At 45.0% G+C, this 72,089-nt stretch overlaps 1 protein-coding gene across 1 annotated transcript; it reads right to left on the minus strand.

Annotated features, from left to right (window-relative positions):
• Positions 1 to 13,078: 13,078 nt before the first annotated feature.
• GTF3A (general transcription factor IIIA) lies at positions 13,079 to 28,587 on the minus strand. The gene is made up of 9 exons (XM_044287830.1): positions 28,380 to 28,587; positions 25,421 to 25,521; positions 23,957 to 24,053; positions 21,539 to 21,627; positions 20,238 to 20,311; positions 18,566 to 18,652; positions 16,209 to 16,435; positions 14,967 to 15,017; positions 13,079 to 13,435 (listed from the first exon to the last, which is right to left on the minus strand). The coding sequence occupies exons 1-9, from the start codon at positions 28,560 to 28,562 to the stop codon at positions 13,262 to 13,264; spliced, it is 1,083 nt and encodes a 360-aa protein (XP_044143765.1). The 5' UTR covers positions 28,563 to 28,587; the 3' UTR covers positions 13,079 to 13,261.
• Between the last annotated feature and the right edge of the window lie 43,502 nt (positions 28,588 to 72,089).

Here is a 72,089-nt window from a genome sequence, read left to right on the forward strand (position 1 = left end):
CGTCTGAAGGGATCGGCAGAGTTATTTTCTTCTATTCGCAGCAGCACCATCACACTGTACCGGAACAGTAGCTGAAAAAAAGTCTTATCTCTCAAGAACTCAGCGGGACGCCGCTGAAACAGTGAGTATAGCGGGACGCCGCTTAAACGCTCACCTAATGAATACTGTTTGAGATCATCTACTCCTGCACTTAGGATCCACCTAAAACATTCCAACAGCAACAGATATATGGACTGTCAAGTCTCCATGTCTAATCTTGTAATGATTATGTGAATTTTAGGATTTTATAATCTGCACTATATAATATGTATTAGATTTTCTTTTGCGATTTTATTTAGTATATATTAACACCAATATCTTTTAGTACTGTTGTACTGTTATTTATACTACGATTTTATGGTATTATACCAACACTGTTATTTAATAAAACATACGGTTTTCCATTAACCAGAGTGCCCAGTATTTTTCTCATTTGATTGCATTTTGTTCAGAGGAAGGGCGGATCCTCTTTACTGAGAGCACCTCTTCCAGGTTTTACCACTCCTGTGCGTCACATACTAATTTATACCATTCATAGAATATACCCGACTCCAATACTGTTGAGTAAGATCTATAAAGAACGGGATCCAAAATGTTGGAGATGTAGAGAAGAGACCGCTGACTATATCCATATGATATGGACCTGTTCAAGTATGCAATTCTATTGGCGAGAGGTTTTTGGTTTCTTAAGCGTAGAGTCCTTATTATCCCTCCCATTTGAACCAGAAGTGGCCGTTCTAGGGTGTTTTCCCACCATTGATTAGGGGAAAAAAGGATATGGATAAGAGGCAAAAGTAATTATTGCAAGAGAGTTGGGAGCAAAGAATACGCCTAGTATTAGGAAATGGAAAAACCTCCGGGTGAAGATGGAGAGATACGAGGAATACGAGACGGGTGCCGAATGAGTGTTGCCGCCGTTCGGGGGGGGGGCGGCTGGGATGGGTGGGGGAGAGGGAGTGGCGGGAGCGGCCGGAGACTACGTTTACCGAGATGACCATCATGGGAGGGGGGGGGGGGGGGGAATGGGGGATATTGCTTGGATAGACGGTGGGGGATCTGAGCTCAATGTAATGTGGAACTGAATAGGAAGTCTGTTAGTTTCTTTAAGGATAGATTATGTATTATATCTGTATTCCACTCTTTGCTTAATGTGATATATAATGCATCAAATCCGCTATGTTGGCAGAACCTGCTTTGATGTACGCAGACCCGGCATTGTCAAATTTTCCGGTTGCTTTTAATTGTGTGTTGTAAAGAAAAAATTGAATAAATACATTTAAATAAAAAATAAAAAAAGATGGACATTCTGAAATGACGAAAAGAATGTGCCATTGTATTTCAATAAAAACACAATTAAAAAATAAAATCTGGACATTCTTAAGTAACAGGTCATTGTGGGGATATATAAAATGATTTTGTAGAAGTTACACAAGATGAGATATTCAGAAGAAACCTAAGACAAGTCATTCCGAAGGAAAGCAAGATGGGCTATTCCAGAAGAACATAAAATTGAACAGAAAACATTCTAGAGGAACATACAGTAAGATGAGAAATTCTGGAGAAGCACAGAGTATTCTGGAAACATACTGTACTAGAAGGAACATTTTGTGGAAAGACAAGATGGAAGAGGCGATAAGACATTCTTCAGATACATAAATGAAAAAAGGAAACTAAAACAAGGAATTACCAAATTAAAAACAAAAGGAAGGTATATGGAAGAAGATAAAGAACTAGCCGACTGCCTCAATGAATACTTCTGTTCAGTCTTTACGAAGGAAAATGAAGGAAAAGGACCTCAGTTAGGAAAGAAGACGAATGTATCTTTTGATGCATGTGTCTTTACAGAGGAAGAGGTTCTAAGTCAGCTGTCTAAAATTAATACCAATAAGTCACAGGGGCCTGATGGGATACACCCAAAGCTATTAAAAGAGCTCAGCGGTGAACTAGCAAAACCATTAACAGATTTATTTAACCAATCACTGGTAACAGGAGTCGTCCCAGAAGATTGGAAATTAGCAAATGTTGTGCCGATTCACAAGAAAGGTAGTAGGGAGGAATCGGGCAACTATAGGCCAGTAAGCCTGACATCAATAGTGGGGAAATTAATGGAAACCATACTTAAGGAGAGGATTGTGGAACATCTAAAATCCCATGGATTGAAAGATGAAAAACAGCATGGGTTTACTTCAGGGAGATCATGTCAAACTAATCTTATAGATTTTTTTTGATTGGGTGACTAAAATAATAGATGGCGGAGGTGCAGTAGACATCGCTTATCTAGACTTTAGTAAGGCTTTTGATACTGTCCCACATTGAAGGCTTATCAATAAAGTGCAGTCTTTGGGCTTGGACTCCCATATTGTTGAATGGATAAGGCAGAGGCTGAGGGACAGACAACAGAGGGTTGTAGTGAATGGAGTATATTCAGACCAAGGTCTTGTTACCAGTGGGGTACCTCAGGGATCTGTTCTGGGACCCATATTGTTTAATATCTTTATTAGCGAAATTGCAGAAGGCCTCGATGGTAAGGTGTGTCTTTTTGCTGATGACACAAAGATTTGTAACAGGGTTGATGTTCCTGGAGGGATACACCAAATGGAAAAGGACTTAGGAAAACTAGAGGAATGGTCAAAAATCTGGCAACTAAAATTTAATGTGGATAAGTGCAAAATAATGCACCTGGGGCGTAAAAACCCAAAAGCAGAATATAAAATCAGTGATACAGTCCTAACCTCAGTATCTGAGGAAAGGGATTTAGGGGTCATTATTTCAGAAGACTTAAAAGGTAGGCAGACAATGTCATAGAGCAGCAGGAAATGCTAGCAGAATGCTTGGGTGTATAGGGAGAGGCATTACTAGTAGAAAGAGGGAGGCGCTCATGCCGCTCTACAGAGCACTAGTGAGACCTCATTTGGAGTATTGTGCGCAGTACTGGAGACCATATCTCCAGAAGGATATTGATACTTTGGCGAGAGTTCAGAGAAGAGCTACTAAACTGGTACCTGGATTGCAGGATAAAACTTACCAGGAAAGAATAAAGGACCTTAACATGTATAGCTTGGAAGAAAGACGAGACAGAGGGGATATGAGAGAAACTTTTAAATACATGAAGGGAATCAACAAGGTAAAAGAGGAGAGAATATTTAAAAGAAGAAAAACTGCTACAAGAGGACATAGTCTTAAATTAGAGGGGCAAAGGTTTAAAAGTAATATCAGGAAGTATCACTTTACTGATAGAGTAGTGGATGCATGGAATAGCCTTCCTGCAGAAGTGGCAGCTGCAAATACAGTGGAGGAGTTTAAGCATGCATGGGATAGGCATAAGGCCATCCTTCATATAAGATAGGGCCAGGGGCTATCCATAGTATTTAGTATATTGGGCAGACTAGATGGGCCAAATGGTTCTTATCTGCCGAAAATAGTTGCGTTATGGTCCGTGGTAACAGAATCCATAATGCAATTCTGCTTCTATCACCAAACAAATCTCTAAGACTGACTCGTTTGACTTTACCTTTATGGGAATCTTGTTACATTTGAAAAGGACCGTTTTGGCAGCAAACACATGGATTTTTGCAAACCCTATTCAGATGAATGGCAGATACATTTCTTCATCAAACCTCTGCAATTCTCACAAATTACCTCCTTGTTACCCCAACACTTTTCCCTTTATTTTTTTCTTGACAAATACTGCATGGTGTAACTAATCTCCGGCTTAAATCAGGGCTTGTCATCAGTCACATAGAGCAGATGGACAGTCTACACTGCCTTGTTCACAAAAATAGAGGTGCCTGCAGAGAGGAACCCATAACTAGGGCACTACAGCCCTGTTCAAATTGTTCTCCTCCACTATATTATGTTCATTAAGGCCACGTTTAGACAACTATAAAGCAGTTAACCAGTACATCTGGTCTAATTAGTACATGTTTTAAAGAGGACCTGTCACCACTCCTGACCTGCCTGTTTTAATAGCTTTATGCATTCCCCATGTAATAACAATTCTGGAGCATCTATCTTATATCTCTACGTTGTGCCATTCCTGTATTATTTCTACTAGAAGTTATGAATGAATTGCTAGCAGTCTGCAGTAAGGGTACAGAGGGGAGGTAGCAAGTTGGGGGGGGGGGGGGGGGATTGTACCAGCACAGACTCACTCCTCTATCCAATCAGTCTGTGCAGATCCCCCCCCCCCTCCTAACTTGTTACCACCCCTCTATACCCTTACTGAAGGCTAATAGCAATTCATTCATAACTTCTAGTAGAAATAATACAGGAATGGCACAACATAGAGCCATAAGAATAGATGCTCCTGGATTGTAAGCCTAACATCAGTATTGAGTAAGGGTATAGGTCTATATGACCCCAAGTTCAAAAGGATCCTTACCTTTTTTTCAATATTAATGTTATTACAGCTTCTGTCATTGACTCTGGCAGAATCCCATCCTTTAATGAGTCAACAAATACCTTTACTAGGCGGGGGAGGATAACTTCCCTCTATCTACGATAAAATTCATATGGAAATCCATCTGACCCAGGGGAAGAATTGTCAGAGCATGCAGCCTCTATTTCTTGTAAGGAGAAATCTGCCTCAAGCAATTCTGTTTGACTATCTGTAAGAACTGGACAGGAAATGGCATCCAAATAGGAATCCATCATTTCCTCAGTAATATTAGTACCTGCTTTATGTAAATCTGAAACATGATAAAATAAAAATAAAATCCCCTTTATAGACTCTTGATCATTAATAATTCTACCATCTATTGGGGCTCATGCACACGACCATTGTTTTGCAGTCCGGTTTTCAGATCCGTTGTTCTGTATCAATTTTTTTTCTCTCTGATTTAAGTCCTACAGTCCTCCTCTGTTCCGTTATTCCACAACATTTCCGTAAGATTATTTTTTTGCAGATCGGAAACAGCAACTTATTAATCACCAAACACATGAGGAATATGGGCTTGGCATAGAATTTCTACAGTATGGATCTGCAAAATATGGATGTATTCCGTGTGCGTTCCGTATTTTTTGTGGACCCATTGACTTGAATGGAGCCTTGGACTGCGATTTGCAAACAATAATAGGACATGCACTACTTTTTTGGGGAACAGAAATTGAAAGCACACGCAGTACCTTCCGCTGTTTTTGCAAACCCATTGAAGTGAATGGTTCTGCATACGGTCCGCAAAAATATGGAATGGAAGCGGAAAGGGACTACATTTGTGTGCGTGAGCCCTTGAGCGGATGCTACCTGTTTTTTTTTTAATCTTGATTAGCGATCACACTCGACAGTTTTTCCCAGGAGAACTAATTCAGTAAAATATTTGACCTTAAAAAAATAGTGAAGGTACACCCCCCCAACTCGTTACCTCCCCTCTGTACCCTTACTGCAGACTGCTAGCAATTCATTCATAACTTCTAGTAGAAATACAGGACTGGCACAACATAGAGCCATAAGAATAGATGTTCCCGAATTGTAATTACACAGGGGATGCATTAAAACAGGCATGGCAGGAGAGTTGAAAGGTCCTCTTTAAAGACTATGGACACCTTTGGGGCAATTTAACATTGCATTTTACTTATTTTGGGCTGCCCTATTGACTCAATCTGTACTTCCCTGACAACTCAAACACTCATGCTAACTAAAATATCAGTTTAATAAATTAGCTGAATGTTTAAGAGCAGTCAGGAGTTCAGCAATAACGTTCAGACAGTCAAAGCAGTTTTCTGACTGATTCAGCGTGCAGGACAGAGCAATAGTCTGTAGATACACTAAAGCTGTAGAGGTGTACATAGCCTTTAAATCACTGTAGAAATTGCACTTTACATGCCAAATGCTTATGAAAACTTATCTTCATCTGATTAACACTTCAGCAACATAAATGCTTTTAACCCCTTGAAGAGCAGAATTTCTTTATCTTTCATCTTTGTATTTGAGCAGTTGTAACTTTTTGGTCCATGCAGCTTTCAAAGACATTTTTGGCGAGATTTTTGTATTTTGTCAAAAATGCTGGAAAAAGGAATCTCTGCTTCGAATGACTATCATAAATGCTATAGATTTATTGTACAAGCCGTTATTAACCACTTCAGCCCCGCTAGCTGAAACCCCCTTCATGACCAGGCCACTTTTTACACTTCGGCACTACACTACTTTCACCGTTTATCGCTCGGTCATGCAACTTACCACCCAAATGAATTTTACCTCCTTTTCTTCTCACTAATGGAGCTTTCATTTGGTGGTATTTTATTGCTTCTGACATTTTTACTTTTTTTGTTATTAATCAAAATGTAACAATTTTTTTGCCAAAAAATGACATTTTTCACTTTCAGCTGTAAAATTTTGCAAAAAAAACGACATCCATATATACATTTTTCGCCAAATTTATTGTTCTACATGTCTTTGATAAAAAAAAAATGTTTGGGCAAAAAAAAAAATGGTTTGGGTAAAAGTTATAGCGTTTACAAACTATGGTACAAAAATGTGAATTTCCGCTTTTTGAAACAGCTCTGATTTTCTGAGCACCTGTCATGTTTCCTGAGGTTCTACAATGCCCAAACAGTAGAAAAACCCCACAAATGACCCCATTTCGGAAAGTAGACACCCTAAGGTATTCGCTGATGGGCATAGTGAGTTCATAGAACTTTTTATTTTTTGTCACAAGTTAGCGGAAAATGATGATGATTTTTTTTTTTTTTCTTACAAAGTCTCATATTCCACTAACTTGCGACAAAAAATAAAAAATTCTAGGAACTCACCAAGCCCCTCACAGAATACCTTGGGGTGTCTTCTTTCCAAAATGGGGTCATTTGTGGGGTAGTTATACTGCCCTGGCAATTTAGGGGTCCAAATGTGTGAGAAGAACTTTGCAATCAAAATGTGTAAAAAATGACCGGTGAAATCCGAAAGGTGCTCTTTGGAATGTGTGCCCCTTTGCCCACCTTGGCAGCAAAAAAGTGTCACACATCTGGTATCGCCGTACTCAGGAGAAGTTGGGGAATGTGTTTTGGGGTGTCATTTTACATATACCTATGCTGGGTGAGAGAAATATCTTGGCAAAAGACAACTTTTCCTATTTTTTTATACAAAGTTGGCATTTGACCAAGATATTTTTCTCACCCAGCATGGGTATATGTAAAATGACACCCCCAAACACATTCCCCAACTTCTCCTGAGTACGCCGATACCACATGTGTGACACTTTATTGCAGCCAAGGTGGGCAAAGGGGCACATATTCCAAAGTGCACCTTTCGGATTTTGCAGGCCATTTTTTACACATTTTGATTGCAAGGTACTTCTCACACATTTGGGCCCCTAAATTGCCAGGGCAGTATAACTACGCCACAAGTGACCCCATTTTGGAAAGAAGACACCCCAAGGTATTCCGTGAGGGGCACAGCGAGTTCCTAGAATTTTTTTTTTTTTGTCACAAGTTAGCGGAAAATGATGATTTTTATTTTTTTCTCATTTTTCCTTACAAAGTCTCATATTCCACTAACTTGCGACAAAAAATAAAAAATTCTAGGAACTCGCCATGCCCCTCACAGAATACCTTGGGGTGTCTTCTTTCCAAAATGGGGTCACTTGTGGCGTAGTTATACTGCCCTGGCAATTTAGGGGCCCATATGTGTGAGAAGTACTTTGCAATCAAAATCTGTAAAAAATGACCGGTGAAATCCGAAAGGTGCACTTTGGAATATGGGTCCCTTTGCCCACGTTGGCATCAAAAAAGTGTCACACATCTGGTATCGCCGTACTCAGGAGAAGTTGGGGAATGTGTTTTGGGGTGCCATTTTACATATACCCATGCTGGGTGAGAGAAATATCTTGGCAAAAGACAACTTTTCCAATTTGTTTATACAAAGTTGGCATTTGACCAAGATATTTTTCTCACCCAGCATAGGTATATGTAAAATGACACCCCAAAACACATTCCCCAACTTCTCCTGAGTACGGCGATACCACATGTGTCACACTTTTTTGTTGCCAAGGTGGGCAAAGGGGCACATATTCCAAAGTGCACCTTTCGGGTTTCGCAGGCCATTTTTTACACATTTTGATTGCAAGGTACTTCTCACACATATGGGCCCCTAAATTGCCAGGGCAGTATAACTACGCCACAAGTGACCCCATTTTGGAAAGAAGACACCCCAAGGTATTCCGTGAGGGGCACGGCGAGTTCCTAGAATTTTCTTTTTTTTGTCACAAGTTAGCGGAAAATGATGATTTTCTTTTTTTTCTCTTTTTTCTCTTTTTTCCTTACAAAGTCTCATATTCCACTAACTTGCGACAAAAAATTCTAGGAACTCGCCATGCCCCTCACGGAATACCTTGGGGTGTCTTCTTTCCAAAATGGGGTCATTTGTGGGGTAGTTATACTGCCCTGGCAATTTAGGGGCCCATATGTGTGAGAAGTACTTTGCAATCAAAATGTGTAAAAAAAATGGCCTGCAAAATCCGAAAGGTGCACTTTGGAATATGTGCCCCTTTGCCCACCTTGGCAGCAAAAAAGTGTCACACATCTGGTATCGCCGTACTCAGGAGAAGTTGGGGAATGTGTTTTGGGGTGCCATTTTACATATACCCATGCTGGGTGAGAGAAATATCTTGGCAAAAGACAACTTTTCCCATTTTTTTATACAAAGTTGGCATTTGACCAAGATATTTATCACACCCAGCATGGGTATATGTAAAATGACACCCCAAAACACATTCCCCAACTTCTCCTGAGTACGGCGATACCAGATGTGTCACACTTTTTTGCAGCCTAGATGCGCAAAGGTGCCCAAATTCCTTTTAGGAGGGCATTTTTAGACATTTGGATCCCAGACTTCTTCTCACGCTTTAGGGCCCCTAAAAAGCCAGGGCAGTATAAATACCCCACATGTGACCCCACTTTGGAAAGAAGACACCCCAAGGTATCCAATGAGGGGCCTGGCAAGTTCATAGAAATATAATTTTTTTCGCAAAAGTTAGCGGAAATTGATTTTTTTTTTGTTTTTTCTCACAAAGTCTCACTTTCCGCTAACTTAGGACAAAAATTTCAATCTTTCATGGACTCAATATGCCCCTCAGCAAATACCTTGGGGTGTCTTCTTTCCAAAATGGGGTCAGTTGTGGGGTGTTTGTACTGCCCTGGCATTTGAGGGTCTCCGCAATCATTACATGTATGGCCAGCATTAGGAGTTTCTGCTATTCTCCTTATATTGAGCATACAGGTAATGAGATTTTTTTTCCGTTCAGCCTCTGGGCTGAAAGAAAAAAATGAAAGGCACAGATTTCTTCATTCGCATTGATCAATGTGGATGAAAAAATCTCTGCCAAAAAAAAAAAAATGGAGGGGAAAGGCGTCTGCCAGGACATAGGAGCTCCGCCCTACATCCATACCCACTTAGCTCGTATGCCCTGGCAAACCAGATTTCTCCATTCGCATCAATCGATGTGGATGAATAAATCATTGCCGGGATTTTTTATTTTTTTATATATATATATACAAAGTGTTTGCCAAAGCATAGGAACACCGCCTCCTCCTCAGCTCGTATGCCTCGGCAAACACATCTGTTACTGCAGAGGAGAAAATCCCGTCTTGCAGCGCCGCATACACCGACTTGCGTGTAATCTGACAGCAGCGCAATGATTCTGTCAGAATGCACATCGGTGCTGCAGCTGGTCGATCGGTTGGTCCACCTGGAAGGTAAAAAGACAACAAAAAAAAAAAAGAAAAAACCAGGCCGCAACGCAATAATTTTATTAACTTTGCAACAGAACATGTAACTTTAACTTTTTGAACTGAACATTAACGTGTTTGCTTACTGGTGTGTTTTTTTTTATTTTTTTTTTACCTTTATAGAACAAACCTCTCCTTCCCCATGGGTCAATGTGCAAAGCGCAAATCGCCCAAAGATGTGGCGAAGTGCGTTATGCACTTTGTCCCATGTGAAAGGAGACGTTTGCAGCAGCAGTGAGTGAATGGGCCCTAATAGCCCTGTGTGCCTATCCTGGTGAGATGATCCCTATGCTAATAGTGTACCTGTGAGTGGTACTTCCGGAAACACTCTCCAAAGCATAGGGCAGGGTGGTCAGGACAGTCAGGACAGAAATAGCGGGTGTCACGCCTTATTCCACTCCTGCTACAGACACGACATCTTTTTCGGGGTGACGGTTGGGTTGAGGTACCAGGAACGACATTGGGGAAATGTCGCTCGTGTAGACGGCTAACTACACTGGTGGATGGGGCCACGGAACCTCCTGGGTACAGGAGGTTCTCGATGATCTCTTCCTGAAATTTGAGGAAGGATCCAGTTCTCCCAGCCTTACTGTAGAGAACAAAACTATTGTACAGAGCCAATTGAATTAAATATACAGACACCTTCTTATACCAGCGTCTGGTTCTGCGGGAAACTAAATACGGAGACAACATCTGGTCATTGAAGTCCACCCCTCCCATGTGGAGGTTATAGTCGTGGACTGAGAGGGGCTTTTCAATGACACGGGTTGCTCGCTCAATTTGTATTGTCGTGTCTGCGTGAATGGAGGAGAGCATGTAAACGTCACGCTTGTCTCTCCATTTCACCGCGAGCAGTTCTTCGTTACACAGTGCGGCCCTCTGCCCCCTTGCAAGACGAATAAGGGTGACACCAAGTCCTAAACTGTCTTCCCACTGCTCCCCAGGTAGTCAGGGCAACCGACCGGCTCCAGGGTCTGATCTTTTCCCTCATAGACACGAAATTTGTGGGTATAGCCTGTGGCCCTTTCACAGAGCTTATACAATTTGACCCCATACCAGGCGCGCTTGCTTGGGATGTATTGTTTGAAGCCAAGGCGCCCGGTAAAATGTATTAGGGACTCGTCTACGCAGATGTTTTGCTCTGGGGTATAAATATCTGCAAATTTCAGGTTGAAATGGTCTATGAGGGGCCGAATTTTGTGGAGCCGGTCAAAAGCAGGGTGGCCCCTGGGACGGGAGGCGGTGTTGTCACTAAAGTGCAGGAAACGCAGGATGACCTCAAATCGTGTCCTGGACATAGCAGCAGAGAACATGGGCATGTGATGAATCGGGTTCGTGGACCAATATGACCGCAATTCATGCTTTTTTGTCAGGCCCATGTTGAGGAGGAGGCCCAGAAAAGTTTTAATTTCGGAAACTTGGACTGGTTTCCACCGGAAAGCCTGGGCATAATAGCTTCCCGGGTTAGCGGTTATAAATTGTGTGGCATACAGATTTGTTTCTGCCACAACTAAGTCTAAAAGCTCCGCAGTCAAGAACAGCTCAAAAAATCCCAGGGCCGAACCGATCTGAGCTGTCTCAACCCGAACTCCAGACTGGGCGGTGAAGTCTCAACCCGAACTCCAACTGACGAAAAGAACCAGCAGAGGAGCAGGCAGCCATATAACAGATCATATTTACAAATATGATCTGTTATACGGCTCTGATTGGATTTTTTAAAAATCAGCAACCTGCCAGCCATGATCACGGCTGGCAGGTTGCTGACGAAATAGTCCTGAACGAAATGCCGGCGTGAACTGCGCATGCACGGGTGCATATTCACGTCATCTCGCGTCTCGCGAGATGACGCGTATATGCGTGACTCTGCGCAGCGCTGCCACCTCCGGACCGCACATCTGCGTTAGGCGGTCCGGAGGTGGTTAAAGCACCATTTCAGGACTATGTAGATGTTTACCCATTACAAAAAAAATAAATAAAAAACTGTAGATCTTTTGTTTTATTGATTTTTATCCAAATTTGTTTTACTTTTCTTTATTAAGTAATGTGCTGCTATATATCTAGTTAGTACTAATGCTAACATAGGCTAATGATGTGCAATTAGTAGAAAAAAAAAAGCCTGTTTAATCAACATAATCTTGACTGTCGGTTAATCCCAGCATGGTTCTACTCTGTCCCACCTCCCCTTTAGGCCTCATACACATGGCCGTTGCCCATATTGTGGGCCGCAATACAGGGTCATCGGCTGTGTGCTCAACGCATCACAGATGCAGACCCATTCACTTGAATGCGTTTGCAATCTGGAGCTGCAGTGCGGCATGGAGGCACGGAACCACGAGCGCTTCCGTGGGGTTTCTCGCTGCGGCTCTGGGACCGGGGGGGGGGGGAAATTTTATGCCCAGACCAATCTTTTCTATGTAATTGCGGTATACTCCATATGGAAAAACGGAACAGAAAACTTAATGAACTGGTAACACTACTGGAAAATAAAAACCTGAAACAGACCCGGGAAAAACGGCCCACAAAACACATACGATCATTTGAATGTGCCCTAACTATAATAGAGGAATGTAGGCTCTAAAAAACTAGTACACAGAAGCTCTGAAGTAGTCTCCATGCATAGAGTTGTGCCCAAAATATACATGTCCACCCCATGTATGCCTAGAATAAAATTGCCCCCTCTATCACTATGCCACAGCAGATTCTACCTAGTGGAGCAGTAAACTGAACAGGGCTCCCCACATAAGGGCTTATTTACACATTCATGATATCAACATTTGGAGTATTTAGCAAAGTGTTTTACGCAACAGTTGCACAAGTCAGGCTACTTTGACACTAGCGGCAGCCTTCTCCAGATCTGTGCTGCCGCTAGTGCATGCATGCCGCCGGTCTGCTCTGGCCCCATTGACTAATGGGGCAGGACAGAGTTCTGGCAGCAGCAGAGCAAACCTGCAGAGGCGGCTGGAATAAAACTACGACATGTTGTGCATGTTTATAGGATGGATAAGCAACCAAAAAAAGCAGCGACTGGTTTCTTTGCCAGTGGAAGTTTCAGGCAGTCAGCATTCACACTGCATCAGCCAGAGGTACTGTACAGGGAAGACATACAATCTGCACCACTTTCCCTTGTACAGTGGCTCTGTATCTAGCGTGGCATTTGCCTTGTGTAGTGTTAGCTTCTCAACCTAAAAAAACTTAGACGAGAAGGTGCACAGAACTAGGCTTGGCTCCTTCTGACATTTACTCAGGCTTCAGCCCACATTCATTTACACAATATTGCTATTGGGGTGTTAAGAGTCTAAATAAAGGTTACCAGAATTCTGCATGTGCTTCACCTCTTTAATGCAACAGGTAGAAAGTATATCTTGACCTACTGCCACAAACCTTTGGCCAGCAGGTCAGACTGAAAACAAACTGAAAAACAAAAATTCCCACAGAAAACGGGCAAATGAGTGAACAGTAATATTAACATCATATATCCTGCATTACTGGACCAAGCACTGGAGAATTATTTAAGGGTCAGATTTTCCAGCACTGGTAATAGATCTTCTTTGCCAGCATCAGGTTTCTGTTCTGGAGACTCAAGGGCAGGAGTTTGGGAAGGTTTTTTTTTCTTGGACTTCTTAGGCTTATATCCAGAAAGGCGAGAAGCAAGACTTCTTACGGGTCGGGGTGGTTTCACCTAGAAGAGGACAGAAAGTTAGCTAGCTCACCCAGCAATACTTAAAGAAGCAGTTCTCAATTGGGTCAACCCTAGTCAGACCACTATGCGCAGGGAATAAAGAGATAGCTGCCGGACAACCTAGCCGCCCCCCCCCCCCCCCTCTGCATTAAGTAAACAGGCAGCATGCCTAGAGGACAGGGTGGGCCAACATCTAAAGTATACAGCCAGCTTAAAGGTATCCTGGAATATAGCAACTGCCATCAGACAAGGATGCTTAGTGCCTTCTCCAACTTCATATTACCCTCTTTGTGCTACTATATGCATGTGAAAAACAAATGTGCTGGATAAAAGAATGTATTCATTTATTAAAGCATACAAGCTAAAAACATGACCTTGCAGCATTTTCACCACCATTGCCCCATGTACCCCTGAGGACACTGGCACAGCAGAGACAGGCATCAGGGATCTTTGATATCTATGCTTCATACGATACTGCAGTGGTGTCATGGGAGAACCAAGTATACAGTGATCCCTCGAGATATGATGGGTCAGAAACAACCATTGTAAGTTGAAACAAGACACACACAATGTCTCAGATCCAACCAATCAAGGCCACTTCTCTGGTAAAATCGCTGTATCAGTTGCTGGTTAGCAGCTTTTCCTGACAGTTATACGCAAGGACTTGTTTTAATTATCTGCTTATTTTTCTTAAATCTTCATTTTCTCTCATCTTAATGACATTTTGGGGCTTTGGAACCAATATTGTAACTTGAGGAACCACTGTACTGCAACTACATCCTTCCAATACCCTATTAACAGCTGGATCACAATATACCGTATGCAATTGTATACTTGAGCAATATAATGTGAACAAGGTGCATTTGACACCCATTAGCTTCACCTTTCTGCTTATTGGCAGGTCTCCCTACATGTTACTGAAAGGCTAGTGTCACAGGTTTTGGGGTGTTTGAACGTTTTGTAACTTGTCATGCTTAAAGTAGGACTTGCGTTTTTTTATTAAGACCTGTCAGGAAGGTACATTATGTAAACTGTAGTTTTACCAATGACCATTTGTGAGTTATAACCTTCATTCTGATCCTCAGCTGTGCCATGCACCTTTTTAAACAGGTCATAACATTTGTGTAGTGTTTAAGTAAAAACTGCCAGCTCCAGATGTTGTATGGAAATAAGCCACATTTTTGATCCTCAAGGTGCATTTTTTAAGTCAATAGCATTTTTTTACTGCAGGCATGCTCTGGCTGTTTTGTCAATCCTCCAATTTTTTTCTCCTGCTTGAAAAGGAAACGCCAGTGTGTTGTGTTGATGCATGCGTTTAGGTACCAATGCATTTCCCCCCAGTGACATTATGTGGTGGAGGTACATCCTTTCCAATAAGAAATCCCAGGTGGTAACACCATATGGGCAAAATTTCAGAGATACTGAAAGTGCTGACCGAGTCACAGTAATTGACCCAATCAAAGGAAAGCCATTTGGATAGTTTATAGGCCGAGAACGCACTTTCACACAGATAAGTGTAGAATACTCTTACCATCTTTTTCTTCTCTGGGTCGTGAGTATTGAAATGTCTGTCTAGGCTTTGCTGTAAAAGAACAAGTGTTTTACAGTTCAGATTTTGGACTGCAGAGCTAGACAACTTCACTTTTAGTTTATCTGCTGCCTAACTTGCAAAAGCAATCCATCTCCTAGGAATGAAGAAAATATGCACTTCTAGCAGACAAACTGGAGCCTAGTCTTACAGGAAGTTAGAAGACAAAGAGGACCCTACACTACAATAAAAAATAAAATCTAAACTAAGCATACAGACATTGAGTGGTGCCCAGGGATCTCCCTGCACTTATCCCTGGGCGCCGCTCTGTTCTCCTGGTATCTTCAGATTTTTGGCTTAACTGGGAGGAGCCTGCTGGCATCTCCTTCTCCCAGGCTGTAGCGCTGGCCAATCGCAGCACTCAGCTCATTGCCTGAGAGTTTTTTTCTCTCTCTCAGGCCATGAGCTGAGCACTGCGATTAGCCAGCGCTACAGCCTGGGAGAAGGAGATGCCGTCAGGCTCCTCCCAGTTGAGCCAAAAATCTGAAGCTACTGGAGCCTATACCGAGAGAACGGAGCAGTGCCCTGGGATAATAGTAAGTGCAGGGAGATCCCTGGGCGCCGCTCTCCGTGTCTGTATGCTTAGTTTAGATTTTTTTTTTATTGTGGTGAAAAGGTCCTCTAAGGTATTGTCTGCTTTTTCTATCGATTACCTATCCTGAGAATAGGTAATCATTATCAGATCAGCAGGGGTCTGACACCCTGCACCCTTGCTGATCAGCTGTTTGAAGAGAAGGCAGTGCTGCTATGAGAACTGCCTTCTCTTCATAGTTTACACCCGATCACTGCTGAAATTGTGATGGCAAACAGGTAATTACATTTACTTCTATGGGACAGCTCGCTCCTATACACAGATGGAGTGATTGCTGCTGCAGGTAAACAATGAAGGCAGTGCTCTCACCAGCGCTGCTTTCTCCTCAAACAGCTGATGGGATCATCAATAGAGAAAACTGAGGGTAGGTCAGCAATAGAGATACAGCAGACAAACCCTTTATCAATGCTGTGCAGATTTTACATGCTCAGTCTTAAATAGGATTGTGCCAGTCATAAGGTGAGGCTAATCATACAAGTTATACTATTTTACCACAAAACCACGCATCTATTGGCCACGACATAAGCAGTGTCTAGCCAGCCGGAAGCAGTGCCAATACAGACAAGACCTCTCGTCTACAATATAAACCTCACCTTCATCGCAAAGGTTTTTCCACAGCCTTCATGCTCACAAACAAATGGCCGCAGGTTTTCATGGAACGTGAGTATATGGCTTTTGAGGTTGAATTTAGTAGTATAAGTCCTGTCACAATCCTCTCGTGGGCAGTGATAAACTATTCTCTCTTTTGTGTGGATTTTCTTGTGCTCCTTCAGGAATTCTTTCCTCTTGAATTTACGATTACAGATATCACAGGTAACCTCTAAAGCAAAAGATCAGACAGGAATGAGCCATTTACAGTTTACTACAGATGTGCAAGGAACAAGCTAGGAAGTTTACAATATGCTATTTAAAGGGGTTATCCAGTGGTAAATATGGGTAGGTCATCAATATCAGATGAGTGGGGGGCCAACATCTGGGGCCCCCACAGATCAGCTGTTAGAGGCTGGGTGATCCATTATTCCTAGGCCATGTGACATCACTGTACACCCCTTTGATAACCAGAATTATCATCATGCATTTCTTGTTTGGTATACAAAAGTTAGTTGAACTTCAGAGCCATGCTATAAGAACTTTAAGTACCTTTACATGGGGAGTACCCCCACTCATGCAGCTGGAATCTTTTTGAAAGACCCCTCATCTGCCCTGCTGCCTGAAGTTTTGGCGCCCTTTATGTTAATGCTGAGCATTGGTACAGGGAGGAGGATACGGCCACATTTCTCAGGGGGAAATCTCCTTCTCCCTGGCTGGGGTGCAGTCCAATTGCAGAGGACCACGTCACAACCAGGGAGAAGGTAAGACGTATTCAATGGCTGTGACACGTCTACTGCGATTGGACAGCTCACAGCCAGTGAGACGAAGATTCCCCCTGAGAAATGCAGCCGTCTAATCCTCCTTGTACCGCTGCTCAGCATTAACATATTGGACACCAAAATGTCAGGGGAACACAGTGGGGCAGATGAGGGGGTCTTTAAAAAAAAAAAATTCTGGCAGTGGAGGGTACTCCCATGTAAAGATGCTCCGTAAAAAAAAAAAAAAAAAAAAAAAAAGGTACTCTTTAACCTGGCTGACCAGTCACAACTAGGGGGGAGCTCAGTGCACAGGAAGTTAGGCTACTTACACATCGGTGCTTTCCCTTGCCGCTACTGAAATCTGCCAAAGGATCTCAATAGCGGGGGAAATTCTTCAGTTTTGTCCCCATTGTCAATGGGGACAACTGAACAAAAACTAAATGCACCAGAATGCATTCCGCTCCATTTCGTTGCGTCCCCATTGCAGACAAAAAGCTGCAAGCAAAGTTTGTGTCTGCGATGTGGTGCGGAGCAAGACTGATCCGTCAAGACTCACAATGTAAGGCAATCGAGACCGATCAGTTTTCTCTGACAAGAAAACAGATCTGCCCCCCCCCCCCCCCCCTTGACTTACAATGGTTTTAGAGGCGGATTTGTCTTGGCTATTTTAGAGATAATACAACTGGATCTGTTCTGAATGGATGCAGACGGTTGTATTATCCTGACAGAATTTTTGCTGATCCATGATGGATCCAGCAAAAACGCTGGTGTGAAAGTAGCCTTATACAGTTACCAGTGACTGCTATGGAAACTGTACCAATCTACTCACTGATCCATTCCTAATGGTGGCTGCAGAGTCACAGAAAAAGGAATAACCCTCCTTAAAATATAACCTTTATTAAAAACATTTAAAGTTAGTACCCAATTATGGGAATTCTAAAATTAGTTGGAGGATAACCAGAGAGCAACCTTGGCCCACTAAGTTAACTATACCCCACAGGATGTGGTCTACATTGTAACATCTGTGTGATTAGACAGGGAACAGGTAAGGGGAAGCCATTCTTCCTTCTTACCTACAGCAGAATAGCTGTCCCGACAGTGATCCTAGTGTCTTCGAAGGTGGCCCTGGGAAGCCCTGCCCTAGCAAACAGAATGTAGGAGGCTAGTGGGATGCAGACTGATGGAGCCAGCAGTATTAGGGGTGCGATAGTACATTGCAGAGATAAGGATGTGTACAAGGCCCCAGGGTCTAATGTACACAGATCTGGAGTTCAGTGCCACGCTCCCCTTGAAGCCCTGTCAGTCACATGGGCTGCCTCCATTGAAGGTGCGACACAGGCTCCAACCCTAGAGCTCCACTCCTCAGGAGGCAGCTGCAGCTGAGCCTCTGCACAGTGCCGTACATACAGGTGGCAGTGCTGTACATACAGGTGGCAGTGCCTGGTACTGCAGCTGCCTGCATCAAACGGTGAGGTAGTGCTGAGAGTTGCATATTTAGTGTCATTTGTTAATCTACACCCACACTGGACTGAAGAGATTTACAATGTGCCACATGTAAACCAGGCCTCTGTTCTGTGCATACTGTTACCCATAGCGCTTACCTGAGTGAAGCTCTGCAGCATGCTTCAAGTAGTCTGACCAGGTCTTTCCTACAAAAGGACAAGTGCTATCTCTTTTGCATGGATATCCTGCAAAAAAATAAAACCTGTAAGAATCTAAACCAATACACTCCTATACCACAACTCAATGGAAGCATTCTGAGGTGGAGGAAAATTCCACTATTCACACCGTACAGTCTCCGCTATGCTTCACTTGAATACACAGATTGTCAGTTCGTCTCTGGCAGGAACAGGCGACCATCTAATGTATGGTGGACTCCTGACAGATATGGGGGAATGTACTGGGCATGTAATGCCTCCCAACTCCCATCTAGAGTGCTTTAATGTTCCCTCATCCATTCAGGGGGAAAAAAATAAAAATAAAAATGCTGCTAGATTCCAGTTTTGAGCACTCAAAATTAGAGCCAATGTGCTTTATCATACAAACAAATATTCGATAAACTCCATAGATTCTAAGGAGGAACTAGTGGAAATTTTACCTGGTTTCTGAGTCATTGGTGTATTGTCACATACACTCAGTGCCAGATACAGACTAACCACTTGACTATTCCGTGGATTGGACTACATGAACAGTTAATGCCTCACCGGCAGCCATCTCCATGTAGATCTCAGGAGTGCACAGCCTACACTTCAGTGTGATTCATAGGCCGTAAGCTCCCTGCGCTGGTGGCTTAATGCAGCAACAACTGACTGAAGTGTCTATGCGGATGAGGATTCAGAGGGAAACCATTAATCACTATAAGGCTGGGGGCTGCACAGCAACATCAAGACTTCCTGCGATTTAGTTGTTTTTACAGCCAAATGACAGCCCTAAAATAGACTGGTTATTGGTGCTCATTTCCCCATCTTCTGGTTTGGGTTACACAGTGACTAAGTGGTGCAAATTGGGAGAGTAGAGTTTCTACACCCCATCCAATGTGCTCAGAGGCACTGGGCTTTGAAAGCAAGGGGACATTGCCTAGAGAGCCTTTTACACTGGCCAAGAAGCCATCAGATAATCGCTAACAAGAGTTCATAGGAATGGTCTTTAGCAATTATTTGGTGTAAAAGTGCTGCCCATTACTCAATGAACAAGCAAAATGCTTGTTTGTTGGGTAATTGTACAGTTTGCGTAGGCACCTAGATCACTTGCAGGCAGAATGTGCTGTGCAAACAACGAGTCTGTATGGCAAGGATCAGCAACCGCCGTCACTCTGGCTGTTCCAAAACTACAACTCCCAGAATCCTCCTTTCACTTCTATAGTTACAAGAACAGCCAAGAAATCCTGCAGGCTGGGAGTTGTAGTTTCACAGCATCTGGAGTGCTGAAGGTTGCTGATCCCTGCTGTATGGGGGGGGGGGGGGGGGCATTAGTGATCACTCCTCCCCATGAAGTGGAGATCCCATCACAAACACCACAGTCTACTTCACTGATTCACTTCCTTCTCGACAACTGTCTGCTGAATTGTCGCATCTAAAGGGGCCTTAAGATGCAACTTTTGTAATTGGCAGTAGACACTGAATGGAGCACAACCACTGCACAGAGGACTTTCGGACCCCCCGCAATCACATAATTGTTAAGATTGATAAGCGTTTGCGACCCAACCTTTTTAAAGGTGCTTGCATAGTCTTTGAGAGCAAAGATTCTAAGAAGACTGGCAAAACAGATACATACCTGCATGAATTTTCTCATGGCGTTTAAGCTTTGAAGGAGAAGAGTAGCTTTTATCACATCCCTCGTGACTGCATCTGATGGGAGAAAAAAAGTGTGATTTCTATCAGACCAAGAAACCAACTGCATTACCATCACCGGTATTTAAGATGTAGCAGTAGGATATTGGCACAAGCCAACACTTAGTGGCCATTCATAAAGGCTTACCACAGAAATTTGGTGAAATCCAGCAGGCAGCCGCATTCTTTCAGCCTTCCATACATTGCAATGGGAGGCATTGTAGAGGGTCTTTTAAAGGGTTGTCTAGGTAGAGAGCTGAACCCGGACATACCCAGAATTTCACCGAGGCAGCCCCCTGAGCATCGTGGCACTTCATGCTTTAATGCTCTCCACAAAAGCATTTTGTGGAGTTACGGAGATATACCAGGCTCTCCTGGCTGCCAGGTGGAGGCTTTCACCCAGCCGTGAGCCTGGTAACATCCCTGGCACTGATGGGCAGGCTTTAGCGCTGCCCTAGCCTGTAAAATGGCTAGGGCAGCACTAAAGCCCACCCATCAGAACCAGTGACGTCACCCATCACTGCTGGGCGGAAGCCTCTGCCAGGCAGTGTGTTAAAGTAAATAAAAGAGCCCTTGCCCTACACTATTCTGCACAGGGCAAGGGAGAGTATCGGAGGATGAACTGCTCAAGTCAGGGAGGGCTGCCTGGGTGAAATTATGGGTATGTCCGGGTTCAGCTCTGAACCCTGACAACCCCTTTAAGCTGGCTCTACAATCCTCAGCACTGCCTCCCATTGAAATGGATTGGAGCCAGAAACCAGTAAAATGTCAGAGTGGGTGTCTATGCCAAAGTTCCAGTGAAAGACGCCATGTGATCGTACCTTTAACCAGCTCCTTGGCCCATTTCAGAAGCCAGAGTTTATGCCACATGACAAACTGAAGCCACTAGTTTAGTAGTTCCTTGGTCGTGACTCTGCTCTGACAGCCCCTCTGCCTATTCAGTCTCATAGGGCAGAGGATCGAGTGGCTGACTTCAGCAGTCAGCTTCTCTGAAACCAGTGCATCAAATACAGTCATAATGTAAAGGGGCTGTACAGGATTACAGAACAAGGCCGCCTTCTCTAACAAACCGCTCCACGGGTTACAGATCAGCTTCCTTGAGCAGTTGTAGAGCGTATTAAGGAAGCAGCCTGCTTTCTGATCCTGTACAAGCCATGCTGGGAATACTATTGTATTCAGAGAAGACTGCATACTTGTACAGCACTGTACGGTGAGTAGTCGCAGGTAACTGTACAGGACACTTACTTGAAGGGTTTCTGGTTTGTATGGATATACTGATGGATTTTTAGCTGGTTATGTTTCCTGAACTGTTGGCCGCAGTCTGCAAAATAACACTGAAAGAAATAGGAAGTGAACCACAGGGCAGGCTACTTACAATTGCTAGCACTTACACAGAACCGTGAAAATACCTGAACCCCTTCTCCACAATCAATGAGCACTCATCACTAATACCAGAAGACTGAACAGCCAGTCAACTGGCTGCAGTCATGTTCCATTGTTTTAGGCCACTTAAATGGGTTCTCAGACAATGGGGACACATCACTAGGATATGCCCCCATTGTCATAGACGCAGGCCCCAACACTTGGACCTGCACCTATACCTAGAACAGAACAGAGCGCTGAAAGTGGTGGAGGGCGCACTGTGCTGCCCTCCATTTATTTCCTATAGGGCAGCCCAAAAAAAAAAAAAAAAAAGTCTGGCACGGCCATTTGTCGAGTCCATAGAAGTGAATTGGAGCGGTGGCTGGTCATGCAAGGTGCTCTCCCATTCACTTCTATGGAGAGCACGCTTGGTGATGGCCAGACCAGAGTCCTCCAGCCACCACTTTGCAAGGCTCTGTTCCAGATATAGATGTGGGTCCCACACCTATAAGCCAAAAAAATAAAGTATAGATCGCCCCACAAAAAGTGACGTCTCACACAGCTCCCTAAACTACAGAAAAGTTATAGGGGGTCAGAATATGGTGATGAAAAATAATTTTCTTCAAGCTTTATTTTTCTTCAATATTTAAAATGTGAGAAACACTACACAAATGTGTTTTTGCCGTAATCGTACTGACCTGGAGAATGAAAGCAACAGGTCCCTTACCTAGGGAACGCTGTAGACAAAACCCATAGAACTGTTGCAGAATTAGGTTGCCCCCCCTCCCCCCATTGAAATTTTCTTCAAGCTCTCGACTACAATTGTGGAATTAGAAAGTGCAACATGTCCCGAAAAAACCAAGCCCTTGTGTGACCCTTCACATTAGTTAGGCCCACCTTTGTGCCACTCAGTAATTAGTGTACATGGGGTGCGGATTGCTGTGTTCCTATTAAAGTGGTTTAAGGCATTAAATATTGAGGACCTATCCTTTGGAGAGGTCATCAATATCTGATGGGTGGGGGTCCAATACCCTCAGATCCATTGATTAAGTTAGAGACTGGAGCGCCATGACCTCTTCAGCCAGTGTTCTGTTCATATGGATTAAAAGGGCTTTTCTCCAGAATAAAGCAGAGGATCACTAAGGGCTTTCACACTTGCGTTGTCCGGATCCGGCGTGTACTCCACTTGCCGGAATTACACGCCGGATCCGGAAAAACGCAAGTGAACTGAAAGCATTTGAAGACGAATAAGTCTTCAAAATGCGTTCAGTGTTACTATGGCATCCAGGACGCTATTAAAGTCCTGGTTGCCATAGTAGTAGTGGGGAGTGGTATACTTAGTCCGTGCGGCTCCCGGGGCGCTCCAGAGTGACGTCAGAGCGCCCCATGCGCATGGATGACGTGCCATGCGATCACGTCATCCATGCGCGTGGGGCGCCCTGACGTCACTCTGGAGCGCCCCGGGAGCTGCACGGACGGCACGTATACCGCTCCCCACTACACTTTACCATGACTGCCAGGACTATAGCGTCCCGGCAGCCATGGTAACCATTCAGAAAAAGCTAAATGTCGGATCCGGCAATGCGCCGAAACGACGTTTAGCTTAAGGCCGGATCCGGATCAATGCCTTTCAATGGGCATTCATTCTGGATCCGGCCTTGCGGCAAGTGTTCAGGATTTTTGGCTGGAGCAAAAAGCGCAGCATGCTGCGGTATTTTCTCCGGCCAAAAAACTTTCCGGTCCGGAACTGAAGACATCCTGAACGGATTTCACTCCATTCAGAATGCATGGGGATAATCCTGATCAGGATTCTTCCGGCATAGAGCCCCGACGACTGAACTCTATGCCGGAAGAAAAGAACGCAAGTGTGAAAGAGCCCTTACCCTGGGTTCAGACCTGAGCTTTCTGAAACGAGCGCTCTGTATACGCGATTGTACAGGCGTTTACAATCGTGCATACAGAGACAGGCGTGCACACATTGTCGCGCGTTCCCGAATATCTATGTGCGGGAACGCGCGACAAACGCCCAAAAAAAAGCTCAAGCACTTGTTTGAGCGTCGGGCGTTTTACAGCGCGATCGTACGCGCTGTAAAACGCCCAGGTGAGAACCATTCCCATAGGGAATCATTGGTTCTTGCCTGTTGTGCGTTTTACAGCGCGTAGGAACGCGCTGTAAAACGCTCAGGTCTGAACCCAGGGTAAGTGAAAGTTATTACATTCAGCCGAGCCTTACACCAGTGCTTAACTGCATTTCGTGGCAAGATTCCCCTTAGGATAAATAAGTCGATTCAAGCAGCGTACCACGTAGACCTGCACTGGAGAAGCATGAGCCCTTTTGAAGTGCAACCTCATGTTAGATGCTGTGGTGAATGCCAAATTGCAGTTTTCTGCTTCACATCTGAAAGAAAAAAAAAAAAAAAAAAAAAATTTATTGAGAAAGCAACTTTTTGAACATCTGGTTTCTATGGGCAACTAAGGCAGTTTTCCTTTACACCAGTGTTGATAACCCCCCAGTGAATTAGGCCTCATTCACACAACTGTTCAGGCCGTATCTCATCTGCCTTTTGCGGCTCAAATGCAGACCCATTCAATTCAGTGGGGCCGCAAAAGATGCAGACAGCACTCCGTTCTGCGGACAAGAATAAGCATTTCTATTACAGGAGCCCGTTCTGGTCAGCAAGTTGCGGAATGCACACAGGCGGCATCCGTGTTTTGTGGTTCCGCAATTTACGTACTGGAAAACAAGGCACGGTCGTGTGCATGAGGCCTTAGATGACAGGAATGTTAACTCAACCAGTACCTGGTGCAAGTGTCACACATTTAACACCTTTGAGGTATAACCACATGGTTGTGTTGCAGTTTTGGCACAGCGGGCTGTAACTAAAATAACTACCGCAGTGTTGCAGTGTGCTGCGTAGCCATTAACAATGCGGTCTAGTTTAATTACAGCCCGCTGTGGCCATGTGGTACTCGACCACATCACAACCATAACAAGTTATACACTTTCGATACCAGACTTTCCCCTTCCATTAAGCTCCATACAGCAAGCAGCCTCATTACTTGTAAGAAAACTGCTGACTGGCCAGTATGGGTGGGCTCCCGGACCATTCGGCATGAGTATTGTGGAGGGAGACTCGTGTGCAGCAGCGCCGCGATGTGTACCAATACCGCAAGCAGACTGGTGGCTGGCATGTCAAACACCTCTTCACACAACCGCAAGTGTCCTGCAGTCTGCGGATCTCAGCTGCCATCCACCGCTTCATTCTCTTCTATGAGGCCGATTAGCTTAGCCATTTTCAGCACTACCATAGGAATGAGTTAAGGGCAGCCATGCATGAGCGGTGCGCGCTCTGGGACTGTGCCAGCTCAGTTCTAAGTATAGGTGCAGGTAGGTCAGACCCCGCACCCATCAGACATTGGCGTCATATCACTAGGATATGCTGCCAATGTCTGAGATCGGAATACTCCTTTATCATGTATGCCAAATATTTGTGCAACTGCTGCAACCTTCTAACACTAGAATAAAAAAGTCCTCAAGTGTTGAGTATGTTTATTCTTAAAAATAAATAGTGCTAAATAAAATGTTCATCATACCAAGGACCTGATGGGTAAGTGTGGGGGTGGAATCACCACCATTGTAATCCGCAGCAGTACTGTACAGTCTGGATCTTCCAATCTGCAGCAGGTTTTCCCAGAACATGTCCCTGGGGTATAAGATCCTGTACGACCAGCGGAGGGTCAGGACCTTACACAGACGACACTTACTTGCAAGGTCTCTCCCCGCTGTGGGTGAGCGCATGACGATTCAGGTGATATAAAGTCACAAAGCCTTTTTCACAGCCTTCATGTGTGCAAGCAAAGGGTCTCTAAAAGAAAAAAAAATTATATATAGTTACCCAGTGTTCACTCCTTTCAGCATTTCTAGTGGCTACACAAGATGTCAGTGTAATTCTGTAGATTCCAGGACCCTCAGCATTATAAATCCTTATAAGGCGTCATGCACACAACCGCGGTTTGGCTCCGCACCTGAGCCGCATTTTTTGCAGGTCGGATGCAGACCCATTCACTTCAGTGTGTGTGCTGTCCACATCTGCACGTCTGTATAGAACACATCCTATTCTTGGACTGCTCCATTGAGGGCTGGATGAGCTGCTCTGCAAGATGTGGAACAGTGTTTAGTGGATTCGCAATTTGCAGACCACACAACGGACACGGTCTTGTGCATGAACCCCAACGCCGTGCGATCCTGACAGGACGGGAACTCACAAGCCTGCGTCTGGCCCAACACTTCTACAACATGGCAAGTGATGGCAATTGTGGATGCTGATTGGCCATTAGTATACAGCCTCTGATACCATACTACCCTCTGGAGGGTGCCACGGGTACAGAGCTGGAGCGATCAGTGCCATACCAATCAGCCCTCACTACCACCACCACCACCCAGAGCAGTTACTGCCGCAGTCCGCTTCTAATCTGCACAGGACCATCTCTTCTAACCCCCCCCCCCAAAGATAAACTGACTTCATGGTACCCCTCTGACAGGACCAGAGTCTATAGGGGGATTGAGGCAAAGGGTGCTCACTTCCAGGACAGAGCCCCTACAGGTGAAGTAGAGAATTACACTGCCCATTGAAATCAATAGGCTAGAACAGGGAGCAGCCACCTCCATCACTCCAGCTGTTCTGAAACTACAACTCCCAGAATCCTCTATTTCTATGGGTATTACAAGAACAGCTGAGTAAGAGTGCATGCTGGGAGTTGGTTTCACAGCAGCTGGAGTGCTGTAGAATCTGAAGCACTTAAAGGGTATTCCCATCACAGACAATGGGGGCATATCGCTAGTAGGTGAGGGTCCCATCTCTGTCACCAGGATTTTGTGTATAGAGCTGAGGACATGGGTTGCTAGATTGCCGCTAGCACATCAGCAGTACCCAGTCCCCATAGCTCTGTGTGCTTTTATTGAGTAAAAAAAAAAAAATTTGATACATACGCAAATTACCCTGAGATGAGTCAGCCTCAAAATATGACTTTTCTGGTCACACAAGTAAGATATGATCATGTTAATTTGCATATGTATCTAATCAGTTTTTTTTTTACAAAAGCACACAGAGCTATGGGGACTGGGTATTGCGGATGTGCTAGTGGCCATCTAGCAACCCATGTCCCCAGCTCTATACACAAAATCCTGGTGACAAGTTCCCTTTAAAGGGAGTCTGTCATCACAGTTTCACCTTTTTAACCCTTCCCAAAGCTTTCTAGCAGCGTTACAGTTTATAAAACGTTACCTTTATAAGCAATCGTGGACTTCTAAAAAACAGGCAAAAATCATCTTAGTAGGATATGCAAATGAGGGCTAGCAAGTGCCCAGGGGCAGCATCAACCTTGTAGGTGCCCAGGCTGCTCTGCCTTATCGTCGCTTCCCCCACCCATCTTACTTCTCTCGCCGAGATCCCGCGCGCTGAGTCAGTCAGCCAGCACATTCGCACTGTGATGTCCATTCCTGGTACAGCATCACAGTAATGCGCATGCGCCGGCTAACTTTGTCCGTTAGCCAGCGCATGCATTACTGTGATGCCGTACCAGGAATGGACATCAGTGCGCATGCGCCGGCCGACGGACTCAGCGCGCGGGATCTCGGCGAGAGCAGTAGTAAGAAGATGGGCAGGCAGAGGGAAAGACTGGGCGGGGAGTGGAAGCGACAATAAGGCAGAGCTGCCTGGGCACCTACAAGGTTGACACCGCCCCTGGGCACTTGCTAGCCCTCATTTGCATATCCTACTAAGATAATTTTTTTTAAAATAAAGGCACTGATCATATCAGAAACTTACACCAATAGGAGAACAGAACATTGTGGGGTTCAGAAAACCAGTCTCCTTAGAGAAGACCTGCTCCCTCTCCTGACAGGTCTGTTTCAGTAACTGCTTACATACCCCCTGCAATAACTATTCAGGGGGCATCTATTCTTATGGCTCATTCCTTTACTATTCCTACTAGAAGTTATGAATGAAGCCATCACAGTTTGCAATGAAGGTCCAGATGGGTGTTATCAATTAGGGTCCATCCACAATCTGACACTGATTAGATAATGTCAGTGTCTCGGGAACGTCGGGAACGTCGGGAACGTCGGGAACGTCGGGAACGTCGGGAACCCCCCCCCCCCCTTACTGGTTACACCCAGCTGGACCTTCATTGCAAACTACTAGCAATCCATCATTTCTAGCAGGAATGACAGGGGAATGGCACAACATAACAGAATAGATGCCCCAGAATGGTTACTACATGGAGACTGCAAGACACATCAGGAGAGGCGAGAGCTCCTCTTTAAATGGGGCAAGATTTTGGTAAACCCTAGAAGAGTAAAACTCAATTACAGGAGTCCTTCAAACTTTTAGGAATTCGTATTTTTTTTTTTTTTTTTTTTTGCAGAGGGCAGAGTCCCCATATTTGACACCCACATGCTGGCATCAGACCCATGTTACCCTCATATGGGCAAGTGGCAGCAGCCTGTAAGGTCACTTATGAGGGGTTACTGCATATTATACCAGCCCAATAGTGACTGCAGGACCCCAATCTCAGGAGTGCTGGGGGCATGCCCGGGCATGGCAGCACCCAGGAAGCAGTGCCCATGCCAGGACCATACACCCAGCACATGCTGCACCAAGCGCTCGCCTCTGCTACATAGGGCCATGAAGAAGAGCTAGCAGCGCCCGGCCATGCGCCTCACCTCCCCCGTGTGCCTGCACAGATGGGCCTGCAGCTTCCAGTTCTTGTTATACGTGGCATTACAATCCGGGAACGAGCAGATGAAGCGCTTATACACGACCGGAGCCTTCTCCCCCATCCTGACTCCGCACACCGGCAACACAACCGGGTCGCACCACGAAGCGATAGACAGCGCCATAGCCATGGATTTCTTGAAAAGGAACGTACCACCAGCCCACAATCCTGCGTGGCAGAGGGGGATATTCCCGTCAAAGTAACAGTTTACTGACCGAGTAAAATGGCTTCACGTCGTGACTTACTGCATTATTTCCTCGGACAATTTGTTAGTGCAGTAAGTTATTCCTACTTCATTCATTGTTTCCAGGCGCTCGCGCGTTTAAGTCACTCTCCCTACAAATCTCAAATGGTTTGTCCTCTGAGGATCACGTGACTAGCCGTCAAGTCTGTGCGCGCCATATTTGTAAAGGGATAGAAGAGTTTTATGTAGTACTGTTTAATGGCGGATAATTAAATTAGCTGAAAATGCAATACTTCATGAATTCATTACGGTGTGAAGGAAAACTGCCTTAACCAATCAGATTCCACCTTTCATTATTCAGACCTCCCTTTGGACAAGCAAAGGTGGAAGATGAATGGTTGCTATGGGCAACTAAGCCAGTTTTCCTTCACACCAGTTTTGAGAAATCTTCCCCATAATATGAATACATATTTATTCATAGAAGTGTCCTGGTGTTTGTTTTGTCCAGGCTCAGAGCAGTGGTCTCAAACCTTTGGCTGCGGCTGTTGCAAAGCTACAACTCCCATCATGCTCTGACGACCCATCTTGTTTTTAAATACTGGGAGTTGTAGTTTTACAGCTAAAAGAGAGCCACAAGGCTGTCTTATAGCCGCACAGTGGTGTATGTCACCCTTAGGGTCGCAATGCAAAATTTAGTAAAGTGCACGGCTCAGCCTTCGGTATAGGAACACATCTGTCCTGTACGGTGGAATATGAAGTACGCTGGCGGCTGACATACTGGCCCGACGGAGGCCAAAAGAACCTGGGGGTGATGTCTGCCCCTAAAATGTGGCTGACAATGTGCCAGTTTTGTTGGCGCATATGAAGTGCCCCTCATTTGCATGCGCCAAAAAGAATACATGATCACCCCGTCATATCCACAAAATATGGATGCGGTCCAATTACTGTCTGCATTTTTTGGCGGACCCAATGACTTAACGGGTCCCTGATCCTCATTTTGCGAAACATTCTTGTAGATGGCCGGCTAAGACCTGTCCTAAGTTGCTATTATAGCTTATATGTGTATACAGCTAAGCCTGCCAATAGCCTTAATACAGTTCCTATGTTTATGTGTTAAAGACTAAAGCAGAGTTATTTACTGCGACTTCATGTTTTGGATGTCATATAACTGTTATATATTGTGTTCACAGAAGCAGAAAAAGATAATATGCCTTTAAGATTCATTTTGTAGTGTAAGGTAAGCTCAGTGACACTGCATAAACAACAGAAAGCATAGTGTTAGGCTACTTTCACACTAGCGTTCGGGGCTCCGCTTGTGAGTTCCGTTTGAAGGCTCTCACAAGCGGCCCCGAACGGATCCGTCCAGCCCTAATGCATTCTGAGTGGATGCGGATCCGCTCAGAATGCATCAGTCTGGCAGCGTTTGGCCTCCGCTCCGCTCAGCAGGCGGACTGCTTGCAGTGTTCGGGTGTCCGCCTGGCCGTGCGGAGGCAAACGGATCCGTCCAGAGTTACAATGGAAGTCAATGGGGGCGCATCCGTTCGAAGGTGACACAATATGGTGCATTTTTCAAACGGATCCGCCCCCCATTGACTTTCAATGTAAAGTCTGGATGGATCCGTCTGAATACAAATTGTACTTAGACTTTTTTTGTAAAATATAATGCAGACGGTTCCGTCTGAACGGATCCCATCGTTTGCATTATAGGAGCAGATCCGTCTGTACAAATACCAGACGGATCCGCTCCGAACGCAAGTGTGAAAGTAGCCTTTATCTGTTGTTACTGGGCAGAAGTCACTCTAGACCTATCACAGCCAGCTTCTCACACAGCAAGAGTTTTCACCAATCACAGCCAGCCTCACACACAGCCTGTCTGGGAATTCCCCCAGCTCCTGCTGCTAGAATCATTATTCACCAGAGACAGGAGCTGAAGAGACATTCACTCCATTGAGAGCTGTGTTTTATGGGAACAAGAGGCCAAAATAGGTAGTTAAAACAGTTATATAATGTTCATATTGTTAGTATTGTGTTTAGAACTGTATACTGTGTGTTTATTTACAGTTCCACCAAATTCAATTGCAACCATACAATTGCAAATACAAATTGCAAGCTACAAATTTTAAGCATTCAGATTGCATATTGCAATCTAAATTGCATACAACCATACCAGATCATACTTAACCAATCTGCAAATATTCACTGCTAACTGCATATTGCACTCCACTTTTTATGGACCAGTTCAGGTCTGAAGTCACTTTGTGAGGCTTACGTAATAGAAACTATCCAAAAATTACCCCATTTTAGAAACTACACCCCTCAAGGTATTCAAAACTGATTTTACAAACTTTGTTAACCCTTTAGGTCTTCCACAAGACTTCATGGCAAATGGACATAAAATTTAAGAATTTCGATTTTTTTGGAAAATTTTCCAATATAATACATTTTTTCCAGGAACAAAGCAAGGGTAAACTGCCAAACAAAACTCTATATGGGTTGCCCTGATTCTGTAGTTTGCAAAAACACACCATATGTGGTTATAAACTACTGTTTGGCCAAACGGGAGGACATAGAAAGAGGGGAACGCCATATGGGTTTTGGAAGGCAGATTTTGCAGGACTGGTTTTGTTTATACCATGTCCCATTTCAAGCCCCCCGTTGCACCCCTAGAATAGAAATTCCCAAAAAGTGACTCCATCTAAGAAAGTACACCCCTCAAGGTATTCAAAACTGGGTTTACAAACTTTGTTAACCCTTTAGGTGTTCCTCAAGAGTTAATGGCAGATGGAAAAACAATTTTGGAATTTCTATTTTTTTGAAAATTTTCCATTTTAACCCTTACTTTATTACTGGAAAAAATGGGTTAACAGCCAAACAAAACTTTATATGGGTTGCCCTGATTCTGTAGTTTGCAGAAACACCCCAAATGTGGTCGTAAACTACTATTTGGCTAAACGGCAGGACATAGAAGAAGGGGAACGCCATATGTTTTTTGGAATACAGTTTTTGCTGGACTGGTTTATTTACACCATGTACCCTTTCAAGCCCCCTGATGCACCCCTAGAGTAGAAACTCCATAAAAGTGACCCCATCTAGGAAACTACGGGACAAGGTGGTTGTTGTTTTGGGACTATTTTAGGGTAAATATGATTTTTGGTTGCTCTATATTACACTTTTTTGAGGCAAGGTAACAAAAAATGTAAATCCTAAAATTGTTTCTACATTCTCTATTTTGTTTTTTGGAACACCTAAAGGGTTAACAAAGTTTGTAAAGTAACTTTTGAATACCTTGAGGGGTGTAGTTTCTTAGATGGGGTCACTTTTTTGGAGTTTCTAGTCTAGGCTACATCAGGGGGGGCTTCTAATGGGACATGGTGTAAATAAACCAGTCCATCAAAATCTGCCGTCCAGAAACCATATGGCGTTCCCTTCGTTCTATGCCCTGCCGTGTGACTATATAGCCATTTACGACCACATATGGGGTGTTTCTGCAAACTACAGAATCAGGGCAATAAATATTTAGTTTTGTTTGGCTGTTAACCCTTGCTTTATTACCGGAAAAAAAAGATTCAAATGGAAATTTTGCCCAAAAATTGGTGTTTTGGCATCGTTTTTATTTTATATTTTTAACGCTATTCATCCGAGGGGTTTAGTCAAATGTTATTTTTATAGGGCAGATTCTTACGGACGCGGCGATACCTAATATGTCTACATTTTAAAATTTATTTAGATTTTACACTATATTATCATTTTAGGAACCAAAAAAGATTATTTTAGTATCTCCATAGCCTGGGAGCTACAGTTTTATTTTTTTTGTTGGGCGACTATCTAATGTAGGGGCTAATTTTTTGCGGGATGAGATGGCGGTTTTATTGGCACTAATTAGGGGTGCATATGACATTTTGATCGCTCACTATTACACTTTTTGTGATGCCTTTTTTTACACGTTTTTATTTTTATTTTTTTAATGCTCTTCATCCGGGGGGGACGGGGGGGTTGGTTACATGTTATTTTTTTTATAGAGAATATTTTTACGGACGCGGAATATGTATGGCTCTCAGACTTTGGAAACACTAAGTAGGCATCCTCAAACTGCGGCCCTCCAGATGTTGTAAAACTACAATTCCCACCATGCCCTGCTGATTGATGTAGGTTGTCTGGGCATGCTGGGAGTTATAATTTTTGGGATCAAATCTTTTTATTTGAGTTATAGTTTTACAACATCTGGAGGGGCGCAGTTTGAGGATGCCTGCACTAAAACTAATATTTTTTGGGGAAAAAAATGGTTCCGTGTCTCCAAAGTCTGAGAGCCATAGTTTTTTATGTTCTTTAGGGGACTCTTGAGGATTATAAAAATGTATTACTCCATGGAAGTGTGATACTCCCTGAAGCAATCGATAACGCAGAGGCCCGGATGATCGGGGCAAGTGTCACATTGAGTAGTGGTGTCCTTCCGTATCCCCCTCTTGTGACACACTCTGCATCTTTTTTGGGTTCGTCCCTTCTTTCCAGTATGGGGGACCACACCTGGAAAATGTTGGCCAGGGACGATCCGGGCGCCTCCAATTCCCGAGGTACTCCGGCCTGCTCTTTCCCAGTCTGAAAAGATCAGGGCCTTGAGGACTGCCTCATAGAATTGGAGGAATGTCCCTGTGCTGCCAGCGCTTCGGGATAGTACAAAAGAGTTGTACAAGGCAACCTGTACCAAGTAGACCGCAACTTTTTTGTACCATGCCCGGGTTTTGCGCATGGCATTATATGGCTTGAGGACTTGATCAGAGAGATTAACTCCTCCCATATACCGATTGTAGTCGACGATACAATCGGGCTTGAGGACAGGGGTGATGCTGTTACCGTGGATTGTGGACAGTACAAGGACATCCCTCTTGTCCTTATACCTGACCAGCAACAGGTTTCCACTGGTAAGGGCACGGGTCTCACCCCTGGGGATAGGTACCTGGAGGGGGTAGGCAGGGAGGCCGCGCTGATTTTTCCACACGGTCCCACAAGCGAACATGGGCAAGGGACCTGAACAAGGGAATGCTAGTATAAAAGTTATCCACGTACAAGTGGTAACCCTTATCTAGCAGTGGGTACATAAGGTCCCACACGAGTTTCCCACTAACAACCAGAGTGGGGTTGAATACGGGAATCTCGCCCCTCGTACACACAAAATTTGTAAGTGTACCCTGAAGTACTCTCACAAATTTTGTACAGCTTCACGCCATACCTCGCCCGCTTAGTGGGAATGTATTGGCGGAAACCGAGTCTCCCCTTGAATGCAACGAGAGACTCATCAACAGCGACCTCCCTTCCAGGTACGTAGGCCTGCGCAAATTTGGCCCCGAAGTGATCGATGACCGGCCGTATATTATACAGACGGTCATTGGCAGGATCACCTCTGGGGGGACATGCTGCAATATCTGAATAATGCAGACATTTCCGGATGGCCTAAAACCGGGGACGTGTCATGACCGTACTGTAGAGTAGGGTCTGGTAGAGGACGTCCCCACTCCAGTATTGCCTGACACTGGGTTTTTGCACTAGACCCATGTGCAGCACGAGGCCCCAAAATGTCCTTATCTCGGCTGCACTGACCGGCGTCCAGCCACCGGGTCTAGCCAAAAAGGAGCCCGGGTGCTGAGCAACGAACTGTTGGGCGTACAGGTTCGTCTGCTCCACCATCCGATTCACAAATGGGTCAATGAAAAAAAAAAGTCAATTTCAGTAAACCCCACTGTGGGAATCTGGATTCCTGGATTGCCAACAAAATCCGGAATCTCAGGCTCAAAATCCACTGGGGGACACCAGCTAAGTTCACCGGCAGGGGGCTCCAGTGGGCTTATTTGGTGGGCCGGGAAACTAGTACGAGCCCCAGGGCGGCTCGTACTAGGGTGGGCCACAGGGTCCCTAGCATGTGGGGTCCCTGGCTTTGCCTGACGGCGTCTCCGCCGCCTTGGGGGCTCATCGTCATCAGATGATGATGGGGAGGATGCGGATGACAAGAGGAACGTGGGGTCATCCTCATCCTCACTGGGGCTCTTGGAGTCGGAGGCAATCTGGGCATATGCCTCCTCCACTGAGAACATCCGGCGGGCCATGGATATGTGTGTGTGTATGTGCGTGCGTGTAAAACTTTGACGGGGGGGGGGGGGGGCAAGTGGCGGGGGGGGGGGGGTCTAGGGTCTCAAAACTAGAAAATAAGTTTAGATAAAGTGTTTTTTTTTGGGTTTTTTTCCTAACTAACTTTTCCCTTCTATCCCTGCCTAACGGTGCCTCTCCCTCACTGACCCTAACCTACCTGGAGGGTGATGGGTGCAGGAGGGTGATGGGTGCCGATGGGGGGGGGGGATCGCAGGAGCCTGGTGAGGACGCTGCTGGACGGTGCAGGTGCTGAACAGGAAGAGGAGGGGAGAGAGGAGCGCTGGAAGTTTGAATCTCGCACCTCTCTCCCTGCACCGATCAGCACTCTGGACAGCGGCATTCAGCACCACGGCCAGCACCGCCTCTCCCAAATGTTCGTACTGTGATTGGTGGTTCATCGGGTCACCGGAGACCCGAATGGACCGGAAACGCAGCAAACCGCAGGTCTGAATTGACCTGCGGTTTTCTGCGATCGCCGATACGGGGGGGTCACATGACCCCCCCACCGGCGTTGTGACATCCTGTTCTGATTAACCCCCGCTGTTCCGATTAATCCACTCATACGTTATCTTCCTCCACATCCGCCCCCGCCTGCACGACACCCCTATGCCAGGTAACCCCCGCCGCTGCTCCCCCACCGACCCCGCGCCTGCCCCTAAGCCAGCCCTCCACCCCCCAAGTCTGCAAAGGTGCCCCCCCCGCTCATCCCCCAACTAGCCACCAACCCCGCCAAACCCCCCAACAGTTGCCCCAGGCCCTTGCTTAAATCTAACTGGAGGCCACCCCCCGCCCCAGCCCCCATACCCTGCACTACCTGCGCAAGTGGTCCCCAAGCAATCTCACCTGGGTGCTGTGTGCCCATCAGCCGCAGGTCCTGAATCCGGAGGACCTCTCCTCTGTGCTGCGCTGTCCGATCCCGTGAGGCTGCCAACATCCTGCTGTACCCTGGGCATGCTGGGACCAGGGACGTCATCTTCAGGCTGGCCGATGAAGCTGGAATTCCCATCTTCACCTTGCCTCCTGGCAAGCCAGGAACTCAATCTGCAGCATGTCCCCCCTGCTGGCCTTGCCTCTGGACTCCTGCTGTTCCTTGCTGTCTCCTGTCCCCCGGCCCCGGACAGACCAGGGCCCCTGGGGCTGGAGCTTCCTTCCCTGCCCGGATCCTGGGGCCTGCTGCCATCCTGCTCCCCCGATGTCGCCGCTCGCGGATGGAGGACGGAGATGGCCGCCCACCCCCAAGGCTCCGCCTACAGGTAGGATTCCTCCCACGTCGGGGCCTGGATGGAGCTGGCACCAGCAGCACCCGACAGGGAGGGTCCCGCGAGGGGCTTCGGATACAGCGCTGAGCCCGAGGGGGGTAAGAGGATGGGGATAAGCCCGCCGTGGCCGTACAACGGGTGGGTGAGGCGGAACGGGAACCTCACCAGCCCCCCTCAGCAGCAGCTGCACTTGCTCTTGGGCCCACGCCGAGCCCCTCAATTCCGCTGCTGCCCGCAATTCACATATTGCTGCCTCAAACTGCTCCATGGTTGCCACAGGTACCGCCAGCTTCTTTCTAACCTAAAATGGCTCCCTGCCTTCTTCTTCCCTGCCGTATTTAGCCCCTTAACCCCTCCCCCTTACCCAAACTGACCTATCCTAACCCATTGCACATCCTTTAGCCCCCTCCCCCCCTCTAACCTCGTCCTCCAATCCCACTAACTCCGGGGCTCTCTAACCAAACCCCCCGTCATGTGGCCCTCCCCTAAAGGGGCTTCAGCCCCCCCAGTCTGGCCGTTGCTTGACTCTTCTCAAGTAGATATGACTCTTCTCCAGGCCTGGGCTGCAATGATTATGATGCTGGTTCTCAGCAACCACTTACTTTTAGCTGATGAGTGACACACCGCTGACATCAGCATTTCTGTCACTATTTTATGCTGCCCTCAGTACGGTCAGCATAAAGCTGATGACAGGTTCCCTTTAAATATCGAGATAATCTCAGACAAGCCCCTGAATGGGCTAACATATAAAATGATCTACTCACAGTGAAAAAGTTGTGTGCCACATCTGACTCGCCGGATCACACAGCATCTGCAATTTGGACCGGAAGTCTGTGCCTCTATTCATTCCTATAAGGCTCATGCACACGAACCAGCCGGCCGGGCCTGTGCTGCGGACCGCAATTTGCGGTCCGCAATGCACAGTCACCGACCATTGGGTCGCCGTATGCGGACCCATTCACTTGAATGGGGTCTGAGATCTGCATCTGACAGTCCGCACCGCAAAAAAGTAGTGCATGCGCTACTTTTTTGCTGTGCAGAGGCATGGAAAGAAAGTGCTTCCGTGGGGTTCCGTGCCTCCGTTTTGCACTCCACCTTCCGGATTGCAGACCCATTCAAGTGGGGGCCCGTATTTTGGGATCCACTGTTTGAGAGCCACAATACGTTCGTGTGCATGAGCCCTAAGGCCGACATTGAAGCTCTCATAAGAACTGACTTCTGGTCCACGCTGCCGGATCCAAAGAGCGGAGATGACGTATAATAGCATAAGACTTCAATTGTTGAATCCTGGAGGAGCTCTTTAAGGGCTTGCTCATGACGCACACTGGCCCGCAGCAGGAGGTGTGGGGGACCAGAAAGGATAAGAGTGGTGGCTGAGGAAATGAGAGTGGTTGTAGTCCTCACAGTGGATGATCCTACTCCAACTCTCCCTCACGCTGCGCGGGCAGTAATGACGATCGGGTGTAGAGACCAATTACCAGGCTGACTTGATTACGTAGAAAAAGAGATATATCCAGCTCACCTGTAGTTGTCCTGTGATAGGTGCACGGAATGACCCAAGTAAGTCCTTGTATATGCTCATAAAAAAACAGTTCCAGGACCAGTGTAGATCTTTTCGGTCTGGTCTTTATTTCACCAAAGTAACATGAACACGTCCAGTGGCACCTTCTCCCACTCACACACAATTTACGCGTTTTGAACACTGCTGTTCTTAATCATAATCACAGTGGATGATCCTACTCCAACTCTCCCTCTAGCTGCGCGGGAAGTATTGACGATCGGGTGTAGAGGCCAATTACCAGGCTGACTTGATTACGGTAAAATGAAACGATGATAGGAGTCACAGTACAAATGCATGCAGCAGACAAAGTCCTGAAGTATTTTACAGAGTGGGCTGTTTCCAAATGACTGTGTATAGAAGGTAGAAATAACTGGTATTAATCCATGCCTGAGTCTCTCTCTATCTAGAAAAACCAGCAATCGTCCCAAATGACCACAGACGTGCACTTCCCAAATTGTATCTGCAATTCCCAGTCTGTGGGTTGTAGTCCTAGAAGAAGTGTGGGGTGCTCCAGAAACAATAAACCCAGAGCATGGACAGTAAAGTCCAAAACCATAAGCGTGTGTTACCTTTGCTGACTCATGGTCTTCAACTATCTTCAAAATTGAAGTGCTTCTTTCTTTCAGAGCTAGTTCTCAGCAAAGTGGCTCTTTCTGGCAGCTTTCACTGGCAGGAATGGAGAAGAGTTTTAGCCTTTTAGATTTATGCTTAGTACCTTCCCTGTTATACTCTTTGATGTCAACCTGATCTGATGTCTCAGATCATGCCTGGTCCTCCTGCCTGTCTCTAACTGCCTTCTTTGTATTTATCTTTGGCTAACTTAACCTGAGTATCAACATCCATGGTCTGACATGCTCAGCAGCACACCTTCTGCCAGTCAGTGACTTTTCATGAGTCGGAACCCAGTTGCTTAAGGTTCTACTCATTCTAGGTACTGTATACTGGAGAATATACATCTGTTACTGTATATGCAGGGAGCCTTTAACTACATGCCACCCCCATGCATGAAGTAAGAAGATAAATAACAGTAAAACATTTTATTTTTTTTAACAGCATGTGTTTAACTTGTGTTTGCCAGGGTGGATTAAAGTGTGACAATATATTTTTGTATTTAGGTCAAAAGGTTTTTAATCTAACAATCTGCACATACAGTATGTCAAATATACTAAATTCAGCAATCACAAAAGTCAGAGATTAACCTCTTCCGGACACATGATGTACCGGTACGGCATGTTGTCCCAGTACTTAAGAACACATGACGTACGGGCGTCGGTGATCGGAACAAGGTGCTGCTGAAATCATTGAGCAGGCACCTTGGCTAAATGCGCAGGGGGGTCCCGTGACCCCCCCCCCCCCCCGTGTTGGCGATCAATTCAGACCTGCGGTTTGTGGCTTTTACATGCAGCGACGGTTGCAGTCGGCGGTGCCATCGGGTCCCCGTAAGGCTGTAGGGGGGACCCAATGGCATGGAAGGCAGCGAGATGCCTTCCTGAGGCATCTGCGCTGCCTTCCGGTAAAGAGCTTGTGAGATCCAGCCCCCTGGATCTCACAGGCAGGAAGCTGTATGAGTCATACTCACTGTATTACTCATACAGCCAATGCATTCCAATACAGAAGTACTGGAATGCATTGTAAAGGATTAGACCCCCAAAAGTTGAAGTCCCAAAGTGGGACAAAAAAAAAGTGGAAAAAAAAGTGGAAAAAAAAGTGGAAAAAAAAGTGAAAAAAAAGTCCCCCCCCCAAAAAAATTTCAAGTTTCAAGTAAAAATAAACAAAAACTTCATTTTTCCCAAATAAAGTTAAAAAAAATTGGTAAAAAATTAGGGGGGGGGGGGAGTATACATATTAGGTATCACCGCGTCTGTATCGACCGTATCTATAAACATATCACATGACCTAACCCCTCAGATCAACACCGTAAAAAAAAAAATAATTATGTGCTAAATAAACCGTTTTTTTGTCACCTTACATCCGCAAAAAACTGAAATAAATATGGCTCTCAAACTATGGAAACACTAAAACATGATTTTTTTTTTGCTTTAAAAATTAAATCATTGTGTAAAACTTACATAAATTAAAAAAAAGTATACATATTAGGTATCGCAGTGTCTGTAATAACTTGCTCTATAAAAATATCACATGAACTAACCCCTCAGGTGAATACTGTAAAAAAATAAAAATAAAAACGGTGTAAAAAAGCCATTTTTTGTCACCTTACATCACAAAAAGTGTAATAGCAAGCGATCAAAAAGTCATATGCACCCCAAAATAGTGCCAATCAAACCGTCATGGAAACACTAAAACATGATTTTTTTGTTTAAAAAAAGAAATCATTGTGTAAAAGTTACATAAAAAAAAAGTATACATATTAGGTATCGCCGTGTCCATATTGACCGGCTATATAAAAATATCACATGACCTAACCCCTTCAGATGAACACTGTAAAAAATTTAAATAAAAACTGCGCTAAATAAACCATTTTTTGTCACCTTACATCACAAAAAGTGTAATAGCAAGCGATCAAAAAGTCATATGCACCCCAAAATAGTGCCAATCAAACCGTCATCTCATCCTGCAAAAATCATACCCTACCCAAGATTATCGCCCAAAAACTGAAAAAATTATGGCTCTAAGGGTCCATTCACACGTCCGTTGTTTCTTTCCTGATCTGTTCCGTTTTTTGCTGAACAGATCTGGACCAGATCTGGACCCATTCATTTTCAATGGGTCCTGAAAAAAAATCTGACATTGTGCTGTCTGTTTTTTTTCAGGACCCATTGAAAATGAATGGGTCCAGATCTGGTCCAGATCTGTTCAGCAAAAAACGGAACAGATCAGGAAACAAACAACGGACGTGTGAATGGACCCTTAGACTATGGAAACACTAAAACATGATTTTTTTTTGTTTAAAAAAAGAAATCATTGTGTAAAACTTACTTTAAAAAAAGTATACATATTAGGTATCGCCGTGTCCGTGACAACCTGTTCTATAAAAATACCACATGATCTAACCTGTCAGATGAATGTTGCAAATTACAAAAAATAAAAACGGTGCCAAAACAGTTATTTCTTGTTACCTTGCCTCACAAAAAGTGTAATATAGAGCAACCAAAAATCATATGTACCCTAAACTAGTACCAACAAAACTGCCACCCTATCCCGTAGTTTCTAAGATAGGATCACTTTTTTGGAGTTTCTACTGCATCAGGGGGGCTTTAAATGGGACATGGTGTCAAAAAAATAGTCCAGCAAAATCTGCCTTCTAAAAAACATATGGCATTCCTTTCCTTCTGCGCCCTGCCGTGTGCCCGTACAGCGTTTTACGACCACATATGGGGTGTTTTTGTAAACTACAGAATCAGAGCCATAAATATTGAGTTTTGTTTGGCTGTTTACCCTTGCTTTGTAACTGGAAAAAATTATAAAAATGGAAAATCTGCCAAAAAAGTGAAATTTTGAAATTGTATCTCTATTTTCCATTAATTCTTGTGGAACACCTAAAGGGTTAACAAAGTTTGTAAAATCAGTTTTGAATACCTTGAGGTGTGTAGTTTCTAGAATGGGGTCATTTTTGTGTGATTTCTATTACATAAGCCTCACAAAGTGACTTCAGACCTGAACTGGTCCTTGAAAAGTAGGTTTTTGAAAATTTCTGGAAAATTTCAAGATTTGCTTCTAAACTTCTAAGCCTTGTAACATCCCCAAAAAATAAAATCTCATGCCCAAAATGATCCTAACATGAAGTAGACATATGGGGAATGTAAAGTAATAACTATTTTTGTAGGTATTACTATGTATTATAGAAGTAGAGAAATTGAAACTTGGAAATTTGCAAATTGTTCAAAATTTTTGGAAAATTTGGTATTTTTTTATAAATAAAAATGAATTTTTTGACTCCAGTGTCATGAAGTACAATATGTGACAAAAAAAACAATCTCAGAATGGCCTGGATAATTCAAAGCATTTTAAAGTTATCACCACATAAAGTGACACTGGTCAGATTTGCAAAAAATGGCCTGGTCCTTAAGGTGAAAATTAGCCCGGTCCTTAAGGAGTTATGGGAGTAGTAGTAGCTCTATATGATCTGTCACAGTAGCTTCTCTCATGCCATTGCTCCCTGGGGTCGGTGCAATGAAGGAGGAGCACCCTTTCTTCCTTCAAGGTACTCCCAGCAGCTATGGTTCCTGCCTGATGTTAGTTCAGGTGCCATGGATGTTAAATGTCCGTGTTGGTGCAAGGCGAACATGACCAGCATGTGGCCACTTTTCAAAACTGGAGTGAGCGATATTAAAAAAAAATTAAAAAGTCGCAGAGACATTTTTTTTTTTTATCTTCTGGAGTGCAGGGTGTGATCACCCTCCTATTCCTTTACTTTTCTACACTTTTCATTTTGTATGGCTTGAATATCAAACAAAAATATCTTCTAGTTTTATCTTCTCCAGATTGTTATAAAATTGATGGAGACTGGACAGACATATAATCTTGGGTAAACCTCACCTTGGTTAAAGGGCTTTTCTAGCTGATTTTTAAATTATTGCACATGTGACATTTTTATAAAAGGGATTATCCAATACTATAAAAATGTTCCCCATATGCCGTCCCCCTCACAGTGAATATACTTACCCTGCTCCCTGCACCACTCCTGGTCCCCAAACCGCCGTTACCAGGAGCAACAGTGCAGGACCGAAAGATGAGGCAGAGACGTAATCAGACAGGCAAATGGTCAGGGCAGGCGGCACAGGAACAGGTCAGGCAATTCGGATCGGCAACAGGAGAGTCAAGGCAAGCAGGCAGGGATCAGACGAGTAGCAGAATCCAGGAATGAGGTATAAGTCAGCACACTTGAGTATCAGGAGCTTAGCAAACACAGGGACCTTGACACTGAGGCATCTGGGAAGGGGACTGAGACACTTTAGTATCTGAAGGAGAGCCTGGGTTGGTCAGCGAGGTCACATGACCCAACCCATGCAGCCCAGAGAGTGATGCACGCCACCCCTAGGGCAGTGTAACAAGATACCAGCAGCAAGCATGCTGTGGCCAGGGCTGAGTGGAACCTGTGGAGTGGAATCCTTAGCACCACAGCACGTACAGCGACAGAGCCCAGGACTGTAGCGTTGGATGGAAGGATCACCGCTTAGCACGGCGCCCAGGACCACGGCGATAAGCGGGGGAACAGCGACGTACAGCAGCCGCTGTTATAATGGCTACGTTTTGAGGGAAGGATAAATAAGACCAACTGTATGAATCCTGGAGTACCCCTTTAAGCCTAACATGTTTGACTGTAAAGGCTGCCAAAGACACAAAGATAATTCAGCAATATGCTGGTCATAAATGGTCTTGAAACTGTGGATGTCTTATTAAAGGGGTTTTCCGTGAGTTTAACATTGATGGCCAATGCTCAGGATAAGTCGATATCAGATCGATGGGGGTCCAACTCCAAGCAACCTTCTAATTAGCTGTTTGAAGAGGCTGTGGCAGTCCAGTGAGCTCTGCAGCCTCTTCCTAGACCAGTGACATCACAGTCATTGGTCACATCGCCTATGTGCACCTCACTCCTTTTCAAGTGAATGACCCTGGGCTGCAATACCAAGTACAGCCACTAAACAATGAATGGTGCTGTCTCTGGTATGCTGTGAAGAGGCTGTGACCTCCTCAAATAGCTAATTGGTGGGGATTTGGGGTGTCAGAACCCCGCCAATCAGATATTAATTACCTATTCTAAGGAGAGATCAATATTTTCCTACCAGAAGACCCCTTTAACATATACACTCGGAAATACTAAACACAGGGATGGGGAGAATATTTGACACGTTGGAAGCCCGTGAAAAAAAAATGTTTCATAAGAATTTGTCTAGCCAGGAACCCCTAGTCATTAGAGACTGGCCTACCAGAGTACCAGAGGGTCCAGGCTCTGACACAATGGTATCCAAGAATCCAGCAGAAGACAATTCGTATGGAGCAACATATCATTTTTGATAATATGTCCTGAATGCACAATGTTAATGGCATAAATTAGGATGTAATTAAAGTGGACCTGTGCATAGTCGGTGACTATTGCTCTGAAGAATTGTTTCCTCTGGTGGGCCTACAACATGTCGGTCCATCAATGGTAACCACAAAATGGAAGACTCAGTTCTAATTGTCATATATATTACATTCAATGGAGGGGGAGATTATGATCTCCTTGCACCAAAAAAAATGGGATAAAAAAGTTGCAAACTGTGACTTTTGAAAAAATAGTTGCAAGTGGCCGAACTGGATGGACAAATTTCTTTTTTTCGGCCTTATAAACTATGTTATGTTACTAAGTGGCGTTTTTGAGCCGCCTCTGTAATGTCCCACTACGTAAATGTGGGCACTACTCAAGGGTCAATTGGGTCACGTTGTTCCCCACCTTTTGTGGAACATGGTCATGGTATTTTGTATTGCATTGTAAGGTGTATTTTCTAGTTATCTCCTGTACCAGGCCTGTTAGGGGTGTAGTTCCTCCTCCTAGGCAGTAGAGGGAGCTAGGGAACCCCCTAGTATATATAGACAGGTCCAGTCCAGGGAGAGGCAGTGTGTGGTTAGAAGCCAGTGTGACTTTAGCCAAGTAGTAGCTGAAGATCAGCTTCTAACATGCAGCTAGATAGCCCAGGTTCCTAGCTTGCATCCAGGGGAAGAAGTTGCCTCCTGAAGATATCTAGCATTTTGTAAAGTACAGAGCAAAGCCAATTTTATCCAGCCAAGTAGAAAAGCTGAAGGGCAGAAGGATATTTACAGCAAGAGGATTTATACCAGAGGAAGGTTTCCTTACCCAAGGATAAAGCCAGCTATAGGGCATACGGGCTTTGGAGAAAGCCAGACAGGATCTGAAGAAAGTACAGCCTGATCTGTGAGTGTTAATTCCTCTGAGTATCTTGCTAGGATTTTACCTGCCATTGATGTGAAGCCTGCCTGTTACCAAGATCTTTCATATGGAACTGTTTGAAGCCTGTATATAGTTGAACTGTTCAGTAAAGTGGAGTTCTAGTTCACTACAAACGTGTGTACCTCCATTATTCCTCCAACAAATCGGTGTGCCACCGGTAAGGCACTGGCGTCACGAACTGTAATGAATCTTGCCACAGGCACAATTAATCTTCCAACACCCAGGGCACCTCACCTACCACCCGGCCTGGTTCCTACATCCAGAGAGTGCCCCAGAGGATCTATGTGCCAGCCTCTCCATCACTGCTGTACGCCTGCCCTGGGTATATTAAAAATCGTGAGTACCAATAGCAACCCTTGGTCTGTTAACTGTCCCCTGTGACCTCACACTCGCTCCCCCTGAAGGACTGGCGTACTGCACCTCTGCCACGTTTCCAGAAGGGGGCGTTACAAGTGTGGGAATATCAGGGGCCGGAGGGGTGAAAACGGGGCTTTCCTTTAAGCTCATGGACGATGCACCTAATTTGTGACGAGGTCTGCGCAGATAGCACCAGTTTTTTGTAAATCCCCCCCTCGGTGAAAAAAATCATATCTAGATTTTGAAAAGAATGTTCCTGAGTTTTACTGCTGAAATCCCCAGAGCACATTAACATCTAAACCCGGTCTTTATATTTAACAAGGGATGTCAGAACAATCTGTTGTCATAGAAATCAAATTATGCTTCTTCTGATTGCCAGTAAGCATTAGAAAAATGAGAACTTTGTGACCTGAGAGACCTCCCAGACATAGAAATTGCTGTATTTTTAACAGACCAGACATGTGTATTTAGTGAGACAAACTGTCCAATTTGTTGGGTCACCTCCTTGTAGCAAAAAGTCCCTGTGACAGATTGATAACCTAAAAGCTACAGTGCAATAAATTGCCGGACTTGAACTGAGTCTGTCAGTAGTTTTGACCATGGTAGGTAGGGCCCTGGAAGAGCAATACAGCATATATTTTGTGGATCTTCTGTCATTAGGAGTAGTGTGAATAATAACTTTTATTTTGCCAGATTCTGCTCTTGCAAGTGACCAGGGTGGGGCTTCAATGTGAACTGCTTCACAGCCCCTCCCCTTTGGGGCTCATGCTTACAGCAATAGCAGTTTTTGCGGTCCGCAAATTGCTGATCCCCAAAACACAGATACCGGTCCTATCCTTGTCCGTAAAATGGACAAGAATAGGACATGTTCTATTTTTCTGCGGGACCACGGAACGGATGAACCGATGCGGACACAAAAACCATGGTCGTGTGCATGAGCCCTTGCTCTGAGGTGAGTTCATAGTGTTATAAGTACAATATTCAGTTTGTCATGATGATGTCATGTTGTTATTGTAAGACAGCAGGTTTGAAACCACTGTGTCAACCAAACATATTTGTCTTGAGGCTACTCGTAAGGGTGTTATCCTGGCAATCCCCCATTATTCACCCTTTAACCCCTCTACAGGGATCTGGACTCTGCTGCATGGAACCCCAGACCGCTACCTCCTACAGTAGTATCTGTTTGACTGCAGACCCACAGGGGTCAAGAGACACTGGTGTGGAGCACCGACGGATTAGGCAAAACTGTAGCCTGAGACGATCTGAGGTCAGGGCAGGCAGTGCAGGGTCAGATCGGAGATCAGGCAGAGGTCAGGTCAGGCAATGAAGTCAAATTAGGGAAACAGAAAGAGGTTGGTACATGGGCAGATCAACACAGAAACAGCACACCAGCAAACTAGAAACTGTCGCTCAAGTGCCTACCCATAGGGGAAGGTGCCTTAAGTACCAATGGATGACCAACCATTGGCTGGTAAAGATTAGGGTGCACACTTACTCTTTAAGAGCTGAAGGTAAACTATAGGTAGTGATGTCAGGCTGCAACCTGCAAGAAGAGACAACAAGCTACGGTACTCCAGCGGCCAGGCCCGCCAAGAGCGGGGTAGCTGGTGAACTGAGTGGCAATCCTGCCCGCAACAGAGAGCAGAGCAGTGGTAGGCATAGGCTACTTTCATAACAGTACACCTCCCCTATGCCCTCTCTTCTTTGGTCCAGACAGCTGCAAATAGTTCTTCTAAAAAGCCAGTGCAATAATGTTTTCAGCAGAATGCCAAGATCTTTCTTCTAGCCAAAACCTCTCCAGTCAGCTAAAAATAATGTTTTACTTCTGACTTTCTTAATGGCTAGAATATTCTTGACTTCTTACTCATATTCTGTACCCACAGGAGTAGGAGCAGAAACTAACAGTTGAACACAACTGGTTTGAAGAGGGAAACATGAAAAGAGTTAGGGATGCATAGAGATAAAGAAAGGCATAAGTTGTGAATGAGCAGAGTCAGATGTCTCAAAACCTCAAAAGGACCAATGAAATGGGGTGACAACTTGTATGAGCCAAACCTTGTCCCCAGGAAAAAATTGAGATGAAGTTCTGAAGTACCTACTATCAGCGGATCTCTTCATGTGAGCAGAAGCCTGTAACAGGGAAACCTTAGTCTCTTGGATGATCTGGAAGTAATTATTCACAGTAGATTCGGCTGCCAAAACTATAGAAGGGACAGGTATCAGAAGAGGAACCCCTAAATGTCGACCACACACAACAAAGAAAGGAGACTTACCAGTCTATTCAATGCAATGGTTGTAAACAAACTCTGCCCAGGTGTTGCAAATAGTTAACTAGAATCTAATTAATGCACTCTACCTGCCTGTTGGACTGCAGATAATAGGCTGAAGTAAATTCCAATTTGACGTCTAGCTTTTTACAGATAGCTCTCCGGAATTTAGAAGAAAATTGCATTTTCTTTAATATAGAATAGCAAACCATGTAACCGAAAAATGTGCTTTAAGAATAGGCTGACCAGTTGGCTAGCAGAAGGAAGGCTGGATAAAGGTATGAAGAGAGCCATCTTAGACCTGCGTGACCCATGACCTTAGAGCGATGTCCCAAAGCCAGAACCCATCTTCTCTTGGCTACAGGAATATACATCTTGCCAGATGGGATGTCCTTCAGCAGAACTGGAGGGACAGAAACAATGCAAGGCAGGATGGATGATAGGCTGCAGATCAGTGGAGTCAAATGAATGCTAAAGAGCATCTACCTTGATATTCTTCTCAGCCAGGTGAAAATGGAGAACAAAATCAAATTGAGCAAAGAATAATGACTGATGCGCTTGGCAAGGATTAAGATGTTGAGTGGATATGAAGATATGTTAAGTTCTTGTGGTCTGTATAGATTACCAAAGGCTGGCAGGCACCCTCTAGGAGATGTCTTTATTCTTCAAGAGCCAACTTAATAGCAAACAGCTCTCTGTCTCCAATTGTATAGTGGCTTTCTGCAGGGGAGAATGTGGAGAATAAGCCACAAGTGACCATCTTATCGGAGGAACCTTTTTGGGTTAGGACAGCTCCAATTGCCACGGAAGACGGAGCCACATCTAAAGAAGTGCCTAGAGACATCAGAGTGGTGCAAAATCGAGGCTAAGGAGAAGGTCTGCTTGAGAGTCTGGCATTCCAACTGAGGTGTCCATTCCCTACCGTTCACCTCATTGTGGGCAACTGTGGAGATAGGTGCAAGTTTTAGGTAGGTGTGGGAAAAATACTGCAAAATAATGCTTTCAAAAATAGTGTTTATGGTTTATTTTTATCTATTAACAAAATGCAAAGTAAGTAAACAAGAACAATCTAAATTAACTTAATATTTATTCTTTTTCTTTCTAGGTACATTTGCACACAATTTTTGAAGGAACTTGGCAGGGAAACAGTTCCAAACATTTTGGAGAACTAACCAAGGTTCTTCTGTGGATTTAGGCTTGCTCAAATCCTTTTGTCTTCTTCATTTAATCCTAGCCAGACTTGATGCTGTTGAGATCAGGACTCCTTGTTCTTCTTTACCTTGGAGATAGTTCTTAATGACATTGGTTGTATGTTTGGGGTTGTTGTCCTGCTGCAGAATAAATAAAATGTTAGATTAAAGCCTCATTCACACGTCAGTGATTTCCATCAGTGATTGTGAGCCAAAACCAGGATTGGAGCCTCCACAGACATAAGGTGTAAGGGAAAGATCTGCACCTGTTCAGTGTTTCGAGCTGCACCTGGTTTGGGCTCACAATCACTGATGTAAATGACTGACCAAAACATTGACGTGTGAATGAGGCATAATATACAGTGTTAGAACTCATAACACAATAAGTAATGTAACGCACTTGCAATGTGACTCAACTTTTTACATAGCTTATCTCCGTATATAAGGCTACTTTCACAGTTGTGTTTGGTGCGGATCCGTCATGGATCTGCACAGACGGATCTGTTCAGATAATACAACCGTCTGCATCCGTTTGTTTTATCTTTAATATAGCCAGGACGTCTTTAACACCATTGAAAGTCATTGGAGGACGGATCCGTTTTATATTGTGCCAGATTGTGTCATAGAAAACGGATCTGTCCCCAATGACTTACATTGTGTGCCAGGACGGATCCGTTTGGCTCAGTTTGGTGAGACGGACACCGAAGCGCTGCAAGCATCATTTTGGTGTCCAGTGGCGTAGGGATCGCCATAGCAACCATAGCAGTGGCTATGGGGCCCTTCCGGGCCGCCTTCTGTTGACACACACTACACACAGGCAGTTTATTTTCAAGTTAGTTAAATATGATTCTTGTTTCAGTTCAGGGCCCCTTCACAGCAGCAGCAGCTGACCAGGCCCCCTCGCTAATGTGATCTAATCTTACTGTCTCCTGAAGTGTCTGGTATTCGAACCCACAACCTCCAATGTATCAGTGGCAAAGCATTTACCCACACAGCCATAAAGGCTGCATTGAAACGGACTAAAAAAAAATATGAGACTTCTACTGTTATAGCTGGCTAAGTGTACATCTATACACATGACAGCTGCCCCAACACACCCAGCACTGCTATATCACTGCTATATGACAGCTGTCCCAGCACACTCAGCTCTGCTATATCTCTATATATGACAGCTGCCCCAGCAAACCCAGCTCTACTACATCTATACACATGACAGCTGCCCAAACACACCCAGCTCTACTACATCTATACACCATGACAGCTGTCCCAGCACACTCAGCTCTACTATATCCCTATATATGACAGCTGCCCCAGCAAACCCAGCTCTACTACATCTATACACCTGACAGCTGCCCAAACACAGCCTGCTCTGCTACATCTATACACATGACAGCTGCCCCAGCACACTCAGCTCTGCTATATCTCTATATATCTATCTACTGTATAGCAATACTTAGAGATATATAGATGTAGCAGAGCTAGGTGTGCTGGGGCAGCTATCATATATAGAGATATAGCAGAGCTGAGTGTGCTGGGACAGCTGTCATATAGAGATATAGCAGTGCTGGGTGTGTTTGGGCAGCTGTCATATGCATAGATGTAGCAGAGATGGGTTTGCTGGGGCAGCTGTCATATATAGAGATATAGCAGAGCTGAGTGTGCTGGGACAGCTGTCATATAGAGCTATAGCAGTGGTGGTTGTGTTTGGGCAGCTGTCATGTGTATAGATGTAGCAAAGCTGGGTTTGCTGGGGCAGCTGTCATATAGAGATATAGCAGTGCTGGGTGTTTTAGGGCAGCTGTCATGTGTATAGATGTACAGTTAGCCAGTGTGTTAGGGCTAGCTGACATGGAGGCAAGTAGAAGTGTTTTTTTTATTTTTTTTATTTTTTTTTAATACCCGACTGGTACTGCCATGGGGGGAGCGGGAGGCACTTGATACTGGCACATGGGGGGGGGAGGGAATGGCACCCGATACTGGCACATGGGTGGGGGGGGGTTAGAGGCACTTGATACTGGCACTTTTTTGGGGGGGCGGGGGGGAGATGGCACTATGATACTGGGACATGGGGGGGAGGAGAGAGGCACTTGATACTGGCACGTGGGAGGTGGGTTTGGCACTTGATACTGGCACATGGGGGGGAGGAGAGAGGCACTTGATACTGGCATGTGGGGGGAGGGTTGGCACTTGATACTGGCACATGGGGGGGAGGGAGAGAGGCACTTGATACTGGCATGTGGGGGGGGGTTGGCACTTGATACTGGCACATGGGGGGGAGGAGAGAGGCACTTGATACTGGCATGTGGGGGGGTTTGGCACTTGATACTGGCACATGGGTGGGTTTGGCACTATGATACTGGCACATGGGGGGGAGAGAGGCACTTGATACTGGCACATGATGGGGGGGCATCTATGGGGACACTTACTGGCACATTATTGGGGGGCATTATGGGGGACACTAGGCCAGCAGCCTATCAGAGGCCGGACACTGAGGGGCATCTACTGGGGCACTATATATGGAGCATTTTATACTGGTACATTATGGGGGGCACTAGCAGAGAGGGGGGAGAGGAGCACTATGGGGGAATTTACTGGGGGCACTATATAGGGGTATTTTATACTGGGACATTATGGGGGCACTATGGGGACATTAGCTCAACTGGGGGCATTACAAGGGGGGTATTTTTGCACTGTCACTGAATTATTACTACTGGGGGGCATTATGGTGGGCTTTGTTACTCCCCCATGGTATGACCCCCCTAGTAGCAGCACCAGCCTCTCCCTGCTCTGCTATCCCTCTGCCCCTTCTCCAAATCCTTATTAGAAAATCTTTCTCATTAGGATAAAGCACAACATCAGCTCCGCCGAGCCCCCGGCCAAAGTGTTGAAGTGGTGTCCGAGATCCCCAAGGGCCAAGTAATTGTAAGTTTTCATATGAAATATGTTTATGTTATACACATATAGCCTACACTGTGCCCCACAATGTACAGTATACCGCTACACTGTGCCACACAATATACAGTATACCTCTACACTGTGCCCCACAATATACAGTATACCGCTACACTGTGCCACACAATATACAGTATACCTCTACACTGTGCCACACAATATACAGTATACCGCTACACTGTGCCACACAATATACAGTATACCTCTACACTGTGCCCCACAATGTACAGTATACCGCTACACTGTGCCAAAGGAGTGGGGTTTACACAGGAGGAGGGAGGTGCGAAGCGCGCTGGGGGGGCCCCTTGCAAATATTTGCTGTGGGGCCCAGTCACTTCTAGTTACGCCCCTGTCTAAAGCGGAATGGAAACGGAACGGAGCGGATCCTTTTCCATTCAGAATGCATTAGGGCAAAACTGATCCGTTTTGGACCGCTTGTGAGAGCCCTGAACGGATCTCACAAACGGAAACCAAAACGCCAGTGTAAAATCTCACTCAGATGTGGACAAGTGCTATAATTACATTTCCCGTTGAAATATGATGCATAGTAATAACCACTTACAATTCCATTTCTTTGCTCTTTAATTAAAATGAAGACTGAATAGCGTCTGTTTGAGTTATAGAAAAAACATAGAGTGATCATTCTGTTCTATGTCTGGCGGCAATAATGAAGTGTTCTGTTCCTCTTCATGCTCCGCACCTCACTCAAGGCCAGAAGTCACCTTCATCATTGTAGCTTTCCTTGAAATATACAGAATACTGCATCTCATTTATGTAACAGCAAAGACAATCAAAGAGCCTTAAAGTAATCTCTTTAGGCAATGTTCCCGGAGTTATTCTACAATTTTTGTGTCAGAATTCGGAGCAAAGGCTTTATTCTTAAGATGTTGTGCAGTTCCCATTCATTCTGGAGAAAGAAGAAAATGGAAAGAACGCTGATAGCATCTCCAGATCTGCCCTCGTCTTTTATCTTATTAGAGGTTTACAAGTGTTTTGCGAGAAGCAGAAGTACAGCCTGGCACAAGTGCATTATGCCAACTTGTATTTTCATGGAAACTATCTGAAATATAGATAATTGCTCCATCAGTTAATACTGATTTTAGAGCAACTTAAAGCGACAGTTCACTTTACATGTGTCAGTCCTAAATAACCACATTTGGCCCTTTTAAACCTTTTTGTAATGATCCTACCAGTTGCTGTAAAAACCAATTCCACCATGACGTCAGACTACCACTTCCCATAGTGGCAATAAGTGCATAGTTGCCAGCAGTACAAAATTTTCAGGGACTGTCTCAAATTTTCAGAGGCAGTCCTAGCAAATTAGGGCTGTCATGGGCTGAAATAGGTGGGGCTTATTAACCACTTCAGCCCCGCTAGCTGAAACCCCCTTCATGACCAGAGCACTTTTTACACTTCGGCACTACACTACTTTCACCGTTTATCGCTCGGTCATGCAACTTACCACCCAAATGAATTTTACCTCCTTTTCTTCTCACTAATAGAGATTTCATTTGGTGGTATTTCATTGCTGCTGACATTTTTACTTTTTTTGTTATTAATCAAAATGCAACGATTTTTTTGCAAAAAAATTTCATTTTTCACTTTCAGCTGTAAAATTTTGCAAAAAAAACGACATCCATATATAAATTTTTCGCCAAATTTATTGTTCTACATGTCTTTGATAAAAAAAAAAATGTTTGGGCAAAAAAAAAAATGGTTTGGGTAAAAGTTATAGCATTTACAAACTATGGTACAAAAATGTGAATTTCCGCTTTTTGAAACAGCTCTGACTTTCTGAGCACCTGTCATGATTCCTGAGGTTCTACAATGCCCAAACAGTAGAAAAACCCCACAAATGACCCCATTTCGGAAAGTAGACACCCTAAGGTATTCGCTGATGGGCATAGTGAGTTCATAGAACTTTTTATTTTTTGTCACAAGTTAGCGGAAAATGATGATGATTTTATTTTTTCTTACAAAGTCTTATATTCCACTAACTTGCGACAAAAAATAAAAAATTCTAGGAACTCACCATGCCCCTCACGGAATACCTTGGGGTGTCTTCTTTCCAAAATGGGGTCACTTGTGGGGTAGTTATACTGCCCTGGCAATTTAGGGGCCCAAATGTGTGAGAAGAACTTTGCAATCAAAATGTGTAAAAAATGACCGGTGAAATCCAAAAGGTGCACTTTGGAATATGTGCCCCTTTGCCCACCTTGGCAGCAAAAAAGTGTCACACATCTGGTATCGCCGTACTCAGGAGAAGTTGGGGAATGTGTTTTGGGGTGTCATTTTACATATACCCATGCTGGGTGAGAGAAATATCTTGGCAAAAGACAACTTTTCCCATTTTTTTTATACAAAGTTGGCATTTGACCAAGATATTTTTCTCACCCAGCATGGGTATATGTAAAATGACACCCCAAAACACATTCCCCAACTTCTCCTGAGTACGGCGATACCAGATGTGTCACACTTTTTTGCTGCCAAGGTGGGCAAAGGGGCACATATTCCAAAGTGCACCTTTCGGATTTTGAAGGCCATTTTTTACACATTTTGATTGCAAGGTACTTCTCACACATTTGGGCCCCTAAATTGCCAGGGCAGTATAACTACGCCACAAGTGACCCCATTTTGGAAAGAAGACACCCCAAGGTATTCCGTGAGGGGCACTGCGAGTTCCTAGAATTTTATTTTTTTTGTCACAAGTTAGCGGAAAATGATGATTTTTTTTTTCTCTTTTTTCCTTACAAAGTCTCATATTCCACTAACTTGCGACAAAAAATAAAAAATTCTAGGAACTCGCCATGCCCCTCACGGAATACCTTGGGGTGTCTTCTTTCCAAAATGGGGTCACTTGTGGCGTAGTTATACTGCCCTGGCAATTTAGGGGCCCAAATGTGTGAGAAGTACTTTGCAATCAAAATGTGTAAAAAATGGCCTGCGAAATCCGAAAGGTGCACTTTGGAATATGTGCCCTTTTGCCCACCTTGGCTGCAAAAAAGTGTCACACATCTGGTATCGCCGTACTCAGGAGAAGTTGGGGAATGTGTTTTGGGGTGTCATTTTACATATACCCATGCTGGGTGAGAGAAATATCCTGGCAAAAGACAACTTTTCCAATTTTTTTATACAAAGTTGGCATTTGACCAAGATATTTTTCTCACCCAGCATGGGTATATGTAAAATGACACCCCAAAACACATTCCCCAACTTCTCCTGAGTACGGCGATACCAGATGTGTGACACTTTTTTGCAGCCTAGATGCGCAAAGGTGCCCAAATTCCTTTTAGGAGGGCATTTTTAGACATTTGGATCCAAGACTTCTTCTCGCGCTTTAGGGCCCCTAAAAAGCCAGGGCAGTATAAATACCCCACATGTGACCCCACTTTGGAAAGAAGACACCCCAAGGTATCCAATGAGGGGCCTGGCAAGTTCATAGAAATTTTTTTTTTCGCATAAGTTAGCGGAAATTTTTATTTATTTTTTTTTTTTCTCACAAAGTCTCACTTTCCGCTAACTTAGGACAAAAATTTAAATCTTTCATGGACTCAATATGCCCCTCAGCAAATACCTTGGGGTGTCTTATTTCCAAAATGGGGTCAGTTGTGGGGTGTTTGTACTGCCCTGGCATTTGAGGGTCTCCGCAATCATTACATGTATGGCCAGCATTAGGAGTTTCTGCTATTCTCCTTATATTGAGCATACAGGTAATGAGATTTTTTTTTCCGTTCAGCCTCTGGGCTGAAAGAAAAAATTGAACGGCACAGATTTCTTCATTCGCATCGATCAATGTGGATGAAAAAATCTCTGCCAAAAAAAAAAAATGGAGGGGAAAGGCGTCTGCCAGGACATAGGAGCTCCGCCCAACATCCATACCCACTTAGCTCGTATGCCCTGGCAAACCAGATTTCTCCATTCGCATCAATCGATGTGGATGAATAAATCATTGCCGGGATTATATATATATTTTTTTATACAAAGTGTTTGCCAAAGCATAGGAACGCCGCCTCCTCCTCAGCTCGTATGCCTTGGCAAACGTATCTGTCACTGCAGAGGAGAAAATCCCGTCTTGCAGCGACGCATACACCGACTTGCGTGTAATCTGACAGCAGCGCAATGCTTCTGTCAGAATGCACATCAGTGCTGCAGCTAGTCGATCGGTTGGTCCACCTGGAAGGTAAAAAAAAAAAAGAAAAAACCAGGCCGCAACGCAATAATTTTATTAACTTTGCAACAGAACATATAAACTTTAACTTTTTTAACTGATCATTAACCTTTTTGCTTACTGGTGTTTTTTTTTTATTTTTTACCTTTATAGAACAAACCTCTCCTTCCCCATGGGTCAATGTGCAAAGCGCAAATCGCCCAAAGATGTGGCGAAGTGCGTTATGCACTTTGTCCCATGTGAAAGGAGACGTTTGCAGCAGCAGTGAGTGAATGGGCCCTAATAGCCCTGTGTGCCTGTCCTGGTGAGATGATCCCTATGCTAATAGTGTACCTGTGAGTGGTACTTCCGGAAACACTCTCCAAAGCATAGGGCAGGGTGGTCAGGACAGTCAGGACAGAAATAGCGGGTGTCACGCCTTATTCCACTCCTGCTACAGACACGACATCTTTTTCGGGGTGACGGTTGGGTTGAGGTACCAGGAACGACATTGGGGAAATGTTGCTCGTGTAGACGGCTAACTACACTGGTGGATGGGGCCACGGAACCTCCTGGGTACAGGAGGTTCTCGATGATCTCTTCCTGAAATTTGAGGAAGGATCCAGTTCTCCCAGCCTTACTGTAGAGAACAAAACTATTGTACAGAGCCAATTGAATTAAATATACAGACACCTTCTTATACCAGCGTCTGGTTCTGCGGGAAACTAAATACGGAGACAACATCTGGTCATTGAAGTCCACCCCTCCCATGAGCAAATTATAGTCGTGGACTGAGAGGGGCTTTTCAATGACACGGGTTGCTCGCTCAATTTGGATTGTCGTGTCTGCGTGAATGGAGGAGAGCATGTAAACGTCACGCTTGTCTCTCCATTTCACCGCGAGCAGTTCTTCGTTACACAGTGCGGCCCTCTGCCCCCTTGCAAGACGGGTGGTAACGAGCCGTTGGGGGAAGCCCGCGCGACTAGTTCGCGCGGTACCACAGGCGCCAATCCGTTCTAGAAACAAATGCCTAAAGAGGGCCACACTTGTGTAAAAATTGTCCACATAAAGATGGCACCCCTTGCCGAATAAGGGTGACACCAAGTCCCAAACTGTCTTCCCACTGCTCCCCAGGTAGTCAGGGCAACCGACCGGCTCCAGGGTCTGATCTTTTCCCTCATAGATCCGAAATTTGTGGGTATAGCCTGTGGCCCTTTCACAGAGCTTATACAATTTGACCCCATACCGGGCGCGCTTGCTTGGGATGTATTGTTTGAAGCCAAGGCGCCCGGTAAAATGTATCAGGGACTCGTCTACGCAGATGTTTTGCTCTGGGGTATAAATATCTGCAAATTTCAGGTTGAAAGGGTCTATGAGGGGCCGAATTTTGTGGAGCCGGTCAAAAGCAGGGTGGCCCCTGGGACGGGAGGCGGTGTTGTCACTAAAGTGCAGGAAACGCAGGATGGCCTCAAAACGTGCCCTGGACATAGCAGCAGAGAACATGGGCATGTGATGAATCGGGTTCGTGGACCAATATGACCGCAATTCATGCTTTTTTGTCAGGCCCATGTTGAGGAGGGGGCCCAGAAAAGTTTTAAGTTCGGAAACTTGGACTGGTTTCCACCGGAAAGGCTGGGCATAAAAGCTTCCCGGGTTAGCGGTGATAAATTGTGTGGCATACCTGTTTGTTTCGGCCACAACTATGTCTAAAAGCTCCGCAGTCAAGAACAGCTCAAAAAATCCCAGGGCCGAACCGATCTGAGCTGTCTCAACCCGAACTCCAGACTGGGCGGTGAAAGGGAAAACTACAGGTGCGGCTGAAGTTGGGGACTGCCAATCAGGGTTTGCCAGCACCTCTGGGATTCTAGGGGCTCTACGGGCACGTCTTTGCGGTGGCTGCGACGGGGTCACTACTGCACGTGCCACCGTACCAGCTTCAACTGCCCTTCTGGTGCTCGCTACTTCACCAGGTTGTACGGCAGTTGTAGGGCTGGGCTGCTGGTGTATGCCTCACCACGTAATCCGACAGCACCAGCCCCACTCTGCTGCTCTTGAAGCGGACCCTGCGCAACCTGCGGTCTAGCGACACGGGGCCGGGTACGCCTGGTGGTATCAGGGACCTCAGCCTCCTCGTCCGAACTTTGGGTCAGAGAGCCACTGCTTTCTACAGGTTCGTATTCTGACCCGCTGGATTCATCAGATGAGGGTTCCCACTCCTCATCCGACTGGGTCAGAAGCCTGTAGGCCTCTTCAGAGGAATACCCCCTGTTTGACATTTTGGGCAACTAAATTTAGGGGTATACCCTGAGACTACCCAAAAAAAAAAAAGCAAGCCTGTCTTACAAAGGGGAGGCTAGCGAAGTACCGGAGGCCGCTGCGGTTGATAAAAAATATCAAAACTGATTTTTTTATCGCCGCAGTGCGTGTAAAGTGATTGTGCAGTGATCAAAAAAAAATTTTTTTTTGTCACTGCGGTGGGGCGGGTGTGGGCGAACGCACGTGTGGGCGACCGATCAGGCCTGATCGGGCAAACACTGCGTTTTGGGTGGAGGGCGAACTAAAGTGACACTAATACAATTATAGATCTGACCGTGATCAGTTTTGATCACTTCCAGATACTATAAAAGTACAAATGCTGATTAGCGATACGCTAATCAGCGAATAACGGACTGCGGTGCGGTGGGCTGGGCGCTAACTGATCGCTAACTACCTAACCAAGGGACCTAAACTATACCTAAAACCTAACGGTCAATACCAGTGAAAAAAAAAAGTGACAGTTTACACTGATCACTTTTTTCCTTTCACTAGTGATTGACAGGGGCGATCAAAGGGGTGATCAAAGGGTTAATTGGGGTTCAGGGGGGTGATCTGGGGCTAAAGTGTGCTGTTTGGTGTACTCACTGTGTAGCCTGCTCCTCTGCTGGATCCAACCGACGAAAAGAACCAGCAGAGGAGCAGGCAGCCATATAACAGATCATATTTACAAATATGATCTGATATATGGCTCTGTGATTGGCTTTTTTGAAAATCATCAGCTTGCCAGCCGCGATCATTGGCTGGCAAGCTGATGAAGAAATGGTCCTCTTCGAAATGCCGGCGCGAACTGCGCATGCGCGGGCCGTATATCGCGTCATTTCGCGTCTCGCGAGATGACGCGTATATGCGTCGTTGTGCGCAGCGCTGCCGCCTCCGGACCGCACATCTGCGTTAGGCGGTCCGGAGGCGGTTAAGCACCTCCCAGGGCATTCCTGGTGAAGTTCCCAGGGCAGGGCGTGCTTGCCCCAAATTTACCAACTACAATGTTGGTAAGTATGTAAGTGGTAGTTTGGGATACTCCTAGGGTTGTCACAATACCAAAATTTTGATTCGATTTCGATACCATAAAAAAGTATTGCGATGCTCAATACCATGCGAAAAAATAAAACACCAAAAAAGCAGCGTGCATTCTTCATTTTATTAAACGTCCGGCCCTTAATAGAACAGTCCTATCCTATTGTTTGAGGGGACAAGGTGACAAAAAAATTGGGAATTGTGTGTTTTTTTTCTGTTACGGTATCTCCTATTACTGCATAGGAGATATTTTTAAATATTTTAATAGTTTCGACTTTTCCGACATAGCGATATGTAATATGTTTGTTTATTTATTTATTGTTTATATATTTTATATGTAAAATTGGGAAATGGGTTGATTTTAACTTAAAATTTTGGATTTATTTTTTTTACTTTTTATTTAATAACCATTAGCCCCCTTAGGGGCCAGAACCTGGGATCTTTTAATCCCTTGTACTATTCCCCCTAATAGAGCTCTATTAGGGTGAATAGGACTCTACACTCTCCCTGCTGTCCTGTGCATAGTGCACACGGCAGCAGGGAGCTTACCAAGGCAGCCAAGGCTTCAGTAGCATCCTGGATGCCATGGTAACCAATCGGACCCCCACGATTTCACTGCTGGGGCTCCGATTGGAAGCTGCCACTGTCACCAATGAGGAGGGGACCCTGTCGTCACTGCCACCAATGATTATAATACTGGGGGGTTGGGAGGGTGCACTGCACCACCAATGATTATAATACTGGGGGGTTAGGGGGGTGCACTGCACCACCAATGATTATAATACTGGGGGGTTAGGGGGGCTCACTACGCCACCAATGAAGATAACTAACCTTTTAATACAAATATAGGCGGTGGGTGCTGGCGGAAGTATAACATACCCGGCACCCGGCCTCTATGACAACACTCTGTAATCTGCTGCAATTAACCTCTCAGGTGCTGCACCTGTGGGAATTAGGGCAGTCATTTAAGAAATCAGATTCATCAGTTTTGTGGCGTAAAAAAGTCACAAGTCATAGCAACACTCACACCACGTATATTATTAAGGTGCACCAGTTCATAAATTTGGTGCCAGCACACAGAGCTAAGCTAGACTTAAAACTGACAGTAAACAACCTAAATGATAAATGACCCCCAAAGTGTTTTCTTTTGACTCCCCTGTGGGGTTAGACAGAGGGAGGAGGCTCACCCTGACTTTTGATAATTGGAGCCCCCACAGTAAAATCATGGGGCTCTGATTGGTAACCATGACAGCCTGGGACCTGCTAAGACTCAGCAGGCAGTGCATCAGATTCCCCTGATAGTATATGGTCTGCAGGACAATTGATCAGAAGATCGCAGGTTCTAGCGCCCTATGGGGGCTAAAAGTTATGTAAAAAAAACATTAAAATATTAATAATTCAAATAACCCCCTTTCCCAATTTAACATATAAAAATAAATAAACCAAAAATAAACATAACAGGTATTTCCACATCCCTAAATATCTCTTATATACAGTACAGACCAAAAGTTTGGACACACCTTCTCATTCAAAGAGTTTTCTTTATTTTCATGACTATGAAAATTGTAGATTCACACTGAAGGCATCAAAACTATGAATTAACACATGTGGAATTATATACATAACAAAAAAGTGTGAAACAACTGAAAATATCTCATATTCTAGGTTCTTCAAAGTAGCCACCTTTTACTTTGATTACTGCTTTGCACACTCTTGGCATTCTCTTGATGAGCTTCAAGAGGTAGTCACCTGAAATGGTCTTCCAACAGTCTTGAAGGAGTTCCCAGAGATGCTTAGCACTTGTTGGCCCTTTTGCCTTCACTCTGCGGTCCAGCTCACCCCAAACCATCTCGATTGGGTTCAGGTCCAGTGACTGTGGAGGCCAGGTCATCTGGCGCAGCACCCCATCACTCTTCTTCATAGTCAAATAGCCCTTACACAGCCTTGAGGTGTGATTGGGGTCATTGTCCGGTTGAAAAATAAATGATGGTCCAACTAAACGCAAACCGGATGGGATAGCATGCCGCTGCAAGATGCTGTAGTAGCGATGCTGGTTCAGTATGCCTTCAATTTTGAATACATCCCCAACAGTGTCACCAGCAAAGCACCCCCACACCATCACACCTCCTCCTCCATGCTTCACGGTGGGAACCAGGCATGTAGAGTCCATCCATTCACCTTTTCTGCGTCGCACAAAGACACGGTGGTTGGAACCAAAGATCTCAAATTTGGACTCATCAGACCAAAGCACAGATTTCCACTGGTCTAATGTCCATTCCTTGTGTTCTTTAGCCCAAACAAGTCTCTTCTGCTTGTTGCCTGTCCTTAGCAGTGGTTTCCTAGCAGATATTCTACCATGAAGGCCTGATTCACACAGTCTCCTCTTAACAGTTGTTCTAGAGATGTGTCTGCTGCTAGAACTCTGTGTGGCATTGACCTGGTCTCTAATCTGAGCTGCTGTTAACCTGCGATTACTGAGGCTGGTGACTCGGATGAACTTATCCTCCGCAGCAGAGGTGACTCTTGGTCTTCCTTTCCTGGGGCGGTCCGCATGTTAGCCAATTTCTTTGTAGCGCTTGATGGTTTTTGTGACTGCACTTGGGGACACTTTCAAAGTTTTCCCAATTTTTCGGACTGACTGACCTTAATTTCTTAAAGTAATGATGGCCACTCGTTTTTCTTTACTTAGCTGCTTTTTTCTTGCCATAGTACAAATTCTAACAGTCTATTCAGTAGGACTATCAGCTGTGTATCCACCTGACTTCTCCACAATGCAACTGATGGTCCCAACCCCATTTATAAGGCAAGAAATCCCACTTATTAAACCTGACAGGGCAGACCTGTGAAGTGAAAACCATTTCAGGTGACTACCTCTTGAAGCTCATCAAGAGAATGCCAAGAGTGTGCAAAGCAGTAATCAAAGCAAAAGGTGGCTACTTTGAAGAACCTAGAATATGAGATATTTTCAGTTGTTTCACACTTTTTTGTTATGTATATAATTCTACATGTGTTAATTCATAGTTTTGATGCCTTCAGTGTGAATCTACAATTTTCATAGTCATGAAAATAAAGAAAACTCTTTGAATGAGAAGGTGTGTCCAAACTTTTGGTCTGTACTGTATATATAAAAATGAGTTTCTGTCTGTCTGGACGTCCTTTATGCGCAACCAAACGACTGGACCGATCTTCACCAAATTTGGCACACAGGTACACGTACATGAGGTGTCCGGGAAGGTTTTAGACCAGGTCTCAGCTCTCTAGGACTTACAGTTCCTGAGATATTCCCCAAAAATGACCTGCATTAGCCAATAGAAGCCAGCAAGCCTTTCACTTAAAGGGAACCTGTCACCTGGATTTTGGGTATAGAGCTGAGGACATGGGCTGCTAGATTGCTGCTAGCACATCCGCAATATCCAGTCCCCATAGCTCTGTGTGCTTTTATTGTGACAAAAAAAAACGATTTATAGATATGTAAATTAACCTTAGATGAGTGCTGTCAGAGATGAGTCCAGCGTTCTCTGACTCTGAGCCCAGCCACGTACACTGTAAAGGAGCCCAGCACCGCCCTGCATCCTCTAAATCTCCTCTTTGCTCCTCGACGTCACAAAGCTAGAGCGCCGTAATCTCGCAATGCGCGAGGTAACGCATGTGCAGTGTCGGCATAGTGTTCCTTTCCTGTGCCTGAATCAGCCTTAGGGAACGAACTGCACATGCACAAAAGGAAGGAAGCCGGCAGCAGGAGCGCGTCCTTCACTCACTGTGCCTGCGCCGAATACTAAACCAGACGGCACAGGCGCAGGATTTACGGGACACTGAGGAGAACTCGAAAGTCAATCAACTGGACCTGGGCTTGCCAAGAGTGCGTAGACCGAGCCTCTAGGTGCTGAAGCAATGCCCTAATAGCACTTAGGGGCTCATTAGCATATTTTAAAAGTCTTTATTTTAAGAGAACGGCGGCAGGCAGGGAGTTATAAAGCATACTGTTATGTACTGCTGACATTAGCACATCGCTAATGTCAGTCAGCTACATAATGTTATTTCTCATGACAGAAACCCTTTAAGACTTATTACTGGTTTAGGGTCCATTCACACCAGGGCAGTTTCTAGGGAAATTTACCAACAGGGTGAACATCAAAAAAGCGGCGGATCTCTGCTGTACCCCATTATAGTTGATGGAGGCGACGGGCATTCAGTCTTGCAGGGCCGGATCCAGTGAATTCCGGCAGGCTGTTCTCAGCTGGAACAGCCTGCCATAATCACTAACGCAGTTGTGAAAGGAGCCTAATACAGCGCCACATACCTGTCACATTCAGTGATGTCTCCTATGATGTAGATGTTCTCTTTCTTTATCTTCTCCATTCAGACCAGACTGCCATGATGATTTATTTCAGCCATCTCTTCTCTCTGCAGAGTTTGACAGACATCTTAGTTTCCTGCTTTTCTATCATCCTCCCACCTTCTCAACATCCCATCATGCACCCCCAAAACTATACTGCAGAAACAGATAACCCCCCTGAAAATACTAGTTACACACAAATAGCGCCCCCTTCAATAATTATTGGAACACAATGCTCTAAAAAATATTTGCACCCAGCAAATAGTGTCCTTGACACTAATAGTGTAACCATAATCCCCCCAAAACAACTGTGCTAAGCTGATACTGTGCCAGGGCAGTAGTAATTGTGCTCCTACAGTGCCCCTAACAGTAATTGTGTCCCAGAAGTACGGTAATAATGCTCCCATAGTCCCTCAGTTGTAATAAAGCCCACCATAATGTCCCTGGTAGTAATAATTCTATTTATAGTGTGCGCCAGTGCAAAAAATGCCCCGTTGTGTGTCAGTAAAAAAAGACAAAAAACAAACAAAAAAAACATCTTAGGGCCCCCAGTAGAGCCAATGTTCCCAGAATGCCCTCATGTGCTCCAATGACCCGTACTGTGTGCCACTAGAAAAAACACTTAGTGCCCCCAGTTGAGCTTGGGTGCCCATAGTGCCCCTATAATTTGTGACAGTATAAAATACTCCTATATAGTGCCCCCAGAAGATGCCCTATAGTGCTCCCCCCAAAATGGTTGCCAGTATTAAATGCCCCTATATAATGCCCCCATAGTGCTCTTCTCCCCCACTTCTCTATAGTGCCCCCATAATGCGTGCCAGTAAATAGGGCCCCCATAGTGCTCTTCTCCCCTCTTCTCCATAGTGCCCCCCATATTGTGCCAGTATATAGGGCCCCCATAGTGCTTCCCCTCTTCTCCATAGTGCCCCCCCCATATTGTGCCAGTATATTGGGCCCCCATAGTGCTTCCCCTCTTCTCTATAGTGCCCCCCCATATTGTGCCAGTATATAGGGCCCCCAGTAGATGTGTCCCCTCTTCTCCATAGTGCCACCCCATATTTTGCTAGTATATAGGGCCCCCATAGTGCTTACCCTCTTCTCCATAGTGCCCCCCATATTGTGCCAGTATATAGGGCCCCCAGTAGATGCGTCCCCTCTTCTCCATAGTGCCCCTCCATATTGTACCAGTATATAGGGCTCCCATAGTGCCCCCATATTGTGCCAGTATATAGGGCCCCCATAGTGCTTTCCCTCTTCTCCATAGTGCCCTCTCCATATTGTGTCAGCATATAGGGCCCCCATAGTGCCCCTCCATATTGTGCCAGTATATAGGGCCCCCATAGTGGTTTCCCTCTTCTCCATAGTGCCCCCTCCATATTGTGTCAGTATATAGGGCCCATATTCACAAACACTCCAAATAGAAATTTCCTCTCCCACAAAAATTAGTCGGATGACGGGGTGTTCTTAATATTTTTAAAAAAATTAAAGAAGAATTTTCTCTCTCACAATAGTTAGACAGTTATTTTTTTATGATGACTTTCACATACATACTCCACAGAGGAATTTTCTCTCCCACATTAGTTGGATGGATACAAAATAGGTTTTGGGGGGGGCGGGTTGATAACTGTCGACCACCAAACATTGGGAGATGGCAAAGAGAACGCACAAACTGCGCTGGAGTACAACAATGGCTAGGTGCGCCTGGTATACTTCTCTACTCTGCCAAAATAAGACATAATATTCTTGAGCCTGGAGGCGGAGGTCCCAGTGGACGAGGAGGTTGACATGGCGGTGCAGGCAGAGGAGGTCACCAACCTTATTTTATTTTTATTTTTATTATTTTTTGGTTTGTGGAGGCCCCAAAACATTGGGAAATAGTAAAGAGAACGCACAAACTGTGCTAGAGTACAACAATGGCTGCGTGCGGCCAATATACCTCTCTACTCTGACCAAGGTACGGACAAGTCAGGCTATGTGACTAATTTGGAGACCCAGAAGTTAAATGGGGGAGACCCATTAGTCAGTACGTGTAGGCGTGTGCACACGTACTGTTCCACCATGTTGCGGAAAAGCTGCCTTCTGCTAAGATGGTCCATGCTATCAATAGTGGTGCTGTATATTGTGGCGTGCTTTTCCGCTGGCCATGTTGGTGGCATACTTGAAGCAGCGCAACACGGCACACAAGTTCCACATGGAGTCCCACTCGTTGGTGGTGAAGTGGTGCTGTTCCACAGAGTGACTCACCTGTGCGTGCTACATCTGATACTCCACTATCGCCTGCTGCTGCTCACACAGTCTCTCCAGCATACAGTATGCAAGGTGGAGTTCCACCTTGTGGGTACGTCGCATATGAGGCAGTGAGCAGGAAGGTCAAAGTTATGTTGCAGCGCAGACAGGCAAGCTGCAGCAGGGTGAGAACGCCGAAACCGTGCACAGATGGTCATCACTTTCTGCAGTAGCTCAGACATATTGGGGTAATTCCTCAGGAACCTCTGCACTACCAAGTTCAAGGGCAAGGGATGTGTGTCAAACTGGCTAGCTCCAGAGCTGCTACAAGATTTCGCACACCACCAGGCCGGCTTGAGGCTCAGTGGCACCAACCACTCATTGGTCTCTTCTTCCATGCCCGCTGAAAGCTCCTGGGCAGTGTGGGGTCTCTCCCCCAAACATATGAGTTTCAGAACAGCCTGCTGTTGTTTCTCCCTGGCAGTGCTGAAGTTGGTGGTGCAGGTGTTGCGCTGACCGGATTAGGAGGCGGTAGAGGAAGAAGCAGAGTAGGAGAAGGAGGCAACGAGAAACATCCAGCAATCCTAGGTGGCGGTAGGACATGCGCCAAACCTCGGTCTGCCTCAGGCCCAGCCGCCACTACTTTTACCCTGTGGGCAGTTAGGGAGTAATGACATCCCTACGCGTACTTACTGGTCCACGTGTCGGTGGTTATTTGGACCTTGCCACTGATGGCGTTGCACAGCGCACACCTGATTTTTCAGGCCACTTGTTCGTGCTGGGCAGGGACATTTTTAAAACTGTCAGTCTCCACCAGATGGAATGGAAACATTTCAATGGCCAGGAATTTTGAAATGCTGCATTCAGGGCCAGGGCTCCTGGGTAGTTAGGCAGTACTTTCTCTTCCTCTCCAGTGTTTGAGGGATGGACAGCTGAACGCTTCCATGGGCCAGTGTGGAGATGCTCGGTGATGGTGGTATGGCTGCCACATCTTCTGTTGCTCCAGAGGGCGAGAAGGAGTCCGAGACCACAGCAGAAGAGGGAGCATTAGTGTTGAGTGTGAATATTCTAATTGCGAATATCTGCAGTTTGAGAATTTGCGAAGATCTAGAATATAGTGCTATATCTTCGTAATCACGAATATTTTAGATTTTTTTCATCAGTACCTATGATCCCTCCCTGCTTCTTGCTTGTGGGCCAATGAGAAGGCTGCAATATCTTTGTCAGAGCTTAGCAACTAATAGGAAAGTTGCCTACCCCTTACTATATAAGAAACTCCCCAGCAGCCATTTTCTGCTATTTATTTCAGTTCTGAGAGAGACAGCAGTGTCATTGAGAGCAGTGCATATGAGAGACATTTCTCTGCTGTCCATACATACATGCTACAGCCCATACATTTCCTCTAACCCCAGACACATTACTCTCCAACGGTTGTCTCAATGACTCCGGCTGCACTAAGCACCGAGAATGCTCATCCTCTGTCTTCCTGCAGAGAGCAGACAATTCCCTTACAGCACCCTGTGCATGCCTCAGGCTTTCAGATAAACATTCAGTATTACACCTCACAGTACATTCATAATTAGCGCTAGCTTCAGCTGCCTGCTGGACAAGAGTTCTCAATTTAACAATTTCCACTTTTAAATCTTCCACTTCTCCTTCCAAACTCAGCTTCAGCCTACAAAACTCCTTATATTTATCCGCTATCCACCCAGCAGCAAAAATCAGAGCATACTTGCCTTTCCTTTTGTGCCATTTTTTGGTACCAATCAGGTTTGCTTCACAATTCTGAGCCTGCCGCCATGGATGAGTAGATCCCTGCATAGCTTGAAGAATGGCCGCCGTGTCCTTCAACTTTGCAACTTGTTTAAAAATGCTTACCATTAACAAAACACCGGTACCAATTTCTAGGAGTTGTCCCAATACTTTTGGCACAGAACTACAAGCACCTCCTTTCTACACTGCAGTACCCGTATGAATTATGCCAAACAAGTCTACAATTCAGTGTAACAGCCACAGATATACAAACATTAAGCAGAATCATCAACTATAGGACGATTTCACCGCTAAACTGCCACTAATGTTTACACAATGATTCCTGTATCAGACTGGTCACTGAGCTATAACCGAACACTCCACTGATATCCAGCACAAAACTTATCAAAACAAAATCAAACTGTACATAGAAAGATACAAAAATACAAGATAATTATTCTGGACAAAACTAACATTTCAGGCAAAAACAACCAAATCGCTTTCCATAGCAAACTAACCAAGATGGCCGACAAAACCTCATGTCTTCACACACCACACAAAAGAAAATTAAAGATGGCCGACAAACCACATGGCCTTCACAAAGGAAATCAAGATAGTGTCTACAAAATCCAGCAATAGAAAATCCAAATTAAACAAAACTGTTTCTATATTCCCTGTTCCCCACCCCCGAAACCAGAGCAAAACCTCCACTCTGCGGGTGATTTACAGCCTAACAATATGAAAATACTCTTTAAATGCTGTCTCTAATGTACAAACACTAAAACAAATTGCTGCCTCTATAAACCTCTATAAAATCGCCTTTTACAAAATCACAGTAAAATAAAAGTTAAGAAGTTACAACAAAAAACACAATACCCTGTACTGCTCAACAAACACATCACAATCTCACCATACAATCTCTGTACAATTAACTCAGATCCACCAAAAACTATACAATGGAAAAGCACTTACCTCATCCTTACACAAATAGAGCGAAAATTTTTCTTTTAACAAGCAGAATTTTTCTCTGATGCAGCAGACAAAACTACGGTTTATTATTCTCTCCTACCTGGCTCGCCAGCTGTTGTAGAAATATTAATATTAGAAATCCGCACGCATCAGGCTTTGTGTAAGGAAAGGTAAAAATCGCAACCGCAGTCAGTCAAAGGTGTTTTCATGTTAAGTTCTGCTGAGCAACAGCCTCTCCTCCACAGTCTGCTCACCATTTATTTAGTCACAGTAACAATAGAAAGGGGCTGGCCACTCACCCGACCACTTACTTCATGTAACAAGGATACAGGAAGTGATGACACAGGAAGATGAGACTTGTCAAAGGACAGGGGAGGGCATCAACATGGCTGGACAGTGCAATGCACACACCCCATCCCTGTATAAGTAAGGAAGAGTCATGTCCATTGTCTGATCAGTCAGGTGGTCACCCATCCCCCATCACTGTCAGCATGGATCCCATTCAATACTGCTCAAAGTGACCAGAATCTAGTGAAGATCATTCTACTGGTTCTTATAGGTTTGAGACTATCTGCAAGACATTGCTACGGCTATTGTCAGTATACGGTACGAGTATACCGACAAGGCAGATATGCATGTCTTAAAAGCAGATATGTATCCAGGAAGGGATAGCGAAGCCGCAGCAGAGGTATAATATGTATCTCTCGTTATGCAGACTTCACTTCTCTAATGTGTATAGACATTTGAAAGGGAAGAATCCCAGTGCATTGCACTTAGTGCTCACAAACCGGCAAACGCCCCCTACACACTGAGAACACGTCTCCCAGCCCATGAGAAGGTTTTCATACTGACGGTTTTACCACTGGTCCCGATTCAACCCAAGTACCCTCTGCTAGAGCGTTCTTTGGCTAAATCCGACACAGACATATAAAAACACACAAACATCCTAAGATAAAATGTCCGCATAATAAAATTTCCACAACATAGTGCTGTGATGTCACAACAATACATAAAATGTGAAGTTGCACGTATTGCGCCAAAAAATATGCACATCATTAGTGCCGATTTGCGCATTCGCGAATATATTGCATATAAAGCTATTGTTCTGCCTTGCCAACTATTTTAGTCTCAGGAAACTTCTAGCAGCTTGAAAAATGTATTGCAAATTTGAGAATTTATGGCGAATATTAGGCCAAAAATGTGCAAAATATTGCGAATTCGAATATTGCCTATGCCGGTTATCACTAAGGAGCAGGAGGAGCCTCCGATCGTTCGTGGTTCTTGAGTTGTCTACTCCACTGCAGCTCGTGCTTTGTGGTTAGATGCCGGATCATGCAGGTGGTGCTCAGGTTTAAAACATTTATGCCTCACTTCAGGCTCTGACTGCCCAGCGTGCAAACCACCCGTGTCCTGTCATCAGCACACTGCGATGAATCGCCCAGGGCAAAGGCATTTTCAGGAGATCCAGTGATGTACCGGGCTCTCCTTAGGACTGCCAGGCGGAGCCGGTAACGTCACCAAACAAGCCTCCGCCCGGCAGTGTGTTGTTGTAAATAAAAAAGCCCTTGCCCTGCACAGGGCAAGGGAGCGCATCGGAGCATGACATGTTCCGATGCTAACATCAGAGGGGCTGCCTGGGTGAAAATACTGGTATGTCCGGGTTCAGATCTGAACTCGGACAACTCCTTTAAACTGGTAATACTGGCTGGTAGGTCTCATAATGCTAGTTAAAACTATACCTTTCTTTTGTCTGTATGCCAAACGGCTGCAGAGAAATATGTGTTTTTATTCATATGCAAATGAGCAATTGGAGCACTAAGAGGCGGGGTTGAACACCCCCTGTGCTCTGCACACATCCCCTCCCATTTATTGACAGGCTGAGGGCAGAGCTGTTCCCTGGCTTATACATATCTACTGTATATATGTGTTTTATACACACTATGTACTATAGCTTCACCACACTGAGATCTTCTCAGAAAGATAATCTATATATTACTGCACAATATATTACAGGCACAATATATTATTATAGACACCACTACTGTGTTAGCTTATCAGTAGATATGAGCAAATTTCTCAAAAATTCAATTCGGCTGGTTCGCCAATTTTTTTTTTAAGATTTGTTTTGGTCCGAATTTATTCGGGGCAAATCGCGTAAAAAAAACTCTATTTCCAGGCTGCTGAGAGCCTTTATAGTGGTGTAGAACACTGTGCCTTGCAGTAACACGCATAGGGAATCTGCTGTGGTAGTGTATTAATACTGTGAGTCAGTATGACATGCAGATGACAGGCGTCGCTATTAGAATCACTGCACACTTCACTTATTTAGGCAGTCACGGGGCCAAAACTGACCAAAAAAATCAAGTATGAACTCAGCCTTACAGGTCGATGTTGGCGTCCAGAAAAAGCGCACTCCTTTTACACCGTCGCCAGCTGATTCCACATAGATGTCTACAGACCCTGTTCTTTTAAACGCTTATACAAGTAGAGCCCCCTGATAGAGTGGAGATGGTGTCAGCAGTAAGTTTGTGTTGACGTCACTGATTATTTTGCTCTTCCTCTGATCTGTCAGAACAATAACCCACAAAAAACAGATCCTGTCTGTGGAGCATCCGCCTTCACTCGGTCAGCATTTGCTCAGTAATCCATCAGTATTGCTAATGCCAAAAAAAACAGGAGCGCTAGGTTCCTGAGCTACTTGAGAAACCTTGGCACGGTGCTCGGGCTCAGACATGTCCTCCAAGCAGGATATGTTGGCTAATTCTCAATTTTACACCAGTACGAGGGTTAGTAAGACCGCAGAGTGCACCTGTCTTTGTTTTTGTTATGTTATTTTGACTGCTTATCACATCCACACAATTGCTATCCTGTGTAGGATGTCCATTGTGGTACTTGTCGTCCGCTGCAGGCATCCTCCATTGTATGCATTTTTGCTGGGGAATGCCATTAGCAGCAGACCACAAGTGCAGGATCTGCCCCCCCCAGTATAGATGCACCACTGCATATGGGGTTGAGCACTTCCTGCTTTTTAATACCACGCCAATTTGTAGTTTGTATTTAGAATTTTTAGAGGTGTAGAAACTCCTAGTCTGAATGTGCCTTTATTTCCATCCACAGGCAGCATTCTGGTGCACATGTGAGGCCTGGGCTATATCAGCCAGTCTTGGGTGGGGCTCAGAGCTCTCTGCCTCCTCCCATTGTATGCATGGTCACATGCTGGAGGTTACTGGGAGATTGCTTTGAGTCGGACCTTGCGCACCTGTAATTCGCCCACTGGCTCCTGGTATTGCCCATACGGCCCAGGTAGGTTTAGCGCTAGGTTCCTGAGCTACTTGAGAAACCTTGGCGCGGTGCTCGGGCTCAGACATGTCCTCCAAGCAGGATATATTGGCTAATTCTCAATTTTACACCAGTACGAGGGTTAGTAAGACCGCAGAGTGCACCTGTCTTTGTTTTTGTTATGTTATAGTAATCCATCAGTATTGCTAATGCAAAAAAAAAACTGGAGTGGATCCAAAACAGAAATGACACGTGAATTGAATATTTGCATGACTTCTGTGTTTTGTACCCACTCCTGCTTTTGGCTACCAAATAAGCCAATTCTGATGGGATCATACAGATCTTACAGCTGCTACACAGACAGGATCCGTTGTGCGTCTCATTTTTCCTGCCTTCTCAGAGATCAGAAGAAGGGTCAAATAAATGATGATGTCAACTAGGCTGAAAGGCAAAATAGTGGCCCAGTCATGAAGTAGGGAGGGTGGGAACAGCCTGAAAAGTCCACAGAGTGGCACTATGACATAGTGGTGAGGTGGAAGAAACCACAGAGTGGCCCAATGAAAGTATTGAGTTGGCGGCAGCAGCTTCAGGAGGAGGCCACAGAGTAGCACAATGACAGAGTCTGGAGGTGGTGGCAGCATCAGGAGGAGGCCACAGAGTGACACAATGACAGAGTGTGGAGGTGGCGGACAGCAGCATCAGGATACCACAAAGTGGCAAGGTGACATAGTGTGGAGATGGCAGCAGCAGCATCAGGAGACTACACAGTGGCAAGGTAACATAGTGTGGATATGGCA

Source organism: Bufo gargarizans, chromosome 3 (assembly GCF_014858855.1).
Source record: "Bufo gargarizans isolate SCDJY-AF-19 chromosome 3, ASM1485885v1, whole genome shotgun sequence".
NCBI classification, from domain to species: Eukaryota; Metazoa; Chordata; class Amphibia; order Anura; family Bufonidae; genus Bufo; species Bufo gargarizans.

What these genes read in the sequence shown, in the direction of transcription:
- GTF3A (XM_044287830.1), bottom strand. Translation starts at nt 28,562, where the DNA reads ATGGCTATGGCGCTGTCTATCGCTTCGTGGTGCGACCCGGTTGTGTTG. An exon ending in TGTGCAGGCACACGGGGGAG is followed by an intron (nt 25,522 to 28,379) that starts GTGAGGCGCATG and finishes TTTTTCTTTTAG; the next exon opens with AGACCCTTTGCTTGCACACA. An exon ending in GAAAAACCTTTGCGATGAAG is followed by an intron (nt 15,018 to 16,208) that starts GTGAGGTTTATA and finishes GTTCTTTTACAG; the next exon opens with CAAAGCCTAGACAGACATTT.